Genomic DNA, 61,501 nt, shown 5'->3' on the forward strand with positions numbered 1-61,501 from the left:
AGGGGGTAAAAGCACAGTATTTTGTAGGTATTTAAAATGACGTTATTTTGTATATTTCATGGACTGCAGTTTTTAAAGTAAGATTTCATGTCATTTTTATGAGCTTCAAAACATGTGGCACAAGAGTAGATGCAAGAAGGTACCCTTAGTATACCCTGTACTTAGCTGAAGAGTCCTTTAAACTTTCTATTGGACAATGAGGTTTAGCCTGAAAGTCAGAAAAATCTCAATTATACTACAGAAAGAGAGAAAGAAAAACAAGTGTAAATCAAAGAAAACCAAGCGTAGCACACCAGAGCTGGTTCTGGTTCAACACTTCTGCCCAGTTGGCTATAAGAGAGAATCTGAAAGTAACAATGGAAACAGGTGATGTCTATATTTGGTTATTTTTATTTTCTACTGAATAATCCACCCAAAAACATGTCCCTAAGGAGATTGAGTTATCTGGGGTGGGGTTACAGAACAGGTTCTTCTCTGCATGCTGCTGGCTAGTCTCTTTGGAAGAGTTCTGGGAGGCCAGGTTGATTGTGCTGACTTGCATATGTCCACCCATGGAGATGGTGGCCCAGCAACCCCGGAATTCAGCTGCGTCTACCCACAGTGGCAATGGGCAGGTCAGAACGTAGCACCTCTTAACTGCGGTTTCACCTGCGGCTGTGCAGCAGTGGGAGGTGTGGGCAGAGAACACACTCAGAGACTGTGAAAAGACATGTAAATTGGGAACAGACACAGCTGTATAGGAGGAGAAAAAAAAGAGTTGGGACTAGAGGACCTACAGAGGTCCTTGACAACAGAAATCATTCTGCAGCTCTAAACTGGGCCACATAAGGAGTTTGTAAACATTCACTGTTGCTGTTCATCTATCTAGAGCCAGAAGTGCTGGATGTTGCTTAAAGAGATTTTAAAGCAACAGTCAGAATTTAATAAAGGGCTAAACACTAGAAGTACATTTTAATTTATTTATGGTTTGTAATACCAATGCTGGTGTGTCATAACCATCCAATTTTCCAAGTACTTCTGGTTAGCTGTAAAAGACTTTTTAAGTGGAAGCTATGTGCCGGTAAACATTTGTGTCTGACTTTCTACAAACATAAGAGGAAATGCACAGCTTGCCATGAGTGAAAAATGATGCTTCTCAGCATTTGTCATATAATTACCATTCTCTATTAAAAGGTAAAGACATGTCAGCATTCCCTTTAGCAGATGCTTGGCTCATGCCTCAGATTCTAAGTTTTGGGGATTTTTTTTTTAAACTAAGCAGGAGTATCTTCCTCAACTGCCAAGTTACCTGCGCTTAACAAGTTTCAGGATTTAAAATTACTTATTTTATGTGTATTTCCTTCTTTGAAATAATCCGTTCTAGCCAATAAGCAGTGTAGATTGGAATACTAGCACCATGCTATGGGAATTCCCTTGATGGGAAAAAATAGCTAGAAAGGTCAAAAGCTTCTAGAGATTAATTAATATGACTACAGATTTAGGTCTGGGGGATGGGGAGGAGAAAAAAGAGAAAGTAACAGCCGAGTAACATAGCAAATGAAAAAAGAATGAAGGGGAGATGAAGATCTTGGAAGATCCTTCTCCCTTTTTTTGTTGTATGATTATAATATGGACTTTTAGTTCACAATGAAACCCTTGAAAAGTATTTATGTTCATTATTTAGAAAACAAGCTGCACTGGAATGTGGTATCATTACATGATCTGAATGATACTCAACATACAAAGTACTTTCTTATCTGTTTGATTTATGACTTATCAATTGTACTTTTTTTCCAAACCTTTCCTAAGTAGTTACAAACCAACTATTTTTTACTGGAACATGTTTTGTTTCCTGCCAGAGAGCACTGAAACAAAAGCTGTTGCCTCCAGCCTTTGCCACTGCTAAGCAGTGTAAGGTGAGCACACGCAGCACGGCCAGAGGAATGGCAGAAAGCATACTTTACCTCCATGCCACACTAAATAATACATTGCCAAGGCAAGCACGCAAGAGATTTGGTGTCTTGTAACTACTATCAGACTTATGTCTATCAAGCTTCATGTGCGTTAGTCAAATTAGACCAACGAATTAGAGAATGTTGACATTTCTCTTCCTTTAAACAGGAACACAATGAGTGCAGCGGAGTCACAACTGGAAAACTTGACAGAGAAGAATACAGCGGTAAGATAAGCTCAGTACAAATATGCAATTTAATGCTGGGTTTGCTTTTTTTTTTAAATAGGCAGTATAGTGCAGGGCCTGAAACTGCTCTTGTAATATGAGAATGAGGGGATAAAAGGAAAAAAAAAAAAGCATGTCTTTCCTCAAGTCCAGTGAATATGAATAATACACTTTCGAGTCCTCTCATATTAGATGAGAAAACATGTTGACTTTGCTGGTAAGATATGAGAATTAGTGTTGTAGCGTGATTCACCTCAAAATACTGGAGCCTTGTTACATTTGCTAGAATAAGGGTCTGCCATAACTGAAAGCTGAAATGAGATTTCTTAAAGTTTTATTATTCAGCTATGCATGTTTGTATCAGAATAAAGGTTGGCATGTTAAATGAGAGCCAAAATTAATTTATTTTCTCAAAATATGACTAGGAATTTGGAAGTGATTTACATTTTGTAGCAATCAAGAACTATTTTGGCTCTTTTCATAAACTTGTCTGAGCTGCTTTTGTTAAGAAGTGTCTGAAATGTAAATGAAGAAACGTTACAGATACTTGAGGCTCTGCTTACCTGCAGAAGAAACGGCAAGCTTTTCGGGCTACAGTGTCAGAAGCGTGCACCTAGCTATTGTGCACATTTAAAGAGTCCTTAGGGGAGAAGAGATTATTCAGTAAAGTGGCCAGCAAATATTGCAGTTGGACTAGATGATTCTTGTAGATCCCTTCCAACTGAGCTATTTTATTCTATTATTGACTAGATTTAGAGGAGAACTTAGGCAGCTACTGGTCCCCTCTTTCATCCCCCTACCTCCCTTCCCAGCATTGCCATAAACTAAGGGGTCAGCTGCTTTTCGTTCTGTAGCGTCCTCTGGATCCTGGGGGTTGTTCTTTAATGGTTTGGAAAACGCATTGGGTTGAATGAGAGAGAGTCTTCATTTGCAATGTATTCCCCTTCCCTCATAATTTATCCCAAGATGGTCTATGGATCCTCATGCCAGGAATTCCCGACAGTGCAGATTAACTGGAATCAGATATCCAGGGTAGGATAGAAGAGGAGCTGTCAGAGGCAAGAGCAGGATGAAGTAGTATGGGAGATCATGGAAAGGTCTTCTTAAATCTTGTCCTCAAAAGAATTTTGTTTGGGGATTTTCTGTTGTTGTATTTGGGCTTTGGTTTTTGTTGTTGTTCGTGAGGGTTTGGGGGTGTGGGGGGTGTGGGTGTGGGGGAGGGGGTTCCTTATTGAGAAGGAAATCCAGCTCAATATGCAATGGAAAATGGCAGCTGTTTGACAACAGACTGTTTTCTACTGTGAGGATAGGACTCACCAGTACAATATACATAATTATGCCATCCCATGGGGATACAGCTAAATGAACATAGCAACACTATTCACAAATAGTTCTACAAATATCCCATATCAGTTTACTATTTTTACAAATTCTATTTACTTGTTTGCTAGTGAACAAAGGAAAGAGTTTACATGTAAGAAACATTTAAGATAGCAAGTATATAATGAAAATGCAGGTAGCCATTTTGGCAAAAGAATACAGAGCAGAACCAATACATTTTTTTCTCAACAGCTCTTTTAATTACTTGCATAAATATGTTCACCTACCAATTGAATAAATAGTCTGCGAACAGTAGAAGAGGGCTTATCTCATTTACAGTGCAAGAAGAAAAATAGCATTTCAATGATCCTACTGTGAAGACAGATTTAATCAACAACTTCAGGTTTGAAAAAACCCTGAAATTTACCAGATATCTGCAATTCATGAGACTACAAAATCTACAGGCCTTCTTATAGTTTTTTTTGCTCAGGAAAAAGTACACATTCATCAGATTTGTTATATGCAATGAAGAATTACTGTAGGCCACTCATAAAATCGGTGGGAGAGAGATCCAAAAGACCACAGAGAAAAAACATGAAAAAAGTAAAACCTACAGTCTGATTGCAGCTGTACTATCACTAGCCTCATAAAACAGACACATTCATGCTAAAAGTTTACAGGCAGCATTCTCAAAGATCTTCTTTTGAAGGATATATAGTATTTTTGGTAGTTCCTTCACAAAAATTCCACCATTGAGTTCTGCCAGAATGACTGCTCACAAGCTAAATTAATTTGTTTGGTACCACAATCTTTCTCTCTCCAACACATCACTTTTGGCCTCAGAAGCACACTTGAGTGGCTCCCAAACCAAGGAAAATGAGAAGGCAATGCTCCCTGCAGAGTTTTACCCTGGCTGAACCCTTTATCCTATCACATTGATAATTGTTATTTTAAAGATGTTGTCCATTTTTATGGACTGTTATTTGACTGTTATGAGTAGGGGCTTGGTGCAATGTGACTGAAAACATGAGCATAACAGACTCTGTTCTGCCTTGCCACAAGTCCAAGCATGGGCAGGCAGCTATTCTGCGGGTCTTGGGAGGAGGATAGTCACAAACCCACCAATGTGAATTTGCCTGCAATTTCAGCAAATTGGATAATGTAGTAAGTTTATTGTCACAATGAGAGAATATATCAAGATAAAGTTTGGGAAGGAAATGAACAGGCCAGAGGACAAATACAGCCAGATAGCTGAGAGTTAAAAATAGCAGATACAAAAAAAAAAAAACCACCCCACCACAACACAATCCCCAGCACTTGATAAAAGCAACAATACCTGTTCTCTCCTTTACTTAAATAAGATAATGTTACAGGCAGCCAGTAAAAGCTAAAAACTAGAGCCAGCAGAGCCAGTATTAAGTGATAATTGTGATTTAAGTTAAAGTCCAAATCTGAGCTTTTCTTATTTCCTCTATTTTCTTCCTACATTTTCATAAAGGCTAAGGCTCCTCTACAAAGCTCAAGAAACAATTAAAATAACTGACAATTTTAGAGATGAAGTTTTCATCAAATATTTAAATTGAAATTCCCATTAGTATTCTACAGTGATTTAAACTACCATGAACAGGTAGGGAAGGAAATTAGAAGATACGGGACCAGTTTTGGAGATAGCAGTAACAAAGTTTGAAAGCCTCAAATGATCTCTAAGACACACCAGATCATAGTTTGGATTTTTCTGTGTTTGGTTTCTCCCCAAGTTTCAGAAAGAGACTTTCATTAAAATATATCTTTGGAAAATGGCTTAAAGTCAGGTTTAGACCTACATTCACGTTTACTCCTAACACTAACACAGGTGTTATAATGATACCTCTCTTCCGGGAAGGTGAGCTCCAGGCTATTTTTGAATTACAACATTCCATCTACCCTAAAAAAAACACTGAAACCACCAAAAGAACCCACCAGCAACGAAGCAAAATGTAGGACAATGTGGATATTGCATAATCACACTCACCTGAATAAAGATAAGCCAGCTTCACAGCCTGAAGTCAATCCTTAAATGCAGTGTAAATCAGGAGTATTTCTGACATACAGCTGTGAGTTAGGTTGAACATTCTTGCAACTGGTGAATTTAACAGCTGTTCTTCATTTTGGGTTAAAAGTCAGACTCATTTAGGATCTTTGATGGAACCAGACAACTTAGAACAACAGGCACAAGTAGCAGGGGAAGAAAGGGGAGAGTATAGGAGACAGCTTGCATCAGTCAAGGGGAGCTAGAACGTTAGCTGTAGCCACAACCTAGTACTGCCAAAAAAGCTAAAAGGAGAGACAAGTCTTGGGCCAATTTCTGGTTGGATAGAAGGTGAAAGCTGTAAGCTAAGAAACTCTTCCCTGTTTTGCTCAGGGAAGGTGGGCCTTGAGTTTACTTTTAAAAACATTCTTGAAGTGCATCAAATACTCAGCGCTTCTCCTGTGTTTTTTCCTCCTAAGCAAAATATTACAGACCACAGTAATTCTGGTTTAAAATTGAGTCAAAAAGACCCTCAAGCCCAACTCCCAGCAATGCAGACTTAGACTCATATGTAAGCATGTTAAAGGACATAAACTCAAGAGGGGAGGAGCTAATGAGTTCTAGCTAGTAGTTGGGTCTCAGTTCTTGTTAACATTTCTTTCTCTTTACTGTTTTAAATGCATGTTCTTTCTATTCAAACTGATTTTCAATGAGAGATGAAAACTTACATTTGAGTATTTTCTATAGGGCAGAAAATCTTCAAAAATCAAAGGGTTAGCAGATTTCAGCAGCTGGTGAAAAATGACAGAATGGCAATTTTCCTTCCCAAGTATACTGTAAGAAAGGTGGAATTGGCCCGTGTGAGAACTCAGTTAACTGATCAGAAAGATTTGATATCAACACTTAGTAATTTACCTGCCAGAAGAGTTACAGTGCAATTAGGAGCAATGTACTAGGACGTGTTTCCAGAGTATCCAAGTACTCTCACAGCTAATGCAGAAGCCCTTCTGTCTCCTAGCTGCATTAAAATGCTGTGTCTCAATTCACAATACTGACAGCTGTATCAAAAGAAACCAGCAGTCACCTCTCACAACTCCTTTCAGTGCAGCACACACTGATTACCAGGCACTTATTCATTAGCCTCACTTTGTTTGAAATTCTCCCTGGTTGTGTGCTTGCTGCTTTTCCATTCATGATAGACAGCAATTCTGCTGGCAAGCTTAAGAATAAAGTATCTAAACACCACCCTTAAATCTCTCTTTAATTAACATATAATACAGAACCCTTTCACTGACTCTTACTGGATCTGGTCTTACTGGATCTCACTTTGCATTGGGAAGTGGCTTCTGTCCCAGCTGCCAGCTTGTGCCCTGTCCTGTCCCATCACCCACAAGTCCTCTCAAGCCATCCCATGGTGCCCTCTGCCAGCACAGTGCTGCCTGTCTCTGACCCCGGGTACATGTTGCATTGGCAGGGCACGCTGGAGCTGGCAGACTTTCCCCTGCAGAAAGGCTCTGTGGAGCTCCTCAAGCAGAGATGGGAGTCCATCAATGCTACAAGACCTGGCCTGACACTCCAGTACTCACCAGTCCCACAGTCCCTGGCGCTGGGTAAGATGAGCTGCAGCAGCACCATGGAGAAAGTGCCAGCAGAAAACAGAAGGCCAGATGTGTTCAAGGAGGAGACCCTAGGTGGCCCTCAGCAGATCGAGCCCTCCCCCATCACTGTGGAAGAGCTGCGGAGCCACTTCGAGGCGCTGGGTGGCAAGAAGGTAAGTGCCTGGGCTGCGCGGACACTGGGAGTGAACGGATATGGGCCCCAGGGCTGCAGGGTGGTTTCCCCATCTTCACACCGCTCCTCTCCTCTGCCCCACCAGAGATGGGCAGCACTGGCCACAGCTCCCATGATGTCCTGTGGATAATTTGGATGAGTATGTTAACACTAAGTTATTCTATAGCTTTCTTTATTCCATAAGGTTATTGGTCTGGATAATCCTAATGGTTGCTGACTGGTGCTATCTGCCAACCTGTCAGGTAAGTTAGCGTGCAATTGTGCTTGTGCGGTGCTTTTTAGGGGAGGAGAAAAACAAGGTATTATGGCCTGAGCGAAGAATTCACTAATGAAACTATTTGCAATCACTCTGAAATTTCCCAGAGTGATTATTTATTTGTAGAACAGTACTGACTCCCTTTCAACTGAGAAACCTGCTGTCACTTCACCTACTGGCTTTCAGTGGCATAACATAACAGGAAGAAGCTAAGCTCTTTTGAAGCTTAAAATGCTTTCAAGAAGTACAGGATACTGAAAAGGTTATTAGTAATCTTAATTAGGACAACTTCATTTGTCTTTGTGGCTAAGAAGTCTTTCACCATGCTTTCCTTCTGCATGAGAACTGAAATGTCCCTGCAGGTTTTGGTTGCTGGTGGAATATTTTATACCTTCCACATTGTAATTCATCACTTCTTGTTCAGTTATCATGTTAAAAGAAATACATAAATAAATAAAAAATCCCCTTTGAATAATTTTTACCCTATTTCTCAATCAAAGATATACTAAAACACGATGTCACAACTCTGTGTTCTACCATCTTCTAACTGCTGCAGGATAACCCAGCAAGCCCATGTAGTCAGTCATCCACCCATTTAATTTTAATGCTCAGGGTGTTTGAATCATGGCTTTCTGGTCTAGAAACTAGAGTTCACAATAATGCATGCTGACTGTGATATAATTGATATACAAAATCTTGCTATTAAAAGATATTACAAAGCTTTTTTATGTGAGCAGTAAAATAAAAATTCATGTGATTCATGAAAAATCTTTTCATTGGCTTTAGACACATAACACAAAAAGTAGCAGCTACCAATAAAATAAAGGTTAAAACTTTATGGGATTATTCAGCACTTTAAAGACCATATAAAATAGTCATATACTGCTGCTAAGTGCATACTCAAGTGATTTTAAAGTGGAGACCTTTTTGGTTGCTCTAACAGTCATTTTTTAATAAAGGCAAAATAAACTTTTTTTTTCCTATGAAGCTGTACATTCAGTATTGCCAACATGATCAGTCTTGTAAGAGCAAATTGGTTCTTTTTTAATCACATTTATATGATGAGCTCCTTACTGAGTGAGAAAGAATAATGCTTTGGTCTTAAACAGCATTGTTCTCTTGAGAGGATTGCACACCTCTACTTAAATAATAATTACCAAGAAAGTAAAAGAACTCTTGACTCCCAGTCTCAGAACCGTTACATCAGCTAAGTTGCTTTGCAAAATTTCCTACTGCTCCACCTGCAAATGCTTTGAATTCACATGCATCTTAGAATCTGACTGTTAGTATTATTATTTCACTGATATACTTCATAAAAATTATTTCCAAGTATATCTCTTTTTGCTAGGTGTTCCTCCAAGTGCAAACTTATCTTGGATGCAAAAGGGAAGCAAAGGCTCAGTAAAAAGAATGGAATGTGGGGCAAATAGTCAAGGAATTATTATTTTCCTTTTCCTTATAAATTTTCTGCCAAGGGCACTGCACACAAAATGTATTTGAGTGGAGCTCTACTCAAAATCATTTTTTTCCTCTGACCTGACAAGAGGTGTACTATCTACAGAGCATGTCTTCTTGCTAAATCACTGAAGCTCATTCAGGAATTGCAACTGTTAAGACCATTATCTTTTTGAAAGAACGTTGAAAAGCAGATGGTGCTTATAAAATGGGGAGTGACAAGGGGTGTAGAAGCATGATGAACAGAATTTCTTTTTTCAGAATTCAAGTGGAAAAGCATGAATTCTCTCATGATGTTCAGGTAGATGTCCTAGCAAATAAGATTTACATTGCCTTTGAGGATTTATTTCCCCAACATTGTAAAATATCTTGAAGTTTCCAAGTTACAATCAATATGAAATGCACAAAAATGGAATCTGCATCATAGAAGACTTTCACAATGTAAGCATTACTTCAACATTTTCACTTAAAAAGAAAAATTTGAAGTGAGTATACAAAAAAATGTACGCATTCACACCAAGGGTTTTAGATGCTGAAGAAGTGTGGATACTTAAACTCAGGTCATTCACTCTCAAATCTTGGCAACACAGACCAAAAGCAGGATAGACAGTGTTTCAAAAAAATGTGTGAACTCCATAGGCATAGGACTTCTGTGAAAGGACAGATTAATTCAGTAATGAAAAGTTGGAGCCAAACTGATGCTGGTGCTAACAATGGCATCAACATCTATGTCCAAGATCTAGTGCACAAAAAATATGTAGAAATTACTGATTCCTCCACTTGTAATAGTGAATAAGCATGAAAAAAATAAAACAATGTGAGATAAATATAATCCACAATGATGTCAGGCTTTGCATGTATAAAGCCTGGACTTTGTATCATATTTTAAATGAATATACTGTAGGTATTTAAAGGTGCATATTAAGCCTTTCATGTGTATCTGGTTAATTTATTAGCATTTATTAATAGTGATGCAAAGGCACTTATTAATATTGATGAATGTTAAGTATTTTAGTAGTTAAATATTACACCATGAGATACTTGTCATTAAAAACAATGGCAATTTACTATGCCTTCAGAAGAGAGATTTTGACTATAGTCCTATCATGTAATCAGTGATAAAAGAAAATGCTTCTATCACAATATAACGCAAGGCTATGCAGTTTTAGCAAACTAATTGTTGTTTAAGATTTGATCTTTGTCAGTACATTTCCATGGGCAGGAGGAGTGAAGGATGGGGAATGAGCTGATGCATCTTCCTTGCATTTTTGTAGTGGTTTCAGCCAGAAATGATAGAGGAGGTTAGAACAAAGTTAGAAATGGCTGTATGTAGAACTAAGTGAAGGCCACAGAAATCACAATGAAATTTTTGAAATTTAAACAAAATGTCTTTTAAGGCTCAGCACCAGCTAATTACAATACAGTTACCTTATGCATAAATGAATGCGCTCATTAGTTTTATGCTCAGAAAAAGACTCAGCTGTTGTAATGCTGCTTAAACAGAGCATCTCTTGACTAATCAGACCTTTAAGATTAGGGCCCATCTTATTACATTATTCCACAGGAAAAATGGATTTTATTCTAAGAGGGCAAAATACCACCGATTGAAAATTCTAAAACCTCTCATGCAGGTTGCATTTCCATTGCAGTGCTGTTATTTGTATATTTACAAAATCAATAGAGAAAAATCAGGGCAATTAAATATTGTTAAACCATGAAGTGACTTCTAAACAATTAGACCGATCCTATAAAGAACTCCCTGCTGGTTGAAAAGCAAAAGACATTATTACAGGCAGCTGCAAATGTGTTTAGACTTTTGGCATATTTTTCTTCCTGGGGGCTACATGCTGAACTATGTCCAATCCTAATTACTTAAATGGAATTAACACCTCATATTGCAATAAGAGAATACATAAAAAGAGTAAATAGATTCAGGGACTAAGTTTAATAATTTTGAAGCTAAATGACTTGATGAAGTCAAATTGCTTTTGCCTGAGTTTATCCAAGTAGAACTTGGATGTATTTCCTTCTTAGGAGTATTAATAAGTTAATAATTAAGTCTGTTGCTGGAGCCTTTTAGTGAAAGCCTATAGTATTAGGCCTGTACATATCTTTCCATTATTTAGAAATAAACTAATTTTCCATTCTGGTAAAATGAAAAAGTATTTTCCTTTCTCCTATAAGAAAAATCTGTTTCTTAGGAAGTAATAATATATTAAAACATCAATTTGCTGTACTGATTTATCAGTCCTACGAAACTACTACTTTACTTTATTAGCGCTCAAAGACACTGGAATGTTAAAACAACTAAGGTCTGTGTTTGCTGGAAAGTGATTATGTATGTTTTTCTTAAAATATGTTAAAGCATCCCAAATGAGAAACTTATGTCATGCTTAGTTTTTATAGAAATCTTTTCAAAGAACTCATTAAAACCATTCATTTAAATAATCTGGTATATGTTCATTAAACTGCATGCTTTGCAGAAAACATATGAACTAATGCCAGAAAGTAAATTAAGGGAACAGATGTTTAATGTAAAAGGTTAGACCTTCATTAAAATTGTTTAAACAAGCAGCATCCTTTTTCCCTCAACACTCTCAGAAACATTTATATTAATATAGCAAAGCCAGGAAATTCAGAAAACAATGGAAACCCAAGGACAACTGCAGTCACTTTTGCACACTGTTAGCACTTGCGTCATTTGTATTTTTGTGATGGATGATGAAAGGGAATAGTGAGGAGCGCATGGGATGGCCAAATGACTATCCTTGCTGAAAAGCTTGTTACAGAAAGGAATGCTGTATGGTCAGCCTTCTAGATTTTAGCTTCAACTCTTTCTTAGCCCGTTCTTTTTGTGACACAATGCATTCTTCCCCTTATTTTCTAACAGCAAAAGATTCTACAATAAGGAAAGGTCACATTGTCTATGGGACTTGACTTGTTCTTCATGATCTACAGGTTTTGGTAAAAATCCACTTTTTTTTTTTTTCCCTTAAAGAAAAAAAATCTGTGCTTTGACTTTCTCAGTAAATATATGGCCCTTTTTCAGGCACCTTACAAATCATCTGAAGAAACAATCCTCTTCCCACTTTGGTTATTATTATCTAACCCATCTCTGAAGATGTATTACATTTTTGCCTTTATAGAAACTGGACATTTTGACCAAGTTCTCACTGATCTCTACAATATTTTATGTCAGTGAAAGCAGCTGTTCTGATGGTGGGAATGGAGCTTGGTTCACAAGCAGATTCACAGGGTGGTAGGGGTTGGAAGGGACCTCTAGAGATCATCTGGTCCAACCCCCTGCCTGAGCAGGATCACCTAGAGCAGATCACACAGGAACAAGTCCAGGTGGCTTTGGAAAGTCTCCAGGGAAGGAGAATCCACCACCTCTCTGGGCAGCTCCACTGCTCTGTTCCACAAACAGTTGCAGTTCATTATATACAATGTATATGTGTGTGTATATACACACACATAAATAAATCAAGGAATTGGAAGTGATTCACATTCGATCCCAGTGTATCACCTGCAGCTCTTCAGTCCTTCTGCGCTACTTTCTCTGTGTAAGTTACACCGTAACAGTTGTATACGCCCAGAAGAAACTACTTTCTGCAGAGTGCACCTGCCTTAGGCAAGGTGTTATGCAAAAGCAGATTTGAAATCAGCACAGACGATTCATACTTGTGACAACTCAGCATATCAGACCTTCTTCTCCAGCAGGCCCTTGTTAACTAGTTTCTCTAGTGGCCTGTGCCATTAGTTTGGCGAGTTGCTTAATTATTAAGTAACTATGCTTAGGCAAAATATTGGAAGGCTTTCCAAATAACAAGTTATAGTATTTTTCTTAACAGACCACCAAGAACCGTTTTATTCTTCTGCCCTCAATTCAGCTTTACCATTTTTTGTGCTTTATTTGGAGGTATGTACAGCAGAAGAAACAATCTGTAATAGGATCTCACCTTAAAAGGGCAGAATCTTTCACTTGACAGTGAGAGATGTTGGTGTCTGAGCTACAGCGACGAGGAAGCTTGCTAGAAAAATAGGATACATCAGTTGGAAAATTGAAACTTGTGTGTCACTAGTTCCTTATAAGAAATTAAATTTGGGTTTAATCTCCTTTACACATAAAGTACTGTTCAGCAACCTGCATTTTTATAAGGAACAGGATGGGACGGATTATAGTCATATGCTCCCAACTAAACTTTCCAAAGGAAGTTTCCTTTGTGGTGAGATTTAATAAATATGGGTTTTGCTTTACAATTTTCTTGTTGTTTATTGTTTATTCAGAATCCACTAAGATTCATCATTTATCATGTGCTGTGGATGAGGGTTGCTTATTTTTAGAATCTCTCATCCTCAATAAATTGCAATGGTTTCAGGTGTGGGTCTCGTTTTTGTCTGGCTCTATTCCCTATATTCCTTCTGCCCCACCCATCCCAAAAGACTTCTTCCCTGGTTTTGGTTTGTTTTTTTTTGGCTATGTATTTTTAATTCAAAGAGGCACTTTTCATCTGTTAGGATGAGTTGAGTCTTTTGTGTTAGCTAATAGAAAAAAAAGATTTTGACAGCGCATCAAATGCTACTTCCTGGATTAACTGACTTTCCTAGTAAGGCAGTCTACAAGTCTGACTATACTTTCTGGAAGAGAAGCATTTAAAAAATAAAAAGCATATTTTCTCTAAAAGATTAAGTCCAATTTTTTACTCTGTTGAATGCAATCATTCTTCATAATATGGTAACAGATATCCCTAAAATGTTGTATACATACACAGCAGTTTAACAGGTATTGTAAAAGTCTAGAAAATGAGAAAAGTGAATAGCCAAAAAGACTTTTTAGTAATACAGTCTTTGAGGTATTTTCAGGACTTCTACCTCTATCACTGCAAATATGACATTTTTTTGCCTTTAATTCTTTCAGTAAAGACCAAAGAAATTAAAGAGAAATATTATTTTGTGCTAACTTAAATTTCTACAGCTGAGCCTGTAGTTTGGAAAAACTAAAACCATCAGGTTGGGTTTTTCTTTCAAAGTGCTAATACTGTTATAGTGAACTATTTGTAGCAGTAGAATGGAAGTGTCTAGGTATGTTTCTATATCCAACACTGAAAATGACACCAATAAAAGAACATTAAGGTATATGGTAAGAAATACAACGTTGTCTCATTTTGCTCTCCCGCATTTTCTGGGAGAATTTAGAGGAGTGTGATTTTTAAATATTTCTTTAAGGCCTCATTTAGCAGAAGTCACTTTTTTGTAAATCTGGGATTATAGCAGACTCACTAGCATTTGGCTCAAGTCTCCAGAAGGCAGTGAAAACCAGAGAAGCTCTGCCTTCCATATGCAGATGCTATTTCTAATCTGACTGCGTGCTATAGGGCAAGCATACCAAGAGAATGGAGAAATGAGGAAAATGGCCCTTGGGACTTCTTAGAAAAGGCACACACCAAAAAAAATGTCATGAGAGAGTTCTTGGTTAAAGGTATGATTGCTTAGAAATCACCCAGAAAGTGGGTGTTGTAGAAATAATCTTCAACATTTTAAAACCTGCAGAGATCAATAAAGTTAAAATCTTTTAACTCAGAGAGAAGTTGCATGTGATGTCTATTGAGTTTTGTACAGTTTGATCTTAAGGGTGAAAAAGCATGCTTTCTGGGTCATCAAAAAAAAAAAAAAAAAAAGACCTCTTCTCTCTCCAGACACAAAAGCCAGTAAATACCTCACTTTATCCAAGTCTATTTTTGTTGTATGGTGTCCAACCTATTAGGCAGTGGCATCAGGGCTTGATAACCTCTGTGGGAAACTGACCATAAAGTGCTTGGAAAGGCACGGCTCCTTTCCACAGCCAGTGGCCAGAAAATGACATTTGGAAAAATACATTTAATGGAAAATTTGTAACATGTTCTTTAACTTCATCTCCACACTTAGTTTCATTTTAGTGTGCAATGGTTTGTAGACAATACTTCTTATCCTAAGTAACAACTTCTTAAGTGTTTGTCACTTGTGGCAGAAAGCAACAAATCTTAAAACATTTTCACTGTCATTCTGTATGCTGGTATTTGGAACCATTTACCAGCCTGTAGCATCTTAATCAGTTCTTGAAATATGAAAGTGATGTGGAAAGACGGGAAGTAAATACGTCCATTACTAGCATGTCTTGGCAAACAGCAGTTGGATGGAATCATAACATCTGGGTTAAGATAATTAGGAAGGAAATAAGCTTGTGACAAAGTCTGAGAAATCCACGGGTGGTGGTACGCAGGGGAAAGCAGATCCATAAATTAAACAGGAGTGAAAGACATTATTTACTGTTGCAGAGTACAATATGTAATATGTCAAATGAACAACTTCAAGTTAACAGTCAAATAAGCACCTGCCCCAGAACATACTCACAATTACTGACCGTTTCAATAGGCTATTAAAATGTAAAAGAAAGTCCTCAATAGGTCTATTCCTGTTATCTTTCCTCCAACCTGTATAATGCTTGTAGGAACAAACTGTTAACAATTCTGTTATTCTCTGACGGTACCTAACAGAAAGAGAAATGGTCTCACCATGTTTTCTGAGGTGGTTTTTCTGAGGGTGAAGTAAATGAGTCCAAGATAACCATACTTGGGATTTTCATGCTACTGTTCTTCACAAACACAAAACAATTCCCAGGTTTTCAGAGAGAAGTACAGCATAGAATACTTTCCATCTCCGTATGTCCAAGGCACAGGTAATACCAGTGTATGGATAGATGTCAGTGTGGGCCCTTATAGTACAGAAGGTGCAAATGACCTGCTAAATGCACTTTACTACATCAGCTGGCTTAATCAAAGCTAATAATAGAAGAGATCCTTTAGGGATCCTTTTCACAAACAAGATCTCACACGTGTGCTTCTGTTTGTGAGCCTTTATCTTTGTCTTCTCCCTTTTTCAGCTCTTTTTTGCTCCTTTTCTCTTTCAAAAAAAAAAAAAAAAGATTCTGTAAAGGTGGGATCTGTTTTTAGACGTTAGCTGCCTAGATTTAAAGTAACATGGCATGTTATCTGAAAGCTGAGCAATCTCTAGGCATTTAGCAAATGGGAAAGAACATGAAAAGAAAATACCCTTGCCATATTGTAACCCTGTTTCTGTTTTCCACATTTCTGTGTTGGTATGATGGTATGTTTGTTTCAACTGACTTGAATAATCAAGATTGAAATAGTAGATGTCGCTCAGGATTAGGCAATTCATGACCTTTGTACACCCATGGCTGTTCCAGCTATGCGTTGTCCTTCTCTGAAGCTGTTTATATGAAGTTTGGTCACAGATAATAAACATCGCTGCTGGATTATGGGTATGAAAATGGTCTAGTAACACTAGTTTCAAGAATTTCCCTAGATTCCACTGTCTCAGTCTCCATCATTTACCATAATTTCTGTTTCATTGTGAATTCTCTGTGGCTACATCTCTTACATAATACCCTCTTTATATGCTCATTGTTAACACTTAATTGTAGAATATCTGCTTCATTTTCTCTTATTACTAATTTTCAAACATCAGTCCAGTATATGACCAAAGAAAATGTTATTTCTTAAAAAAATGGAATAATGATAATACATAATTTAACTAGCATTTATAGATAGTAATATTGTGGGGAAAAAAAATAATTAAAAACCACACAAGGAATATTAGACAAAAAAGCCTTTGGTTAAGATAATTAGTCAAGCCCATATAAGCTTTATATTAAAAAAAACCAACAACAAAACACACCAAAAAACCCAAACAAACAAAAAAAAAAAAACCACCAGCAGTGGGACAAATCCTAATATAGTTCACTGAGAAAAGTTTACAAAGAATTTAAAGGTCAGGAGTGCTGTAGCCTTCACCAAAAGTTCCCAGTATATTTCTCTCTGGTGATGTGCAAAGCAAACAACTTAGAAGATTCACATGATGTGTCCTGTATTATTACTGAATAAATGAATAATCCTAGGCATTTGAACACATATTGTTTACTGTAGTTTTGGAAGCAATATCAGAGAGTACACTGTATGTTTAAGTTTTTAAAATAGTATGTTTAATGGAAATAAACACAATTAAGATTTTAAGATGTGTCAACTAGTTGGAGCTCCTGTGAAGGGAGAGATTGTCTTTAGACAAAGCCTGTGCATTTTTCTTTTTGCTCTTGAGAACAAGAGAGGGACTGCCTCAGTTGCTTGAACAACTGAAGAAAAATGCTTCTTTTGTCCTGATTCTAACAGTGGTATCAGTGGACTCTGGGAAGCAGCATGCTCAGTATTACTGGAAAATTATCAAGTCTTGGAAGCCTGGCAATGTTTTGGAAAAAGCGAAGTAGAAGGTTGAGGGAGAAGACCAGTGTATGTGAGAATGTGCAGCTAGAATAGAATGCCCACTAAGAACTAGAAGTATTAGTAATTTTTAAAGTCATTTGCTTCCCCACACTGCTAGTGCTTTTGTTTCTGCTTTGTTATTTTTGTTTTCTGTTTCACACCACAACACACTTCTAATAATTTCCAGCTATTTAAAATAATTACAAAAAAAAAATGAAATAGCAAATGCCTGTGGAAAATGACAACAGACACTGTAAATATCTGCAGCAATACTAGAAACAAAATGATCATGTTAGAAAATATCCCTTTCAAATTCATTGCTTTGTTTTGCTTAAAGGCAGAGACACACACTGAGATATTTTAAGAGGTCTAAACTGATCCACCTATGAATCTAAGTACATTTCACCAAGAGAGTGGAAAGAAAAGCATGTATTGTCACTGAGTTTGGAAGAAACAACCAACCAACTCAAGCCCACACACACGCTCTTGAAATCCCATATAAATAATTTTTTTCCCAGTCCCATACCTGCAATTAACATGAGCCCTGATGAAATAGTGGTTCTTACATTTCCACTGTCAGGGTGAAAACACTGAGACTCGTAAAATTACATTCCTAAATATGCATTGTAAGAGAAAAAAAAGTAATAAAGAACAAAGTATAAACTTAGAGCTGACACAGGAATTTAGTATACAGCAGTGTTCCTTCTACAATTGCAATGCAAAAAAAAGGTGCTAAATTTAATGTGGAAGCTTTAAATAGAACATTATTGTTCTAAACCATAATATTCAGAACAGTGGAGGTTTTTAATATTGTGATAAAATAATTGTTTGCAATTATTTTGGGATTATTATATAAACAGAGAGGTCAAGTTATCATGTTTGATTGAAAAGTTTGGTACATTTATGTAAATCAAAAAGTGAAAAAAGCAAGAGTAGGTAGAAGAGGAAAGCTACTGCATTTATCTTTGCTATGTTTTAAATTTTAATTTGTGCCTCCTATTTGATGAGATAGTATTTTATGCTGCCACAGGTCATGATTTTGGAAAAAGAACTGACATTATTCTTGGTTCCTAATCACACTGGTCTAGAAAACAGTTTTTGTAACTTGAACCAAGCCTGCAAATTGTAGCCTGTTCATGCTGGTTACAGAGCGATGCTGCCTGTATCCTCTCCAGTCTTTTGTCGCTGTTCCTTCTAATATATTATATATTAAACAGATCTGTCTCAGATCTCTGGACTTCTTACTCTGCATGTTTGCTGGTAGTGTATTGCCAGTGATTTATATAGACTTACCAACTTAATACCAACTTACTATAAATTCTGTTTGACTTGTATGTGATTTTATTTCAATTTGTTTTAAAAAGCTGCAGTAAGATTCACTTCTACCACGTTTTTTATTTTGCAATTTTAATACATTTTATCTTGGTTTAGTTTTTTAAAGGTATTGAAGCTGGTCTACTTTAAACAAGGTTACTCAATCACTGTAGTATCACATGCTTGAAAAAAAAGCTCATGTTCAGTCACTGTCAAATTACATAACTCTGGCCCCGGTTTCCTTATGTGCTTCTAAACCACACAACTACTTTGCCTTCCAAAAATGGCAGTAGAGATGGACCATTGCACAGTATTGGTGTAAGAAGGAAAATCTCTGTAGCTACTGTGTGTCCCATAGTTGTCTATTTAAACCATTGGCCAGTTGCTGATTTAGCACAAATGATCATACTGTGAAACCTGCTATAAAGTTTCAAATCTACAGAATACAATGAGCTGTGTATAACTGATATTCCTTCTGTGGAACAGATTTTTAACAGCTCAATAATTTAATCTATGCCAAACACTGTTGACAAAATAATCTCACTGTTTGTCGCAAAGAATTAGGCAATTACTTTTTAAGTAGTAAGACCAGGGACCCTCTACTAATTTTGCTATGGTGATACCTGGCAAATCAGTGGGAGTTTTAGTAATTACGAGTGAAATCTATAGGCATTTCAAGAAGAATTTAGCCTCTCAATGTTTTTTCTTGGTGTAGAGCCCCATTCTGAGACAGCAATTCTGCAGATCTTTTTCCTCGGGTTGACAAAAAGCTCTTTTCAGGGCCTCTGTTCCATGTATACCACAGTTTATTTTATACCCTACCTAAAAATAAAAATAGCCTTATTTTAAAACTGTCTATAACAGCTGAAAAGGATAAGCATCTCTGGAGCTGTTCTGGAGATAAAATGAATGAGCAGGTTCCAGGCAGCCATAGGAGTTTTTTTTAAAACCTCTTGAGAAATTCTGTCTTAGTGAAGTGGTGCATTGCAGAGAATAAACCAAGAATCGTGGCTTTGTCTCAACAGCTTACTTACTGGCTTCATAGAGTTTATACAGCAGGTATTATTAGCACTCCTCTGTAATAGTCACTTCATGGGGTTTGTCATCAATCTTAATAATGCCATCAGCATTCCAGCAGATGGTAGACAGGATTCCATGCACTCCCTGCTTCTCAATTGCACCAGAATAGATTTCCATCATATTTTTAATTACAAATGGGAAATATATCAGACACAGACTTGTCTCATGTTGGCATTTCCAAAGGCTTTTCCCAGTTAGGCCAAGACTATGTTGCTTTATCTTTTTTTTTTTTAATATTTTGTTGAGATTGAGTGATTCACAGGAGATATTATCAGCTCTTTCAGCTCTAGAATTAAACCCAAATAATTCCTGTGTACTCTCCAGAGAAGGAGTCTCTTGTTTTGAACTGGAATCTGAGATGCCAGCTTTTGTAGGCAATGGTAAACATTAGGAACCAGCCCAGAAAAGTGCTTATACTTTAAGTATAACTTGAATTGTTATTGAGAAAAATTATTTTAATAGCAACTCTCAAGTATTTAAAGCTACAATCACAATAAAATGCATTAATGGATCAAGATTTTATGTAACTATTTTTAAAGCAATAGATTTCATTACTAAACACTTAACCTACTGCTTCATTCATTTCCTATTTCATCATCCATTTGTGGATTTATTATTTTACTTTCAACCTATGTTTTCTTTTTGGGCCTAATTCCTTCTACCTCTCATAATTTCTTACACAGGCTTTCTTTTAGTGGAGCCTACAAATAAATTCCTCTTCCAATGCATCGTAGTTCAGTGTATGCAGAAAAGGTAGTAGTAATTTGGTAGTTTTCCTCTACTTAAAACTTTATGTGTTCTGCCTTACTGACTTTTAGATTAGTGCAGGACTGGATAGCTCGTGGAAAATCCACTACCTAAATGAAGCATAATCACTCAGTAGGCCACTGAAATTGGAATCTTTACTGTTGGCATTTCTAAATGTAATGACTGTGTATTCCTTGAAATTTGGCACTCCAGTGCTTTATTCTTTTCATCATGTCTAAATTATGAGATCAGGACATAAAAATACCTTCTTGTGTCATCTTTTTCTGAGAAGCTCATTCAAAAATAGAATATAATATCAGAGCCAGTGCATAAAGCTAAAGTAATCATGATAGAAAGTTACTTAAATATAGACACATTTCAACAAATTATGTGCAACAAAAAATTGAACTAATGCCGTTAAACAGGGCTCTCTGCACAACAGTCTATGTCTCAACTGAATACGTGCTCCCACCGAGAACACACATAACAGTTACAAAAACTTGACATGAGTTGAAACCTGCTTGAATCAGAAAAACTAATTTCTTCTTTTAGTTTTCATTTGGCAACTTTTTCAAAAGTTGCATATATTAGCCTCTAATTAAGGACCTCTTGGCACTACCTCAGTGCTTTATGGATAAGCGGCATTTATGTTAATTCTATCCTTATTAAAAAGATGTCTTTACCATTCACTGTCATTAGGCTATCTGGGTAGATACTCCAATAAAACTGTATGCAAATTAAATTTATGCCGGTTAAAAGGAGTTCATGGTAATGGTAACACCTTTCAATAACGTTTTCATAGTCGGAAATACAGTTCTCTGAGACCAAATCTGAGCTCTAGCACTTCAGCTGGAGCACTAGTGTGAGAAAATCACCCTTGAGAGAGTCCACTGAGACAGGGATGCTGCCTGCAAAACAAGGCTAGGGCATCCAGAGACTGTCATGTGGGGGTTCTGTGACAGTGAAAGGGAGGGACAGTCATGGTCATAAAGTTGTTTGTTTAGAACAAGAAGTTCTGCACAGTGCTTTGCATGCACTACTTCTGCCCCAGACCGTCACCACTGTCTATCAGAACAGCACCATCCTCACAGACACCATTAAATGGACCACTCACCTACACAGGGATTCACCTAATCGAGGATTTAAAGAATATGGAGAAGTGTGCAATTTTGTGGTAAAAGGTAAAGCTAGCTATAAAAATAAAGAGAACTTATTTAGAAACAACTAAAAGAGTATGTATTATAATTACAGATCCACTACAGTGTAAGTATATTTTCTGGACAAAAACATTAGCAGTCCCCCAAAATGTCGGTGTCAGTATAGAATAAATATAATTATTCTTTTTTGGGTATATTATTACAGGCAGCAGTACATAGAAATCAAAAGACAAATTAACAAAGAGATTTGGAACAATAAACACCAGTCTCAAACTACTTAATATGAAACTACAGTAGATTGCATTCAGTCACCTACAACAAAATGCTTCATGGGACTAGGATGAAAAATTAATGTAATGGTATAAAACTGAAAAGAGTATTCCTAGAATTGGTAATTGACACTGTTTACTGAAATCTCAAAACTACAAAAATACCGAATAAAAAACCCAAAGCATTCTTGACAAATGGGAATAATGCTTACTACATGTGGAAAAATCGAACACTAAAGGCAAATGGGAATATTTCATGTCTAAGCAACTTGTAGGTATTATCCCAGATTTCCAATTTTATTTGACACATACGCTTTTTTGAACATGGGAAAATAAACTGAATGAAAATACCTTCTGCCACAGTGGCCAACATCTCAGAAGTCTGGCCATAAAAGAATGTACATGAAAATCTCTTAACTAGGGCCAACATTCCTGTAACTGATATTAAAAAGACTCAGAAATATTTTTTTTTATTTCCTATTAAAATAAATATCCAAAATACTAACTTATATAAATTTTGTAGGTAATGGAATTGCTACTGCAGAGATGAAAATTTGAAAAAACACTATAGAAATATGCTACAAGTTAACAGAATTAATAGTGTTGAGAAAAATGCAAATCAAATTTATATGGTCCCTAGCTTCCAGAAATAAGCATACAAAACAGTAAATTTTGAAGTTTTCTAGCTGTTACTGGTAACTACAGAAAAATGTAGTAGGAATTAAAAAAAAAAAAGGATTATTTTGTTCTCAAAGATGCCAATGGTAGTTGAAAACAGTGTATTTTGAGTTTTCTATGTTTTGCTAATACTGCAGTGGTTATAATATCATTAAAGTGATTCTCAGACGTTGACTACCGAAAGCAGTGGCAATATGATCCTGAGGCTGCTCTCATTTATGCCAGGCACTGGCTGGTTGCAGAACTGGAGAAATAGGAGACAGACATGTTCAGGCTGATCTAACAACATGCACAGCTGCATTTTTTTTACTTCTCCTCTCCCGCCCCCATCCTTCATTTCTCCTCTGCATAGCCATTTCTGCATCACGGACTGTCCGTACCAGATTTCAGACACAATGGTCAGCTCTTCGGCTGTTTTAAACCAAAATATCATAATTAATACTGGGTTGTAATTGTAACTGATAATGAACTCTGGAAAAGGGTACAAAATGAATAGCAGTTTGAAGCTATAGCCCTTCCCACACAAAACACCCTATTCATTTCAGCCACCTGCTGTCTTCTGATACCCTCGGCACATAAGTATCTCATTCCTCTCAGCATACCTGTGTTCTGGCCCAGCTCTCTATCCTACCTGTGCTGCTGTGCTGTCGCCCTGTACTGTAACCCAGCCTAGCCACAGAGCTTATCTTACTGGCACTGTGCCACCGTACCATTTCTGTGTGACATACAACCTGAAAGTGTCCCACAGACTAGTGAAGAAGAGTAGAGGTGTCATGGAGCAGAAAGACAGCTACTTTCTTCATTCCAGAAATCTTTCTCTTGCTATTAGCGCCAAAAATACTTTCCATAATAGCCAAGGAAAATATGCTGCTAACTGTATAAGCAATTAGAGAATAATTAAAATTAACTTTAAGCCAATTATCTTCCATAAACCTGCTAAATAAAAGGCAACAAACCCCACAGTACTGGTTAAGATCCCCTATACCACCTTTAGATCTAGCCACATTGAGGTTTTCCAGAGTGGTGATTGTACCTCCTGGCCTATCTGCTAAAATTATCCACTGTAATCAAGTTTACCTTTCAAGTTCAATTCCATATAAGCAGTAGCAGCAGTGCTCTTCTGGGGGATGGACAAGGGTGGGGAGAGACCGATGCAAAAAGTTAAATGACAATCAGTGATACCATAGCAATTTTTTCTGAAAAAGTGCATTTACAATACTCATGGTAATATATCTTTAGCCTCTATAGTCTACTCAGTCATTTGTTTCAATGCTGACACATCATGCAAAAATCTTTCAGCTAATCTCAAGCAAAAGCTAAAGCATACATTTTGAAAACATACATCATCTGAGCAATTAAGGGCTCTGGCAAATAAGTTCTGTAAAATCTTTCTGGAAAGACTTATGGAGTCACTGGACCAACCACCTACCCACTCTCTCTTTGGGTATCGCCACCGCTTTTACAGGGACAACAGAAGTGGACACGCAGTGAGCCTTTCAAGTTATTCCCTTGCAAAAAGGCATGTTTTTGCTACTACAGCTGCTTCAGTTATTTACTTAATCTAAGAGCTGTAGCTGAGATTTTCCAGCCATTGTGTCCGATCCATACTGCGTAGCATATTGCATTGAAGGACGGAGAAGCACCCCTAAACACCACCTCGGAAACACTGGCTTAGCAATAATTCACTCCTTTTGCCTCACAGGCAAAAAGGGCTGAGGCCACAGTGTGATGATGAGATACTAGTGATACTATGTAAACTATCTGTATGGAACATTGACCCACTATGTGATAAGCTAAATTCAGTTGATAGGTCACAGCAGAATTGAACTCCAAATTTCTGAAATACAAATAACCATGTACACCTGGTTTCCAAGCCATCATTTCTTCATTCTACATATTCATATATACCAGTAAATGAAATCAATAATCCCTCCATCGACTTTTCTACATACAAATGAGGAACTGGTGTCTTTTGTTGTGATCCTTACCACCACCACCATTCTTGCCTTGCGGAAAAAAACACAGGTAAGAAATGGGAAAACTGCCAAGCATCACTGTCTGCTGAAATATAAACTGTGAAGCACACATCTGCAACCTGCAGTGCTACAGAAATTTACCCTATGGCATTCTGGAGAACATCTCCCCCAAAATGGCACCTCCTTCTAATGTGCTGCCTCTTCATACTCTCTCCTTCCCCCAAAACCCACATCTGTTTCCTACCAATAGCTGTTAACATACAACCTCTTGGTATCTTCTAACAGGAAACAGAAAGTGAGAGAAGTTCACTTTTATCAACATTGAAGACCCAGCCTGGGAGCCATTCTGAAACTTCTCTGAAGGGGTCTACTGTGAAAAGAGGGCGAGCAATCTTTGAAAAGATGTCATCAGAAAATGGCCACAGCAACAGCTCAGAAGGTTAGCATTACCGCTTTAATCTGATGTCTCACTTTACTCTAAGGCAGTCGTCTCCAAACCTTTTGATGGTCCACCCCTACTAGTAAAACACTTCTGAGCATGCACTCTCAGTATTTGTATATGTGTTTCTCTTCAAATTGTATACATGTACTACTCTACATTATGTACATTAGACCACATATGCACAAATACAAGTCTGATGAATGAAATAAAAAATATATACATTTTTCTTTAAAAAGGGTTTCTTTACAAAAAAACCATTTTCTTTCTGCACCCCAATGGACTGTCTTGCACAGCCCCAGTGGTGGCACATCCCACTCTGGACACCACTGGTGGTGTATATATCTGTGTATATATCTGTGTTTTGTTTTTTTTTTAACAGAGAAAGAACATGGGCGATGCAATTTTCTGACAGAAATTCACTTATTGAGTTCTGAGTGTCTAGGACTTAATGTAAAACAACAGATTACGCAAATAAATCACATAAAAAGACTTTTCCACTCTGCCAATAAAATTAATAATCCATCTACAGAGTATCAACTAGTTACTGACTCCACTCTTTTTTTGATCAGAAAATGTTTAGCCTGCATGTTTAGCAATTCCAGACTCTAGCAGATCAAGGAGAAAAGGAAAATTCCGTGTGCAAGACTGTTTCTAGCTAATGATGTTGGGTTTGGTTGAACAACGAGCATAATAAATACCTTATCCTTTATCAGTTTAAACTTTCAGCAATTAGCTATCTTTTTTCCTTTTCTTTCCTACCAAATTAAAGATATCTTTAACACCTACTCATTTTTTCTTGGGAGGATGATTACACATTATGATCATATCAGTCCATAACCTTCTCTTCCATCAACAAGATAGACCTGCAGTTCCCCATGTGGGAGTATTTTGTTGTGGATCTTCTCTACATCTCAGGTTTTATAGGTATCTTTTTTCATAATATGGTTCTAAGGGCCACTTTTTTATTCCTTCTCTTTCTAGTCTCTCCTAGTACAAAGTCTTTCCTTCTCCTCTCTAACAAGAGAACAGAATGCATACCTGCTTTGCCTCTGAGTCTAAATTGGGCACAGTATGTTTTAGAAGCATTTTTTGGTCCACCAGGAATAACAAAGAATATGAACTACGTAAAAATGCATAGTCAGCAATTAATGCCTCTAACAAAGGAAGCTTTTTCTAAAAATGTGACAGACCCATAGGGGATAGTGGTTTTCTCTGCTCCTGTGAGAGCCATAATATCCCATTTTGCATTCAGACAGTCTTGTGAGAAGTAAATTCCCTATAGACTCATTTGAGTGTTTGAAAGCACTGGTGAAAACTCTTAAACTTCTAATAGCTGAAGTTAGGCACTGAAATCTGCAACTCTGCACTTGAATAAATATTCAGGTCCTGAAAAATACAAGATAATGCTGATCCATAGATTATTTCTCCTATCACTATGATGTTTGAGTTTTCTATAACCCATGATGATATATATGTCAACTTGCTTCAACTTTTCAGCAACAGCAATACCCTCGAACCACTAAAGAGGTATGGAACTTTTTGCTAGACATTCCAATTAAGGCAAAACCCTATTTTCCTAGAAAAGGTATCGAGCAACATTTACAGCAAGCTCTATGAGTAAGTACCAACAACTTCTATTGTCTCCACTGAAAAACAATAAAGGCAATACTCATACTGCTTTTCATCGTGACAACCTGGAGAAGCCCAAAAGTGGTAGCTAATGTAGTCATACCATTAGAAAAAAAGACAGAAAGCCAGAATTCTCCAGTCCTATTATGCACAGAAGATTTGCCAAGCTCCGTTTACTTTACAGAATTGACGTAACTTATCAGTAATTAAAGAATAAATTCTCTAAAAAAGATGCTATTGTATGAGTCCCATATGACAAAAGCAAAGAGCTTTCTGTTGGCATACCTCACTTTGGTAAATGTAACATGCTTCTTGCAAACTATTTCATCACAAGCCCACCTTTATCCCTGACAGAATCAGAAGATATTACACCTTTAAGTTCTCTTAAGCAAAATGAACAAAATGAATGAGCAAAAGCTGAGATCACATAATCTCTTGCACGACCACGAAGAGTTTCACATCATGTTATAAAAAACCTAGCTTCTAAAGAGAGGGCATTTCCTGTTTTAAAGCTAACAAGAGAATAGTTTCTATTACCTTCACTCCCAGCTGGCTAATCATATGTATCTATTAAAATGTTTTTTAAAACAGTCCATTAAATTAATTGGCCCCAAATCAGCAAGGAATTTAATCACATGTCTAACTTTAAGCTCATGAGTATTCCCAGTGCGCTTAATGAAACTATTCACATGCTTACGATTAGGTAGAATCCAAGAATGCCTTGTTGAATCACAAGATTACCAAGGAAGTTTTTAAACTCCCAAACATTCCTGAAAATTAAAGCAATGCTTCATAAATATCATGCTGGTAGTAGTCTGTTACATAATTCAATCTGTCTTTAAAAATTAACTGACACTGTTTGGCTATAGCAGACTATCCCTCAGGGTTGCCGAACCATACTTTCAACTTTTCCTTTGTTTTGATTATATTTGGGTTAATGTACACACTTCTTACTTTAAGAACAGAAATTTTCTCCCTCTTTTGATTTCTACTTTCTCTGAAAACATTTTTTTTCCTTCCAGCTGTCTTTCACTGGTTCTTACTGCTGCTATTATTCTTTCTCTAAATGTAGCAATTCTTTTGTCTATCATGATTACATGAAATATGCAAGTGTACTGCATGGGATATGCATAATAAAAAAGAAAATTATCCTCATCTAAGTTATGAGTAAGGTCAGGTAAAAATACTAAGAAATCCAGTATGTTTACACTGACACCACTCTTCCCTGCATGTCTGTGTCTACGTCTGATTTTTACTGAAGATTACAGTTGCTTGTTATATTTGCTTGCTATCTCCGGACCTTGTCACTCGTGCCAGCTAAGCTTTTTTACAGTGAAAAGACAGAAAGGCCAGATGTGCCTTAGCATTATTACCCGTTTGGTGGGACATCGCTCCCCTGGCACTCTGTTCTGTATCTGTTCAGGCAGCTTTTTGGAAAGTCTGTCTTGTTGCTGCATTTCATAAGGTTAAAGAGTGGGTACTTCAAAAAGAAAAGGGGAAAATTTTTTCTGCATCTTTTGTGTTCTCAGCCACTGCCTTAGTAAAATGAAACAGTAATCAGAAGTGAACCAATTCAGGTAAGAAGAACTGTGATTGACTGAGCACATGTTTTTGTAATTCATTCATGTATGACCATGTATTACAGTTAGGCTTCCAGAACAATGAGCTGACTGGCAAATGCTATCCAGACCTCAGGCCCCAAGAAGAGTCACCAAATTACATCTTATATAAAAAGGGATAAACCAAAATCACTTCTGTCCCTCTACTTGCTCCAGAAAGGGATTTAGTGGAGCTGGTCTCCACTGGGTGTGTATTTCAGGAGACTGGTTAATTTGTCTTAAAAATTGAAAAAAATAAATGCCTAGGAGAGGATTTTGACAGCTTTTTTCTCTTTCTGAAGAGAAGAATAGTTCTGTAAATGGTGTTGCTTTGCACTGAATGGTAGAAAAGCTAAGTGTACTCCAGTATGCCCTTAGTGTTTTATACACACATTATGAGATAGCCGACACTGTACAAAGAAAACTTTCTCATTTCTAAGAAAAATTATGGCAAATAAGTTGATTTGCTTAATTTAGTAAGCTTGTAAATCATCAGCAAGATGAAAAAAGCATAAATTAATTGTACACAGTAAAAATGTTATTTAAAAAAAAACCAACAGTCCAGTGCTGTGAAGTGACAAAGCACACCCAGAATGCGGAAGACAGGGTGTCAGCAGCCCCAGAATATGTAAGGATACAAAGGAACTCTCAATGGCTAGCAGAAAGCCATTGACATCTGAAGCTTCCTCTTTGACCTTCCTTTCCTGTTTGGAAATAGATTTTAAGGTTTTAGTTTGGATACCTACTGGCTTGAATTACACAGAACAGGAGGACGTATCTACACTGTTTCTTCTTGCCCCCTTCTCTCCTTTGTCTAAGTCAGTAATTTCCACAACTTGAAGAAATTCCAAGATCTATCGTTCTTGGGAGGGTGCTAGGGTGGAGGTTTGAGATAATCAGTTCAGACACAGGTTGTTTCTGTAATTTCAGAAAACACAACTGTTTAAAAAAAAAGCAATGCAGGTTGCAACAAATTCATTCTGTCCTATTATGCAAGGACAAGGAGGAATATAGATGGATTTAGAGAAGATCAGGGTGCTCCGGTATCTGCTGCACAAGCACAGGGATTAAAAAAATTAGATTCTGGTGGCTTTACTAAAAATATATCTTCTTGAATTCTTAAAATTCCCTCCCCTCCCAAAAAGGAAGGGAGTATCCTGGTTACAGAAATCCAGTGTCATTCAACCCAATTGTAGAAAAACCTTGGCAGGTCAAGAGGAACTTCCAGCCTGTAGGATTATATGAATCCTCTTCTGCCTCTGATCAGAGATAGACTCTCACAACATACTTTTCCCCCTTGATTTGAAACAAGAAAGAAAAATATCTTTACACTAAATTTAAGGCACTTTTCTGGATATGTGGAATTCTTCTAATACAGTCATATGAATGTAGAAATCCGCAACAAAAAACATCCTAGTGCTAGTAACTCAGTGCTGCTTATTCAGCTCTACTCTGAACTGTTGCCTCCACATTCACTGTGGTGGAATTGCAGATGTTTATAGATAAGCCTATAACCTTCACACCTTAAAATAAGGTTAAAATGTAGCTAGTAATTTTGATAATTTTTAATGAGGTTTTAGTAGTGCTAAACCAACTAAAACATACTCTAATGCAGTATCAGTAAACACCTGAAATCTACAATCAACTCTGAACAGGCTCTGTAAGCAAATGAATACTGTAATGTATAAAGCTAATTAGAACATATCTAATTATAATTGGTTATTTGTAGTACTTACAATGACTTTTACAGTATAAAATAATGCAAATGTAACAATATCAAGAAAAAATATACTATGATACTATTAAAATTGTATGTTTGGGTTTTTTTAAAAAAAAGTTTTTTGTTATTTCCCCAAGGAATTTCCCCTGGTTTCAAAAACTTAATTGAATTATATTTTTCTGTACTCAATAAGCTGTAAACTGAAAATAAGATACAGCTGCTAAAATGTGGATAATATTGTCCTTTTCTACTGCTTTTCTTTCAAGTTTTGGAAAAAAGGTACCTGTTTCCTTCTTGGAAAATATGACGTCTGTTTTACTTACAGTGGGTTCTCGCAAACCTGTAAGAGGACAACCTAAAGACAGCGCTCCCAGGGCTGATAACACACCGCTGGATTTCCAGGAGACTGTCTCCTTGAAAGAAAGAATGGCTATGTACAAGGCTGCTGTGTCTGAGATAGACAGTAGCAACTCCTTTGCTCATGTAAGATATCAATTGTTCCTTATCTTACTTCTGTGTTTGCTTTGCAAAACATTCTTTATTTATACAAGCTAGCTGTTGGACCACTATGGGGATCAAAATTTGAAAACTAAATTACAAACAGACTTAGCAAACATATTGATGCATCAGTCTCTGCCTCCACTGAATGAGATTTTTCATGCTATATACCTTTGGTCCTTTGGACAATTCCCTTTAATTCATTGGAAGGATTGTTCTTTTTATTCCACTGTTGCATGAACTACACCTATTAGGACCGTAGGCTTGAGACAGATTAGCAACACAGTTACTCTTTCAGCTCATAATGACAAAACCCAGCAGTTTCTACATTACTAAAAATATTGGCAAATAATAAAATCATATTCAAAAACACATTAAGTTTAGACCCCTTGCTGTTCAAAATAAAGAATTTGAAATTGCTGCATTTTAAAATAGCAGCTCAATGAGATCAGGTGTATGAAAAAGTACTGTTTTATAATAAAATTATTTTTAAATGGGCATTATATGAAAAATATTTGAACATGAACTTTTGTTTATTTTACTCATCTCTCTACAGGTCTATCAATAAGGATTAGGTATTTTACAGCAAAGTTTAATATTAATACTAAGTAGCACATAAAGTAGTTGGCAAACAGAGTTTATAACCTGTTAAAATAGAGCAAGACCACTACACCACACATTTAATTATCAGTCAGGAATATCTGAAGATCGGGTCTTTAGATCTCAGCCAGGAAAATCTGATTATGTAGAAATATTAAGGGTTAAGAATTGCATGTTTACTGTATTTTTAAATCCTACCTAGATTTTAGATGTTGTAGCTCAATGCCCTTGTATCAGGAAAAGGAGGCATTATGCTGGCTTGCTACAATGTTAGTAGAATGGTCGTTGTTTACACGAAGCTTTCAGCACATGGGAAGAAAACCTTCTTCCATGGGGGAGTGGGGAGGGAAGTCTATGTTTATGATTTGCTTATTTACTCATCACCTGTAAGCACTGAACCTAAGTTGACTTAGTAACCTTAATTACAAGGCTATTTCTAATTATGATGTTTATTTTGTGCATACTGACTAAGAAGCCCAAATGCAGAAAGTTTTGTTCTAGTACCATCTAAGAGGTAACACACAAGGGACAGACCTAGAACAGGGAGCCTGAGGGTAAGGGCACTCTTGTGAACTTCAGCGCTGTTGTTAGTGAAGAAAGATGATCTAACAAAGGCCTGCTTAAAGCCCTCTGCATGTTTGTCAACAATACCTGTTGAAAAATACAGAGAGGGCAAGGTGGCAACTGAATGCAACAGAACTTGGGACAGACAAGTAGAAGAGGGAAGAGCAGAGAAGGGATGTTTTGGAAAGTGATTACTACTGATAGTGAAGTAGATCAGACGTACTTCTTTTGGTGCTAACAAACATACACACTTTTCAAATATACATTGACCTTTAGTTCTCCAAATCACAATGTAGGGCTCCTCCGCAGTGGTCTATGAGCTTGCTGGAAACAGCATGTATGACTGTCTGAGTTATTCTTGCAAGGACAGAGTAGTACATGGCTGAGAATGCATGGCTGATCCCTAAAACTATAGAGGAAAACACTGAGTCCGTAGTTTAGGCAGAGATGAATATGCAGGTACACCAGCAGGATTTATTTCACATAGCAGCATTTAGCAACTAGTGTTACATAAATTCCAGAATGCAAAATTCCAGAAGAACTGATTTTCAGTTGACAAGTCCTAAAATGGGCCAATGAGATTCAACAGTTAATTTTAACAGTACATACATGTTTTGTATTTTGATGACAACACCTGAAAAATAACTGGCTTATTACTGTATCTACTTGAATGCTAACGTTAATTCACGTGTTTAGTTAAAATAAGTGGGGTTTACAGATTACATCAGTGGAAGTTACCTGTAAGATTCCACAGTCACCACCAGTGGTTCCAACTTTTCCATTTGAAATTTAAAGGTATTCTAGCATACTGTTAAGTAATTTAAAGAAAAATAGCTTGTAGAAGAACATTCTCAGTGCAAATGGAAAAAAATGGCCTTATTTTATCACTCTAGACTTCAGAGAAAACCAAGTTCTGTACTGTGGCTGGTGGCCTGGCAGCAGTAAGGAAACAATTTGAGAAAGTGGCATCTTCACAAAAGAACTTTGCTCAGTACCAGCACAAATCCATACAGGTAACAATATTTTAACACCAACCAATGGGGTATATCCTGCCTGATAGCTTGAAGAAAAAATATGATTGTTTTACTGAAGAGTTTTCATTATGACTAAGAGATTTCGGTAATGTTCATGCTCATAGAATTTTCTCTTTGAGATATATTACAGGAATCATGTATTCTTTTACGTAGACTCAACAAAGGCAGTACTAGGCTTACAGCAAATAGATAAGTAAAGCAGATTACTACCATAGCAGTATTTTATACTGAACATTGTCTATTAGACTGTAATTCATTATCAAGTATTACGGTGATATTTTACATATATTGCACTTGATGTGATGTTAAGCCATTTTCTTTCAAAAGGATTTTCCTGCTTCCATTGAATTAAATCTAATCAACTCCCCTAAACAGATCAGAAATTGCACAGAAGAACCCAGATGCTACATAAAAGTAAAACAAAGCAGCAGCTAAGTGTTATTTTAGATAAAAGATCTTTACATTTCATTACTTCATTAGCATATACCATGATAAATTGTTGGAGATAATGATTTTGGACTATGTGAAATCCCCTATAATAAAACTCACTGCACAATCTGTCCTGTGCGTGCTGAAAAACAGTAATGGCACAGTAAATTGTTTTACCATTCTGCACTTCTTGGACAGATTTCTAAGCAATATTACTCTCCAACTTTGTAGAACAGGACACATCAACATTCTGCTGCCACAGGTTCATTTCCATGTTAAGTAAGTATCATCATATCTACCAGTCATCTCTCATTTCTTACACATTAATACAAATAACAATTTGCACAGACAACAAGCAAAACTCCAGTTTGATTTTCTTTTTATCCCCTATGTACCTATAGAAGCCTTTCTTGTTATCCTTGATGTACCTGGCCATGTTTACTTCTGTCAGGGCTCTAGCTTTCCTAACCTGATCCCTGACTTCTCAGATAACTTCCCTGTAATCCCCCCAGGCTACCTGTCCCTGCTTCCACCCACTGTAGGCTTCTTTTTTGTGCCTCAGTTTGTCCAGGAGCTGCTTGTTCATCCACACAGGCCTCCTGGCGTTTTTACCCGACTTCCTCTTCATTGGGATGCATCACTCCCGAGCTTGGTGGAGAAAATCCTTGAATACTCGCCAGCTTTCTTGGGTTCCTCTTCCCTCCAGGGCTTCATCCCATGGAACTCTGCCAATTACTTCCCTGAAAAGGCCAAAATCTGCTCTCCTGATGTCCAGGGTAGCAAGTCTGCTGCACACTCTCCTCGCCTCCTTAAGGATCTCAAACTTCCCTGGTTGCTGCAGCCAAGGCTGCCACTGAACATCACATACCCCACCAGCCCCTCCCTGTTGGTAAGGTCCTGCATGGCTCCCCTCCTCATCAGATCCTCAATCACCTAGATTATACTGGATTATAATCCTTGGTAATAGGAAGTGTTATGCACATTTTTGATTATGTGGTCCAATCTAGCTGCCATTTATCTGGATGGATGAAGAAATGCAGAACTATGTACAGAAACTATGTGACTTTTTCTCTTACTCAGAACCACATAATTTAATTCCTGTGATGTGAAGATGCATCTTCCATGGCCTAATAGTGACATCTAGTTCTCCACGAAGCCACAGTGATGGTTCCATTTCTTCAACAAACATGTGACTTCTAAGCATACTTATCCATGTATTTGTCCTCTGGCTAGTTGAGGAAGCTCTCTTAAATCATCAGCAGAAATAGTCACATTCACAGGAAATAAAACCACTGAAACTATATGGAACAATCTTTAAATTTAAGTTAAATAAGATTTCTAACATAACTGCATTCTTACGGAAAATGGGATTATATACTTAGATAGTTGAAAGATTATTCAAGGTCATTGAGTCAACCCAGGGGCAAAAAAGAGAAATCATGTAGCTGAAGACAGATCTCCAGATCTGGATAAATTCAAATTATTAATCCAAGCTAAAATAGGAAGTAATTCCTTTTTTAAACAATAATGTAAATAGCTGAACGTTTTACTACATATTTAATTATTGCATAAGGAGTGCATGGACTTTCATTCAAAATACTGACACCAAATATGCAAATAATAACTATTTATCTTTCTGTTTTTCTCAGGCAGAAGCCACCACTCATAGCTCATTTCATTGTAAGGGAGACTGGTTCCTTGAGAAAGGTGCTGTATTACCAGTAAGATGCACTAAACTCTTGTCCAGAATTACGAGCAGCAACAAAAATTGATCACAGATCAATTGTGTGCCATGTGCTCACAAACTCAGCCACAGTTTGTTTAGAGACCTGGTCTTTGATTTGACCACTGGCATCATGAGCACCTTTTATCATCAGCTCCAACAAAGTCTCACTGTACAGTGTCAGACACAAGCCATTTCTGGCAAGTGAGCTGAACCTCAAATATATTGAGTCGAATATATTGAAAGCATCTAATATTCACTCAACCATACAGTATTGTATGTCAGGAATGGCACAGGTATAGCTACACCTCCTTCAATGAGGGTCATCCAGACAAATTTTCTAAGATTGATACTGTAGCAACTGCCAATCTTTGAGTGATTGCAGAGGATAAGATTGAATAACAGGACAGTGTTAGTGAATGCTGAAATCACTACCTTGTAATTAAAATCTTCCATATAGTGGAACACCCTAAGTTTATACATACAACTAAGCAAGGCTGACAAATCATAGAGATGAAGTGCAGATAAGTGAGGTTCTTAGAATATCTGCAAGACTCTCATAGTACTGATAGGCAGATGATACCACAATAAGAACATTAATAGGCAAAAAAGCACAGCTTTGTGCAAAAAATGAAGATCCACAACAAGTAAATCATCACTCAGTCATTCTATTATTACTAATTTTGTAACTGAAACTTTAGGCGCACAATTTACTTACACAGCTGCCGAAAGAGAACTGCAAGTTTGTACATACTGATCATTTAGAACAATAAGCTCTAAATATTCCAGTAGATAAATGATATTATATTATCCAGCTTCCTACAGAGCTTGTATGATGACCATAATGTACAACTAAAAGCAATATGTTTCAAATGTGAACGAGTAAAAGGTTTTCTTACACTTGGACAAGCTTTTGGGCCATTTGATCCCCTTGACCAATACATACCTACATACCTAAAATTGTATACATGTTTTATGTACATATGCATATAGCATAGCATACATATTCTGAGCCTTGAAACAATTTTATTCTTGAAAGGGAAAGTATGTTTTATCTGTTGTCAGAACAGAAGGAAACTGCAAAATGTCAACACAAAAAAGCAAATCTTGGTCTACATACACAGAAGAGTTATTGAAAATTCAGATCTTGGCATGTTTTGCAATAAAGAATTCTATCTAAATTATTGCAGCGCAGAGGCACTAAAATTGATATATGGGACACTAACATATAAAGTGCATGTAGCAATTACAGTTCTTTTAAGTAATAGAAACTGAATGCCAATATAAAAATGCACTCCTCCAGCAGAACTTATACAGACATATTCTCAGATTTACATCTTTATTTTTTAAATAGTACTGGTTTAGGTTAGAATTACTTATTATCCAGGGACACAACAGGACACTACGGCCCGCTGTATTAAGTACCATACAGATACGCATGGGAAAGCCAGGAGCCACCGTAAGGCCTGACATGAAACAAACAGAAGAGAATGGAGAGCAACAAAAATCTGAAATAAAAATAAAAGGACCATAAGAGAACATTTGTGAGCTAGCAGAATGCCAACTACCATCCAGCTGACAGTGTTTTCTGAAGCTCACTCATGATATGGCATAGAATAAACAAAAAGTAATTGAAAGATGATTCTTGGGCCGCAGGAAAGGCAACTGTAACAGTTGACTTTTCACTCCTGCCACCAAAAATGACTGAGTTCTCTGTCTGTCCTCCTCCCATGCACAGCTGGAGGGGAGCTGTTCCCTCCTGACACCATGATGCAGGATCGGGTCGATGAAATAACCTTGCTTGATTTAATAACAGACGGTATGACAGGTATTTTGTATTCCACAGAAACAAAGGGATTGAATTCCCACAAGCATAACTCTTAACTAGTATTAAATCTAGATCATAATCTTCAGCCACAGCCCTGCATTGGAGGCACGACTTACCCTGCCTAATAAGACAGAAGTAATCTTATCCCATGCAAACCATCAAATAATTCTATGGAATATTCTCCAAAATCCATGTGGTCTACAAAACCTACAAACTCTCGTTGGATAGACTAAATTAATCCTACCTACAGGACATCCTATCCTATATTCGACAGCTGGCCATTACAGAGGAGGGACGAAATCACAGGTCTTCCCGCTCTCCAATTCTTTGGAATAATAAACAAGCAGCGTTTTACCCTCTGTCACTGGAATTTTAATTAGCTGTCTTGACAGACACACAAAACACGAGAACCTCCAAGTCCTTCTTCCTCCCTGCATGCCCAGAGCAAGGCCATGTAATTATATTGTCAAACTCTGTCCCATAATGTTTAGGCTGCATTTTAGACAACCATAGCTGTCCCATTAAATGATTATAATGTTTTGCAACATGGCAGCTACTTCATAAGCAATACCAAAGTTACAGCAATAAAGCAGTAGTGACACTGAGATTAGATTTGCTTCCTGACTACATTAAACCTAATTATATTCCTTTGTAATACCCCACATCATTCAAAGGACACATAATGACTATCATGAACATATTTCATGTCTCATGAATGAGCTTTTCCAGTAATGAGAGCTTGACATACATATCTAAAACACGCACATTAGAACAGAAAAAACATATCTTAAATGAAAAAAAAGAAGAATATATATGCATAAATATACTGAAAAGCATATCCATATGGAATGAAAAGGCATGTTACACATACACCTACACATAGTCATCAAGCAGAGAATAGATGGAAAAATTTACATTCCATTTTCTTTGAACTGACTCTTTTCAGCTTAGTAAAGGGTTAGCTTTACGTCTCCTTGTGTTGTGTGGCTCCCTCACAACTGTTACAGATATAGAACTGGCAATTGTAAACCATGCTGTGACTTGTTCTCCTCAAGCCTCACCTCACTTTGACGGTTCAAACTTTGCAGTAGATAGTATTAATTTTGATACTGGTAATGCACTAAAGCATTTATTGGGCCAGTAACCAGAAAATTTATTCTACCTATGCATGTTCATATGATTTTAATTCATCTTCCAGTTGAAACATGTATTTTAGCAACACAGAGGGGGAAGAGAGTTCCTAAAGCCCACAAAAGGGATGCACATTGTTTCTCTGCATAGAACCTATGAGCCCCTGCTGCCTACTGTGTGCCAGAAATTATGGGTCAGGCAGTGGATGCTCCCCTATATTGATTCAGCAGAAATGTTAGTGGAGACACAAGCAGTGTATGCATTCCTTAGTTTGAAGGTGGAATAAATCCCATAAATATATGCTTCGTCATGCGATGACTAAGGGAGAGAGCTAATTTCTTGCCTCACAATTAGCTGGATTTCAAGGAGGTGCCAGGATTTGAGATGTAGGAAGGTTACAGCTCTCTATTGCACTAGATGTACAGCAGCAATCTCAGAAACACAGTGCTGCCTATATTCACATTACACTGAACATTTCAGAAGCTCTTGCTGGAGAAACCAGAAGCTCCTTTCATTTGAAAGCTTATTATCAGTAGAAACTAATAGGCAAGCTCCTTCTCACAAAGGAAGAAGAAAATTTAATTTGACATAAGTGAAATTATTTGTTAGATGTCTTTGTGTGTGTGCTACTGTGCAAGACAGAGGAAGAAAGGTACTGATATCTTAATAATATCAATCCTTGGGATTTATTTCTTCCAATCACTATATCTTGAAGTACTCCACTGACATGTAATGTGACGTAACACAGGTTCTGTGACAGTCTTTAAATAAGAAAATAAATCACTTCCAGAATCTGGAGTTAAACTAAACATAGATAACCTCAGAAATTAGCTTACATGGACATCTTGGACAGTGTTTTAAACTGTCAACAGTATGCCCTGTTTAGTTGTCAGACTTGGAGATACAATGCTAGCCTGTGTACTTCTTAGGATCTTCTGGCTAGCCTATGGGTCATATTTTTTACAACTACAATTCAGCATGATTTTTGCATCAGAAGAGCTGTATAAAACATATGCAGGAAGTCAGCATCTCTTGTACAGGCACATCATGATACTTCCTTTTACAAACTTACAATTGCTTCGCCTGCTGATAGGTAACAAATTGATAGCACAGCACATAAAGCCAGAACCAGTCTTCCAAGTCACCTTCATCCCCTTCCAGTCAAATTAAACATTGTACATATTCATGCAGCTTTCCATATCTGCTGGTCAAAATCTGGCTGCAGTAACAGAAATTACTTGACATCTTCTGTGTTACATAAAAGCCTGTTCCAATTTTTATGACAACAAATATCAATCATAATAACAACGGTACTCTGCTGTAAAATGACTGTTCTAGTTGCACCACTTACATTAGAATGTATTTGTGAAAGCTCTTCACAAAAAAAAAAAAAATAATCCAATTTGCTATTAGCTGTTAATGTGCGATTAGTTTTATTTGCCTTTAGGAAACACCAAGTAGCAGTCAGCACACAGTATCAAGCGGCACCAGGGAAGCTCAGTGCAATGAAACGACCTCCGAAGAAAGTCAAATAGAAGAGGTAACGATATCAATTAATAATTATGTCATTGGACAATTATACTGACATTGATACATATCTGCTCTGCTTCTTCCTCCTCTACCACTCGGTACAGCAAGATCTGAATGTTCCGCTGATAGTCTCCCTCATTAGGCAGCACATAATAGTTTTTTAAGGTGTTTTAGTAAATTTTTTTAATTTATTATTGCTTTAATATGGTAATTAATTAGGTTTCCATTCATATTCTTGTTTGATGTAACATTTTAAATGTAGTTGCAGAAGTATCAGAAATTCTTGCCTATTGCAGTGAATCCTGTAGTAAAGTGAAGGTTTTGTGCACAGGTTTCTTGTCGTGACCAAGTTACTCATGAGATAAAAAAGGCTTCTACATTCATCCAGCACACTGATGAAAGAGGTAAGAAGTGGCATGAAAATAAAGGTTCAGAAATGAGCAATGGCAAATGTCTTTACTCACATAAATGTATCACACTTGGCATGTAAACACGGAAATGTACATTGCTCCGAATTCTCAGCAGAGCACATTCATTGATTTCAACGGGACTTCAAGGAGTTTAGAATTCAGTATGGAGAGATGGCTTTTGCATTTTTGCTTTTTTGGTTTTAATTATGCACTCAGTTCCTTAAAAGAACTGGGGACTTGAAGAACTGTCTGAAAGCACAGGCAAACACAAGCCCATGTACATCCAACATTGTGAATGAGAAAGTTTCAATTTATAGCTGAACGGAATAGCCCTGCAGAATATGACCACAGAGTTAAGACACTGCTGCTGCTGCAGTTTAGTCCTGGTATAAGAATTCACACGTTATATACTCCTACAGACCCCAGTCAACCTTTAGCCTGGCCTCACCCGTCAGGTATGGTAAAGCAGTAGGTGATAACATGTCCCTCAATAAGTATTCTGTCGTTCTCCCTATGGATTTCTGTTCATGACCAAGTGACTCTCTAGACTTCCGCAAGGCTAAGTACAATATCCGTAATGTAATAATCTTTTATGATTCACTGACAAAGTCAATTTCATAAAATGCAGGGTGGAGGAAAACCAAACTTGTTTATTCTTCTTCCCATTGCAGCAATCAATGCAGCTCAGAACGAAGAGCTCCCAAAGACTGTGACAGAGATTTTAAAACAGCAGATTGAAAGGACAATTCAGGAGAAGGCTGTTCACTCTGACAGAGAGACTGCAGGACCTGCAAAAGAAGTAAAGGTCTGTGCTTTTAATAAGAGGGATGTATCTTTATGCAAAATAGAAATAGTGAAGTTAAGACATTGGTCCATCATGCAGTCTGAATTCCTATTTTGAGTAATCATGATTAAAAATTTAACCTATCAAAGTGGTGGGAATATATGAATTTTAGGAATTAACTGCACATAATGTAATATGAAGTATGTTAGAAGGCTCAGTAAGTAGTTCCAGTATGTGACAAACACAACTAAAAGTAGACTTTTAAAAAAAATACTTTGGCACTCCTGTCCTCCTCTGCTGAATTCAGTCTCCTCTTTCCTTGTTTTGAATCTGGAAATATGTATGATTTCTGTCACCACAGATTCTCAGAAGCATAGAAAATATCACTTTCAGTAGAAATTAAAATGAGCATAAGCCACAGCACAACTTTACATTACTATTACAATGCAAAGTCTGTATTTGTTGCAGCAAAAGCTCCAAGACCACTCAATCATCATTTCGCATGAATTCCACATTTCTTTTCACATATATTCTATGGTGCAAATAGCACAGCTCTTAGTTCACAAGATTGGTTTTATGCATTCTGAGCAATAGCTGACGGATTGTGTCTTTCCAGATATTATAATCCTATTGCTTGGATCCTTGCAGAACTAGCTTTAGTGAAGAATAGAAAAATTGCTTTCTGTGTTGCTATAGTTTAAAAAGAAAACCAACCACTTTTGTTCCATAAAGATGGAAAATACATTACAGGAAATTACATTGCCTTCAACAGTTAGTTCATCTTCCACTGCTACTACTTCAGCAAGCAGACTACAGGAAACTCCTACACCAAGGGAAAAACAGGAAGGAACTGCTACTTCTGCAATGATTTGCTCCAGATCCCATGAATATGGAAGCACAGAAAAGTTACAGCCAATTAAGAAAACGCTTGAGAAACTTTACCTGAATGAGACTTCTATCTGGTGAACCTGAAACAGGGAATATGATGTCAGATGTGCAGCAGGCTAGATATGGCTTTGCCTTCATCATTCAGATGTTCACAAGACCAGAAAAACATTGCTTCGAGTGGCATGAAATCCAGAGAGGAGAGGTTCTCTCTGTATATGGGTCTTCGAGAACCAGCCTTTCGTTCCAATTACAAATGAACCTCCAGACCCAGACAAAGCTATTTGCATTGCAGACCAGGAAACCATTGTAGGTGGAAATGCTGAATGCATAGCCTGGATGTTTCAGAATCAGTCTCTTGATGCTCTGTATGCAAATGCTCCGGGCTTTGTAGGAACTTGGACAAGGTTCTTGAGCTAGTTAGGGGAGGAGGTGTTTGCACAGCCACATGGATGTTTGAAAAGAACAAAAACCATGACATTCGCATCTGAGAAGTTTCTAGCAGCGCTGTAATAACTCTAAGGCACAGAACCTGAATAACTTGGTCAGCTCTACCAAGTAGGTGTCATTAACTTGGTGCAGCTCAGGTCTGACTTGAAGGAGATTAAAGGAAATGTGAAGAGAAGCATAAAGCATTTTGAATATCAGGTTTTGTCTGTTACCAGAGACAACTTTGGTCAAAGAATGGAGAATGAAGCTGTCCATAGAGAAGACAGTGAAAAGCGGCATGTCAGAAAGCACACTGGATGTTTGAAACACATCTTTTACCTGTGACCATCAAAGACCTGGTAGAAATTCAAGTCTTATGTGCAACCTCAGTGTAGGAAACATGAACGATGCTGTGCACAAGGCAAAACATTTGAAACAGAGCCTTTGCACACAGAGGATTCAGAGGAATTAAGTCCAGCTGAAACATCACCACCAAACATCAAACAAGCAAGATCAAGGTCCCGCACAAGATGCAGCAGCACCTGTAACACCACAGCAAAGCACACTTTCTGATTCTGAATTTGATGGCAATGATAAGCAAAGTGTACGAAAATACGATATAGGAATTCAAATAGATCGCCATGAAGACCAGGAGGTTGGGAAGCTTAAGACACAGGAACTGCTGTGAAAGCCTCTAGCTATTATCTCTTGCACCATTATGAGGATCAACACTATGACAGCTATCCTGAAGAATTATATAGAGCAAAATAAAAATCGATACTAAAATATATATATACTAAAATTAAAATATAATTACCGTTGTATTTGAGAAATATTAACATGCTAGAAAATGTGTACAGAATGCACTTGACTTCTCACGCTTAAAATTAATGCAGCATCCTCCTAACTGAGGTAAAAATGGCCTGTATAGAATAGCTCTACAGATAAAATAATGGTTATGCTTTGTGCACATCTGGTTTTAGTTTAGTAAAGCACAACATGTGCATTCGGTGGGATGTTTCAGTGGGTTTCCTGTTTGAGTAAAATTACTTAAACTGTTTACAGATTAGCAAGCAATTTTTAAAATTTTTCTGCTATTTCCTGCTGGGCAATTTTACCAGTTGATAACAGCCCTAGACTGCATTAAGGAAGCAAACCCATTTACCTGATGTCGAAGTCCAGGTTTCACATCACTAAGAAGCAGAGCCACTTAGTGCCCCTCAAAAAGCTGAGCCTGTTATTTGTTACATATTGAGGTAAACTTTAAACTCTGAATATATACATTAATATTTATATATGAATATGAAGTAAACATTGAAAATAAAACATGTCTTCTTTCTCAGGGTGCATGTGTTACTTAAAGATTATAGTAAAAGGGTATTTAGGTTGCAAAGTTATGCATTTGAAACTTCAAAAATATTACATCAATGTTCTCTTTTGGGTATCTGTTTTGGGCACTGAATATGGATGAATCCTGTAGGAAAATGAGATGTTACCATAGCTTTAGCCATCTGAAATACATGAATAGAACACTTATGCAGGAACAACAATGAAAACGGCAGAACAAAGCTAAATGCTCCTGTACCTACGTAACTCTTAAACAGAAAGCTCTGCTTCGGGTTTCCCAACTCTGTGCACTGAGAAAGGTGCTACCTCTGTTCATGCTAAGAGCGGAATTAAACACAAATAGCTTGTGATCCTGTAAAATGAGGGACAGTCTGGTGGTCTTCTATCAAAATACTTAATGTGGTGGGTCAGCCCTGGCCAGCAGCTATGTCTACACCCACTCACGTGCTCGCTCACTGCCCCACAGTGGGATGAGAGAAAGAATCAGATGAGCAACAAGGAGGAAAACCTGTGGGAGGAGTTAGAGACAGTTTAATAGATGAAACAAAGCTGGGATATGATCAAAGACAAATAAGGAATTGATTCACTTCTTCTCATCAGCAGACAGATATTTATCCACTTCCTGGAAATCAAGGCCTCGATATGCACAGGTTACTTGGGAAGACAAATGCCATAGCTCTGAATGTTCCCTCTTCCTCCTCCTTTCTCTCAGCTTTTACTGCTGAGCATGATGTCATATGGTATGAAATACCGCTCTGGCCAGTTGGGGTCTCTCAACTTCTTGTGCACCCCCACCCTATTTGCTTGGGGTGGGGACGGGTCGGAGTGGGAGGTAGAAAAGGCCTTGACACTGTGAAAGTACTGTTCAGCAATAGCTAAAACACCACTGTCTTATCAACACTTTAGCCACAAATCCAAAACATAGCACCATATGAGCGGCTATGACAATAATTAACTGCATCCCAGACATGGTACACAAGCATGTTAAGAGTAAAAATACCCAGTACCAGAAGAATACTGAATTCTCCATGTGGTCAAGCCTTTGGGTTTCATTTCACATCTCTTCTACATGGCATATATTCATGATCTCAAAGAGCAGACCAGCCTTTCCGCAACAGATTTTGTAGGACTGTTCACGTGAGGTGGGTTGACCTGACAGACCCTCACACTCCCACGCTTTCATTAGCCCTCTTCAACATGACAGGGAGAGAAAATAGGATTAAAAAGTTCATAGGACAAAATAAGGACAGAGAGATCAAATACCAGTTACTGTTACAGGCAAAAGAGACTTCAACTGGGGAAAAATATTTCATTTCTTGCCAACTAAAATAATTTAGATAATGAGAAACAAAGACTAAAACACCTGCCCTCTTGCCCTCTTTTTCCCAGGTTCAACTTTACTCCTTCAGTCCTGACTCTTCCACCTCCTCCCGCTGCCCCCAGCAGGACAGAGAGGATGGAAAATGGGGGGCTATGGTCTAGTCCATACCAGTTCCTCTCTGCTGCTCCCTCCTCCTCAGACTTTACCCCTGCTTCAGTGTGGGCTCTGCACAGGCCATAGCTCCTTCTGGGAATACCCATCTGCTCCAGTGTAGTGTCCACTACAAGCTGTAGTGTGGTATCTGCTCTGGTGTGGTCCTCTCTGTGGTCTGCAGAGAAATTCCTGCTCACCTGGTCTCCTTGGCAGGCTGCAGGGGAATGTCTGCTACAGTGCCTCCTTCCCCTCCTCCTTCTCTGACCTTGCTGTTTGCAGGGCTGTTTCTCACACTTTTTTCCTCAGTCCTCACAGACATTTGCGGTGTTTTGCCTCCTCAGGAACAGGTTTTCCCCCAGGCACCACCGTCTTGGCTGAGGGGCTCAGCCGTGCCCTGCGCTGGTGCTGGAGCCGTCTGGAAACGGCTGTGTCCAGGCAGGGGGCAGCCCTGGGCTCCCCGCACAGAGGTTGCCCTGCAGACCCCAGGTACCAAAACCTTGCCACTGACACTCAATACATGATTAATTTTCATGAAGATCAATCCTGGCTCCACGAGTCAGTCCTGGAAATTGCTTTGGGATAAGCTTCCCTTAAAGTCTCTCTTTCTCTTAGTTTTGCTCTTCTCTTGACTGCTGCCTTTTGAGGCACAAATCTCACTGTCCCACTAAACGTAGTGCGACCATCAAATGTAATGACCGAGGCAGTTTTCCAGGAGACATGTCACCTTTTATCCCCCCTCTCAGTTACCTTGCCCCTTTCCACATCACAAAGTTTGTGCCTTGCCTTTCCTCTCCTCCCTCTTTACATTCAGAACACCTGCGTACAGCGCCAAGCACAAGCAGCCCCTGCCTAGCGAGGCGGGAGGCATGTCCAGAACGCTGCCCGCCACACCTGCCCGGCCTCTGTCAGCCCGTTTGGAGACTAAGTTGAAGCTACATTTGAGGCTATTTCATAACCAACAATTGGGTTGGGATTTGTTTGGTTTTTTGTTCATTATTAATGGTGGTTAATTCTTGTTTCAAGTTCTACATCATTTTGAAGATACTTAATTTCTCTTTCAGCATTTTTCACAGCTCTCATTATGGGCACTCTAGTTATGCAGCAACTAAAGCCGTAGTTATAAAATCTACATCACTTCTGTCTTGATTTGTGAATTGCTGTAAAATCAATACCAGCAGATAAACAAAAAGCAGATGAAATGCTGAAAGGGGCCAAATTTTCTGCTGATATCAAGGAGCATTACTATTGTCAACTGAGACATATTTATACAAGCAATTAGTTGGTCCACCTTATTTCTTTGCTAGTACATTTTTCATGGCAATTCAGAAATCAAGACAGAAGAGCAACATGCATTTTTCCAAGCCCAGCAGAATGCCCATTATTTCCTTCTGCCCCTTACTGGTATGAAATAAACCTTCTATTCTCTTTACAGAGAACTAGTTTCCTTTATAATTAATTATACTTTGTAGAATAATAAAATTTATATAGTTAGCTAATATAATTGTAGTTAACTCAGTCTTAAAAATTAACTGAAGGAAGTATTGGGTCTAAAAATGAAAATTGTAAAAATAAATGTCTATAGCATAACCAGACTACATGAGTGTAAAATCCACAGGTTACCACAGAAGCAGAACTACTGGATGTGTTTTTGTCATGATTAAGCAAAACTTCCTCAACAGAATCTCAAACATCTGCCCCCTGTTTATTGATCTCTAAATCACATTGTAGAGTCAAACATTATATATACCACTTGGACTAGTAAACTTTTTATCATCCTATCTTATTTCACAAAATAAATAGTTATTATGAATAAATGGAAATATTGTACCTGGTGTAGTGAAAGGCATTTCAAATGCATGGATTTCTGAAAAAGGAAAGGTGAGTAGTTTTTCGTTTGTGAAGTATCACTGTTAGTTGAATAAAACTGAAGCCCTAAAATTGACAGCTGAGATACCAGTTAATGGATAAAAACCTACAGTTTTAACAAGACATATGGACTGATACAGTTAAAAATAAATCATAACATGTGGCTTAAACTAATAACTTTTAATATGTGTTTCTAGAAACTGCAGATTCAGGGAAACGAAACGTGCAGACTCTGTCAACAGAGAGTTTATGCAATGGAATGCCTAGTTGCTGACAAGAAGAATTTTCATAAATCGTGCTTCCGATGTCACCACTGTGGCAGTCAATTAAGGTAAGAAGTAACTGCATGTTCACACATTGAACTCTGCATTCAAATATAAATACAGACAGTGAAATTATTTTCAGCTAGGCTATTCAGCCTATGGGAAGCTGGGTTGACAGGAAAGGAACCTGGGTCCCCCGGCTCTGCTACTGACATCTGCACTGTGATGTAGAAAAAGTCCTTTAAGCTCTCTAAAGAACAGCTTCATCCCAGTACCTTCCAAGTTTTTCTGCATATCACTTCCTACTGGCTATCCCAGACCTTATAAACAGGAAGCGGTAAACACAGACCAAATTTTCTCTCACTTTTCCTCATCCATAAAATAAATGATGATGGTTCTCTGCATTACTCTTTTAAACTTTATCTATAATGCAGTATTCATTGCTCTATCAGACTGCAAAGGCTAACAGTTCTGATTTTAACATCTTTGAGGCTAGTTACATTTCCTTTACTTCATTTAGGAGCAGAATTCAAATATAATTAAACACTAATTTCTATAATTCACACAAAGGCTAGAGAATATTGGCACCGTATTTTCTCCACATATTTTGTAGAAAAATAGGGGCTTCAGTCTTGATTATGATGAGGAAAATGGTACCAAAAACCCTGAAGTGCTGTGGAACATTCCTATTTGAAGATTATGCAGTGCAACAACTGAAAAAGTTTATGTTCTTTCTTAAATGCCCAAGCATGACTCTTCTCCTTCATTTGAAATCGTATGGGAAATTGAAATTAAAGGTTTTTGATACGTGTGTATGTGTGTGTGTGCGCACAGTTAGAATTGGCCAATAGATTGAGTTTGCTTTCTTTTTGCTCTTTCTTTCTTTATATATACAGTCATGTAGGGTTACTTGAAATACCAAGTAAAGTGCAAAATTCACAATAGATTTATGATACGTAGAAGTATAAAACAAATTTTCTTCTATTTGGCAGATTGGGAAATTATGCATCTCTCCATGGAAAAATATACTGTAAACCCCATTTTAAGCAACTTTTCAAATCAAAAGGAAATTATGATGAAGGTTTTGGACACAAGCAGCATAAAGATTTATGGAATTCTAAAGATCAATGTAGCTCAGTTGGCAATATTCATACTGAAGAAACAATCCCCATTAATAGTACACCTGTTGATCCTAAACCAGTTACAGAAATTGATCAAGACTTGCACTCTGATACTGACGGTACTCATCCCGGTATTTTGGATAATAATTTGAAAAAATGCACAGAAAGAGGTAAATTAAAGATGACATGGCCGCCTTCAACAGATGATGCAACACCTAAGAAAACATTTTCTATTGAAGAAGTGGCTAAAGTAGATAAGCCAAAGTGGCCCCCAGAAAGTTTTGCTCAAGAAGGTTCTAGTTTACATACAAATAAACCCCTGTGTAGTGAAAAGGATCCTCAGAGAAAAAATGCTATGAGAGAGCATAATAAAAACGACACTGCAAATGAACAGCAAAATCAACACTCCGCCTTTAGCTGTGAGTATGAAAAAGAAGCTAAAAATATCTGTAAATCAAATAAAAATGACGCAGGCAATAAGGGAAAAGATGAGGAATCTGGGAACATGCAAAATATACTGAATAAAACAGAAGGATCACAGAACAGGGAGGAAAGCAGAAAGGATATTAATGAAGGTGATAATGTGATTGTGCATAGTGCTGGGAAGGAGCGAGAGCAAAAAATTAATGCAAGTGATGATTCAGAAGTTGTACAGGTCACTAACATTGATGATGTAACAGCACAAAGGAATAACAAAGAATTCAGCTTTAATAGCAATAACAATAACAATTATGCCACTTTTTCACATCTAGACATTTGTAGGCAGGAAACAACTCTCTCAGCTACGTCTAAGCCAATGACAGCATTAAGCCAAGCCCTGCAATTTGCCCTGTGTCGCAGCATGCCTTTGCAAAGCTGGAAAATCGGTCTGGAAATGAAGAAATATTTGAGATGTATGAATCTCAAGAGAGCTATTCTAGCGCTACTGTAACTGTTTCATGAGAAGAACAGAGCTCAGAATATGAAGATGCTGTTACCTCTAACAGTCTTGCTCAATTGATAAAGATGCCACTTGTCAGAAGTCCTGTACTCATAGAACATTAGTTTTAAAGGAGGCAACTAATGCAACATTCCCTGTTGATACTGAGTTGGCATGCATCAGAAAAGAATCAGAATATGGCAAAAAATTAAATACTATTTTATCTGACACTCTGAAAGCATCTTTTCTTAAAAAAGACAACCTGGTTTTAGACTGTGGTCTAGTAGACTCTGTAGACATAACTAAAAAGTCCCGCAGCCCCTATTCAAAAGAACATAGGAATTATGATACAGAAATGAATGGTATTAATGCCTGTCAAGAAAGTGAAATAATCAAAGTGTCAAAGAATGACATAAACACAAGCTTAGATTTACTGAGCTCAAGACATACAGCTGTTTCATCATTCCAAGGTGACAAAGTGAAGCTCAAACAGCTCACTGTAGAACAAATTAAAAGAAACAGATTCTATGAAGAAAATGAATAATACAGCTAAGTGATCAGCTATGAGCTCTGTCTCTCACTCATTATAAAGCATGTTGTAAATAGATATTTCTTCAGTCCAGTTATTTTATATTCCTTGAAGAATTTAATATCCAGAGATTACATATGAAAGGTTGTGTTATATACTGTCAATTACTCAGACTTTATTTACTTAGTCTATGTTTAAGGCAATGAAGATGCATAAAATAGGTTATTTTCAGTCTGTAATTAAAACAACTTGGCTATGTTCTCGAACATTGCAAGAAATATTTTACTACATCACTGTCCTGCAGAAACAGAATAATTCCATTTTGCAGTTTATCATTTGTAACAAATTAAGATGTGAAGCACCCGGTGTGCATAAAACAAGAAAAAGTATTACTATAGCTTTTTTCTAATGTATTGTTATTACTGTAACTGAGCTGTTGCTACATGACATATCATGTACATTTGTTGTATTAGCTCATACTAGAAGATGTAGGGTATGGTTGGGTTTTTTTGTTGGCGTTTGGTTTTTTTTTTTAATATCATGCAGTATTTAGTTTGAAACGGATTCATTACTGAATAGTGACCACAACTAGTTGATAAATAGTACCATTGTACTATATTCCTAGAGCTGCTACTATGGCATTATATTGCATGACAGAAAAAAAAAAAAAAAAAGTGTGTAAATGTTAACACAGGGTAAAAAAAAAACCATCTTGGGCAGAACTGGAAAAAGGCTTGGGCACAACTAGACTAGTGGTTCTTTCAGTAACTAGTTTACAGTCCTCTTAACTGAAGCAGCTCTCCAGTTTCGTATCTAAACCTGTACAGACTTACGCAGATTTAGTACTTTTTTCCTTAACATGTTTATGGATTAACAATTACTCTCTTAAGACTATTCCAGCTTGCATGAAACAGCAACATATCATTTAATTGTTGACAATGTATAATAAAAAATAACTTTACAAAAAAGTATTTTGATACCTTTTTTAGTATGAATTTATAGATATAATCTTCCATAGAGTTTGTGAAATTCTTCATGTGATAATTCAAACTAAACTGTTTGTCAGTGAAAGTGAAGAACATTAGAAATACAATCTTCAGAACAATTTCTGAAGTATCTGACAGAGACAGGTGTTTGGAATAATTTACAGAAAAGATAGGTTGATGTTAAAACATTTAAGAAATTATTGTGCACAGTTCTAGAAGAAAATATCTGCTACACTACAACTCATTGCCCAAAGGAATGGGATTGTGGGTAAGTGGGATATCCACATCTAACTCTTCTATACCTACACAAAAACAACTATGAAGTATACACATGAGAGAAGCTATGTATAGTATTCCTTTCACAAGAATGTTTCAAGAGAGTGAAGCCTCCTCTTTGCGCATCATGCTTTACTCCTCCAAAGTATTCTCGTGAAATGCAGAAATATAGAAAAGACCGCTTAAAAAGAGTGTTCCCAGAAGAATAATCAGCCTTCATGCAAGGCACTCAGATAACACTGTTTTTGATAACTTTGTTTAAAAGCATTAGCCTGCAGGCTGTTATGAACACTTAAAAATTATTTTGGCAAGATCTCTCTCTTATTCCTTCCCCTCCCACATGTGGTTGTAACCAAGATAAATTATTTTTAAAACCCCAAGAGATTACTAAACAGATCTAAATAACTTTCTTTGCTTTTTTGAATAGATAACACAACTAAAAATAACATCAACAGAATTCCTGGTAAGACAACAAAAAAATAATCTCCGAAAATGCAAGCCTGAAGAAAAGCAATGGAATTTCCCTAAAATATTTAGAGTTCTACATGGCCTAAACTTTCAAAGGTCCCTCATTCCCCAAAATTACTTATTATGTATAAGATCAGTTTTGACTGTATTAGTTAGGAATGAGGAATGATCTTAAGGGTGGAAAGGTGGGTGTTTGTTTATGCACACACATAGGTGTGATCATATGCAGGTCAATAATTCAAGTGAAAAGCTAATACAATTGCAATATTTGCCCTTGAAGTAAAGTCCTGTGCGGATCGTCATCCTCCTGCATATTCTTATGACTTTAAACTTGTAAATTCCAATTTAGAGGAGTGACCGATATCAATTATGATAATAAAAACTCATTTACACCAAGAAATTAATGCATCTGGAAATATCCTTACAAAATACAGACCTTTTTGCTCTCCGTAAACAAAACAAAAAACACCACCAAAAATGAGTCACAGGAAAAAAAGAAGTGTTCCCTTTGGCCAGCTAGAGATGACTGAAATACAGGATGCGACGAAACAGTAGAAAAAGGCAGTATTATGGGGAAAATTGTATTCCCAGAGGAAATTATATGTAAAGTGAAGATGCCAAATGACATACCGTCCGGGGAAAATCTCCTTGGATATTCCATGATCGGGATTGTGCTTTGCATGGGACACACACAGAAGTGCAGAGCCTTCCTCTAGTGGATTCACTAGCTTTGCACTTTCCTCCCTCAGTGGGTGGCTTTTTTTCTTCTTCCAGTAGTGAGGATGAATGTTAAGGATTAAATTATACTGCATAATTATTTCTCCGAAACACAAGCCAGGTGTCCAACCAGACCATCTTGGAGTTCTTACACAAATCATAAAAATGACACCTGTAAACCTGTTCTAGAAAACTAATTGCCATGTGTAATAAATAAAATTGCAAAAGAATGTAATCTATCTGAAAAAAATGTGAAGTAGAAGTGTTCTTCAAAACTTCAGCCAGAAGCTTAGAGCAGGAGAAATCAGAAACAAGATAAGGCTGGAACTCACTGAGGTATGGGATTGTCTTACTCCCTTTTCCATAGAAGGCAAAAGAGATGGGAGATGGTGTGTGCCTGAGTCACCCTAACGCATACATACATTACCACTACCAAAGTCATACTCTGGAGAGAGTGCATGTAGCAGCTGAAAGTGAGATTGGGTTTAAAGCTGTAGCTAGAAAGTATCAACCTTACAGATTTTCTCTAAGTGAAATGCTGAATGAATAGTAACTCCTTAACTTCCAAAAAGCCTCACGCATTTTGGCGAAACCATACAGATTTACTGCAGCCGAGGAGCTGATCTTCATAATTTTAAAAGAACTAGCAGCCATGACAGAGGAAGTTGGTGGTTTAAGTTTAAATATCTTTAAGTTAACTCCAGGCTTACTAAGTTTTAGTACCTGAGTTTAAATAACCAGTCATCAGTTTGTAAAAGCCCTATGCTGTGAGGAGAGGCTTGATGGCTCCTGAGAGGAATCATGGTACCAAACCCCCCACTATCTCAGGTGGATAGCTTCCTCTGGCTAGTCCTAGGTTACACTCCTTAGCTCCCGGACAGGGTATTTAGCAATGCCTAGGAATGGGACCTTACAGTCGTGAGGGGCAGACCTGATCCATTTGCAGCACAGCTGCAGCCAAGGACTGTTCAACAGCAGAACCGCACTGGCAAGGAGCGCTGAAATGAAACCTCTCCACACCATTATTTATTGCGGGACGCTTGCAGTCTGAGAAGTCTGTTTTCACCAGGTATTATTAGCTAGTGAAGAAGTTCTACTGCTTTTAGAACACAGCAGGATTTATGTATTCTTCTATACTCAAAAGCACCAATTAACGAGATTAAAGAGCCAGATTTAATGTCTTGTTAAGGAGCTTCTGAATTGCTGGGCCAGCACTGGACTTTAGAGGACTTGTAAATTTGCAGTCCCTTTGCAGCTTCATTAATATAATTGACACGAAGACGTACTTGGAGCTACTTAAATTGTTTTTATAGATGCAGCATATCAACTGATCCCTTTGGAGTATTTTGTGGAGTCATGGACATCCTCAAAACTATAGAGGGACCTAAACAACACTTTTACTATACTGCTGAAGTGGACTCCTAGGCAAAGGACTTGCTGAAAGCAAATGCTTGATTACTGCAAAAAGTGTACTTACCTTGCCCGTCTTCCGTTACGCATTTATCTCCTTCATACATCTTAATAGGCATAGCTACATTAGTATCTCAAAAGACGTAGTGCTCAGCATGGACATTAAAACCATGCTAAGAAACCATCTTATTCTAACACAGGACAGGTCTTGCAATATCCCTCCCATAACTGTAGTTCAGGCCTTATTTTCAAAGTGCAGGATAATTATCAGAATTACATAAGATTTGGGTTACTTCAGTCAAGTACACCTCCAACTGTTAGGTATAATTGCAAAAACATTAGCTACCCTGGGTACACTCACAAAAACAAGAAAACATGAAGTCAAAAGAGACAGATTAAAACCTTTGTTTCTTTTCATGCTTTTGTCCATTAAGAGACACCTAGTGAAATCATTTGGGTGAACTTTACTGACTTTCACAAGCAGCATTTCACCTTGTATGTGGGTTACATTTGATGATTTTAACATGAGAAGTGTTTTTAAATGTTTTAAAGAGAGGAGCGGTGTTAAAATGGGCTTAGGAACACAATCAGACTGACCTTACTTTGGGGCTTTCTAAAACATTAAATGTCAGTTTAACCATGAAAGATCTGAATTTTCGATATAGTCTTCAAACAGAATATATGGTGGCAGGAAAAGAAGTGAAAAATTCAAAGTCTTACCTCTCCATGGACCTATTTCCTATACCTTCCTCACCTTCCCTTTCTTTGGGTAGCGTGTGGGAGAATAAGAGAGAATAAAGTCTTCACACACATTATGAATGTGTTTTTCATTAACTGAGTACCTTACAATTTTATTAAAAAGAGACATGAAAAATCTACTACACATTTGCAGCAAGCCTTGATTTTCAGTACCTCATAATCTGTTTCAATTAAAAAAACCCAAAAAACTCCTAGAAAAACCTCGAAGGGACATCTATGCGACGACACCTAATTTCAAACCCACTTTACATTTTAGCTCTTAACACTGTGACCATCACTATCAGTATCCATTTAACTTTTAGACTGATGTAATGACACGCATGACAGATGCTGAGAAGGAATAATGTGCTGTCACAACAGGTACCTATGAAAGAGCCATTCCTTTCCCAAAGAAACTGCATATTCCAAACTGAAAAGAATGCTGTTTTTCCTATCACTCTTGTTGTAGAACAAAATTGACTGAATACTTCATTTCATGATAAAGAAATTCACCTCTCAACTAAAAACAAAGATGACTTTTTAAAAGGTGAAATACTTAAAAACGTAGAGGTGAATAGAAGTATAGCTGTACCATGAGGGGATGGAACGGTAAAAAAAGTACTTCAGTATACTGTTTGGTAAATTAGATGATGTCATCTTAACTGTAATACTGATGTACATATTATAACAAAAAGAATAAATAATCTGTAAGAAATAGTCTTTTACCACTTAGAATATGCTTCCAGTTTCAACCTGTGATCACAGTTTAGAGCTCTACAGGATATTACATAAAGAGGAAGAAATAGAAAGCTACGGATTTGGCACGTACAGCTGGACAGAAAAAGTAATTTTGCAGTTCCAGTCTTAAGAGGTTTTGTGCACCTTTCCATTAAGCAATATTAGAGTGTAAATATCATGTGCACAGTGACATATACAGTTTAGAAGCTCTTTCCCGTTACTGTCTCCTATAAGCTGCTGTTCTAATCTGTTGGGACTGTACAGCTGTATGGAGTCCTGGTGGCTCTGACTGATGAAACTGTTTTGCCAAAACGGGCAGTGGTTTTCATGTGCCTGGAGAGAAGGTAATAAAGAGTAGCTTTAATAGGATCTGGCAGCTATCCATGCCAACAGCATGTCATATAACAGAAACAGCATGGACTCCATTTCCTGGGCCAGGATGTGTAGCCTAAATAATTTTCTTCAAAACAAAGTATTACGAAAACAACAAAGAATACCTTTATATGTTCCTGGAAGCAGCTTGATATGAACATTTGGCTAATAATATAAAGCAAATCTTATTTTAAAATACTAATATTATAGACTAATGTACTGCAGAGTGCTCTAGCACCTTTTTTTTTTTTTTTTCGATTAAAGAAAGTATATGTGCACTATAGACAGCAAGACAAGAAAATGAGGAAAAAAATATTAGGGATAATTTACCTTATTTTTGAAAGCCTGTGTAAGAAAACTCAGCTTTATAAAATTCTTCAGAATAGCTCCCAACAGATTTGGCGAGGCTGGAATTAGGTCTCAACATTTATATTCTGTGATGACATTTCAACACTACTTCAGCACTCCAGAAAACGAACCATTTTCTTTCACCAGCTACAAATTTCATCATCACTTCCAGGAGACAGAGATGACATAGCAACAGAGAGTATTATGTTTCTGTGCTCTGGTTATTTCTATTTATACAGTAGATTATTATGGTCAAATTACATAGGCGATTGTAATCAATAAGGCCTGAGGTTGTATTTTTAATAATTCAATACATCAAAATATTAAATAATTGTGCAAGTAGCAGGATTCATCCCTTCTATCCGCTGAATAAGGTAAGAGTCCTAAGAAAAACACAATGCAATCACAAAATAAAAGTCTATATCAGAAAGCTTTTGAGTTGAGGCATTCTCACTTTCAAACTTAATGTTCTTTTAATGTAATATATGAATATCATATGTCTCTGTGTATAAATAGATACTCATGTATACATAAGTAGAACCACAAGTAATCAGCAAATTACTGTTAACACCAGCTGTGTATATATAGAACTAGAAAGATCAGCACCATTAAATTGCTTCATAATGCTTCATAAATGTCTTCACTTTCCCCCTCTCATTCTTTCCATCCATAGACTTCATTTTTTCTTCTATCGTTCTTCTATTTGCATCTACCCTTTGGGGCTGAGACTATGGGCGTTTTCTTCCAGATGATAAGCAAAAGCACACAGCCAAATACTGCTAATGTAGTTCTTGTATCGTTACTTTGAATAAATGCTGGCGGCAAAGTCCTCCGCCCCTTCCCAGGCAGACATCTTTATCTACATGGATGCCACTACAGAAACAGAAACGTGTGAGTAAATTTCCTTAAGATGCCCTTCAATGAAAATAAGGGTGACAGAACCAGGCCGGCATGTCAATCATAAAACAGTACCAGTGATGACAATTCCAACCTTTGCTGGGCTAGTACCAGGGGACATGAAACCTGAATTCTGATAGATGTGTCCTTTGAGAAAACGGAATTTAATGTCAAGTCACATCCCTCTACTGGTCACATCTCCTTGCTGGTAAGCAATCAGATGACATCTTTATCAGATGACATGGAATCAAGCTCTCTGATTTATGAATAGCAATTGCCAAATCATCCTCCAAGAGCCTTAAAAAGAAAATTTCATGCAAAATTATAAAATAAGTGGAAACAAATCATGATTAAACAGAACCACGTTGATATTTGCCAGCTGGATTCAGCCACTGACTGTGATGTGAAGGCTCTTCTCTCTTGGTTAACCCAGTTGAGAGCTGGAATAATTTTTTTATAATTAATTTCTTAGGCAATTGTGCAATTTTTTTTCAAAACAGATGATTCACCACAAAATTAAACATGGGGTGGGGGACAACAAAATCTCTAATAATTTTTTAAAAAGACAAAAATACCTAAATTGACTGGAACAATAAAGGGAAAAAACCCACAACAAACAAACAAACAAAAAAAACCGTTCTATGTCGTGGTCAGTCATGCAAAGCAGAATTGCTTGGATCTGAAAAAATGCTCCACCACCCATCCCTTCCTCAACACAAAAGGCCTATCTTACATCACTGTTCAAGGAAGTTGCAAAGAATTATATATTTATGGAGTCTTAAAATACTTCTAAGTATATTCATTATGTTCATAGTGACATTGCTGTGAAGGACAATATATAAATGGAAGCAGTGCTTGCAACTGATCACTTCAGATAAACAAACATCTTGAAGGACTCACACAGCACACAAAGGAAGTTGCCTTGCTTTGCTTATGGGGAGATAGCTCTCTCCAGCTGACATGATACATGGTAGATAAAATAATGAAAGAAAATACATCTTAATGCAGTGTGAAATCAGATCACAATGCACTTCCAGAAGAGATCCTGCGAGCAAACTCTTTGGGGCAAGAACCGTGTTTCCTTACTTGCCCATATAGCACCTATTGCAATTTGCATCTCACAACATATATCTACATAATATTAACAAATTGGTTACCAAATGAGGCTGAATAACACTGGCAAATCGTAATGCATTTTAAAATAAATAATCAAACATTCCTCCCACAGATCTGTAAAGGCAGTGCTGCATCTCTGCCTCAGTTAAATATTCAAACCCTACCAAAAGGGAGGAGTGAAATGGAGTTTCTCTCTAATAGGTTATTTTACAGTTTGATGTAAAAGATAGATACACAGTGCCTCACAGAAGGGCTCAAGTAACACACTGTTTGCCTTCTAACACCAACAGCCAATACACAGATGGGAGAGCTGACCCCAAATGACCGAAGACATATTCCATGCCCTGACGTAGTGCTCAGCAGTTAAGAGCTGAGGAAAAGGAATGGCAGGGGGACGTGAATGTTACAAAGTTTATGTTACATAGTTCATGTTACAAAGTTTACGGCCTGTTGGGCATCGCCTGCTGACGGGAAGTAGCACATCAATTCCCTCTTTTACTTTGCTTACATGCATGGGCTTTGCTTTTCTTATTAAATTGCCTTTATCTCAACTCTCAAGCTTGTCCACCTTATTTTCTCCCGCTGTCCTGTTGAGGACGGAGGGAGATGGCAACTGGGTGGGCATCTGGCAGCTGGCCAAGGTCAACACACCGCAGCAGGGAATATCCACAGTATTGTAAATCCAGAGGTTTTGCCAGCCTATCACCATCGTGGGAATGTTTTTGTGTTTTCTGGTGCTCCTCGTGGACATCAAACCCCTACTGCACTTATTCCTCTTTGAAAGGTGGTCTGGAATAGACTCACATATTTAGTGCTCCTACAGTTATTTCCTACTAATCAAAAATATGACTCACATCAGAAAACAGTAGCAGGTAATGATGCAATTTATGTATGTCTATAGGTAGAGCTTTCATCTGAAAAAAAGTGGGACAGGGCATTAAGAGACAAAGACGACAGATGAATCAGCAGCGAAAAGGCTGGATGAAGCATGGAAAATCTGAAAATTTGATGTTTAGTATAATCAGTCTCCAGCTGGCTGCACAGTTAAAACATAATACTACAACTCCACTTACTGCTACCTACATTAGCAAAATATCAACTCCTTGTTGAGGTGACTCTCTCCAAACCCAATAAATTTCTTATGTATAAAAAGATAGCAGAGAAAAGTAAAAGTAAAATGCCTGCATGAAGTCATGAACAGAACAGGTGGAAACATCTTGTAACTGCGATCCCAAAACACTTTCATCAGTTGAGGAGCCACCTGGGGCCACAGTCTTTCTGGATGGAGACAGAGTAATACTTCGAAGAATACACATTCTTAGTAAAAAGCAGAACCTCTCCTAAAACTTGAGGTTAAAGACCAATAATACACAGCAACTGTGTTTCTCTTTTTTTGGAGCTGAATTTCAGCACAGTTCCTGCTGTCTTCCCAGCAACCCTACACCAGCGCTTAGACCACAGTCCGAACCTTGCTGACAGTCTTAACAGCTAAAACAGTGATTTAATAGCTGTGTTTCCCGACTTCTTCTGTCACCCCTAGAAGCTTGTTGATCCAGGGCAGAATGGACTGCTGCTGACAGAGCTGTATGGGGATCATATTTCTTACACTGTTTCTGCTGTGAACAGGAGCAGTTCAGCTCCTGGACATCCTGTTAGTACTTTTCAAGAGTACTATATTGTGTTTCAGAAAGAACTGTCAAACTCTTCTGTCTTATGGGACTGACGACTGAATTACAGTTTTGTCAGCTAAACCAACTTGTGCAATTTTACTGGGATACAAAAAGAAACATCTTACCAAGGTATTAAAAGCTCTTCTAAATTTTAGAAAACACTAATGCATACCGTAAAGCACTTTAATGAGCAGGCCCATATTTCAGGTGTGCTGCTTTCTCTTTCTCATGTGTCTTCCACTATTAATTATTTGGTGCTTCTATGCCTGTAACAAGAAGTGTCCCTCTGAGAAGTTTTATCTCATAAACAGGATATTTAGCTGTTATGTGGCATATTGTCTTCCTATCTGGAACAAATTCTGTTTAGAGATCTTCATCACTTTTGAACAATTGTGCTAAGATATATTACTTTTTTTTTTTTTTTTTGAGCTAAACTGCAGTCTTATCCTGGCAAGTAATGATTTAGTTACCTTACACACCGAGATGTGGATGTGCTTGTGAAAAGCAGCTGTTGAGCCTTAATGGCTACTCTTTTAACAGGAAAATACCATTCAGATAGGATATCTGAATTTCTGTTTACACTTTCAGATAAAATTTAAAATATTAAAAATGAAATTTATGTTCTAGTTACTGTGAAAGAGCTTTACTTATAAGTACTATTTTTCATATTTCCTCCTTCTTAGTGGGAGTTGTAAGTGTGCAGTGATTTAGCTAGTTCTGAAACATTTGTAAAACTGTCAGCAGTAAATAAAGTATGTTTGTTGGGTATTTTTTTTTCCCCAAGATAAAGATAGCTGACATCAAATGTTAAAAGAACATCTCCTGCTTTAACAAAGCGTCAAAATCTCATGCTTTTTTTATAAGATACTGTTATTAAGACTGTACTTTCTCAAGGCTTGAGGTGGCTCCTGAACTAATAAAACCTATTTGCTAAAAGACAAACACCTGTGACTGAGCTATTGCACTCTGTCTAAACCCATAGGCATTTAAAACATTCATTGTTCTTTCCTTCCAAACAAGGGTGGGTGTATTCAGTGTTCACACAGGACACAGTAAACTAAAATGTATCATTGTCACCAAAAAACCCCAAAAAGGTAAACAGTTGAAGAGTGGGAGGAAAAAAAATCTACTACTGTCGCAGATTGGTCTCACCAGAATAATTTGCACTAAAAGACTGCTACGAAAAGAAATGGCATGACTTTCAGGTTGTTTAACAATAGCGGCAGTGCTGGACTCTGCACAGATGAGGGTGCCCGCATCTGGTACAACTAAAAAAAGAGTTCTGCCCATAAATAGTATCTAATATTACTATTACAAAATATTCCTTCATTAAGACCTAACAAACATTTGTTTATGACCAGATTAACTCAAGAGGTTATTTCACATTAGAAACATTCTAAAAAAAGCCATGAAATATGATGGTAAGCCATTGGGAATTAATAAACCTCCACGTGCTTTTGAATCAGCGGATAAAGCAAAACTGAGTAAGGGGCTTTTCTTGACAGGCAAATGCCAAAACAGCAGATAAAGACAAACAACACTGAAAAGAACACAACAGCGAAACATTTCTGAAATATTTTGAAGTAATAGTCACCTGGCTTTTTAGAGGGAGACTGGAAAAGAGGGAAGAGACACTCAGAGTAAATGCAATCTTAATAATCTAATAATTATTAGTTACAGAAAAAGAGCAGTAGTAATGCAGTTAGGGTTATCATACCCCTTTCTTGCTGTTACATCCACCCATTCACTGCTCCTCTGGATCCCCCAATTAATTTAATTCCAGGTTAGGAGTGTGAGGGGGTGGCAACAGTGACTTCTGAGCATTTGGAGTCCTTGGTAAGGAGAAAGAAGCATGATGTTTATGATTTCTTCGTCTTCTTCCCCTAGGATCCACTTGAGGTCATTTTTATCTTTGCTAACATGCTTTTCTATCTTTGTCTTCACTGGTCTACAGCTCCAATTCTACACCTGAAGTTACTACACGTTACCTTTTAGATATGTTAGATACTACTTTGTTAACCCCCAAGCCTGGTTTTTGCTAGCTCCTGGCCTGAATTCCTTTAACTGACCATGGGTAAGCTGTTTATAGCCATACGGTGTCCAGTACCGTGCCAGTGCCCTTTCCCTCATCATTCTGCCAATCCTCGTCTATGGTCTTCACTTCTCCAGGGCCTCTATTACCCTGCCAGCCCCATATACCTCTACACTGCATCTCCACTGGGCAGGTGCGAAAGACTTCGTTCTACATGGAGTAACAGTGGTGTGAACCTGCGGTTGGACCACGTAAACGAAAGCTAGCCAAAGACACCTGGTCCACCCACTAAATAGCTGCTACAGCTGACCCAAGTAAAACGCAGGTGCGGGCAGGTCAGGCACGGCCAGTGTGGCAGGCTGTTCCGAGGCCTCGCAGAGCCGGTACAAACTCCGCAGCGCACGGCCGGCCGCGGCGGCAGAGGGGGCAGGGTGTCGGGTCCCCTGGGGGCGGGCAGCA

At 37.6% G+C, this 61,501-nt stretch overlaps 1 protein-coding gene across 1 annotated transcript; it reads left to right on the top strand.

Annotated features, from left to right (window-relative positions):
* The first annotated feature begins 6,945 nt into the window (after positions 1 to 6,945).
* Positions 6,946 to 49,289, top strand: XIRP2 (xin actin-binding repeat containing 2). The gene is made up of 12 exons (XM_010148055.1): positions 6,946 to 7,257; positions 24,807 to 24,960; positions 30,236 to 30,393; positions 32,466 to 32,585; positions 34,685 to 34,756; positions 39,165 to 39,257; positions 39,579 to 39,651; positions 39,975 to 40,112; positions 40,329 to 40,462; positions 46,640 to 46,773; positions 47,698 to 48,719; positions 48,832 to 49,289. Exons 1-12 carry the CDS (start codon positions 6,946 to 6,948, stop codon positions 49,287 to 49,289), a joined length of 2,868 nt encoding a protein of 955 aa, XP_010146357.1.
* Positions 49,290 to 61,501: the final 12,212 nt, after the last annotated feature.

This window comes from Eurypyga helias, unplaced genomic scaffold (genome assembly GCF_000690775.1).
Source record: "Eurypyga helias isolate BGI_N326 unplaced genomic scaffold, ASM69077v1 scaffold9193, whole genome shotgun sequence".
NCBI classification, from domain to species: domain Eukaryota; kingdom Metazoa; phylum Chordata; class Aves; order Eurypygiformes; family Eurypygidae; genus Eurypyga; species Eurypyga helias.

Bases quoted from the DNA above. Each gene is read 5' to 3' on its own strand.
- XIRP2 (XM_010148055.1), top strand. From the start codon at position 6,946: ATGTTGCATTGGCAGGGCACGCTGGAGCTGGCAGACTTTCCCCTGCAG. The intron at 24,961-30,235 runs GTTAGCATTACC...TTTTACTTACAG, and splicing joins CCACAGCAACAGCTCAGAAG to TGGGTTCTCGCAAACCTGTA. The intron at 40,113-40,328 runs GTATGGTAAAGC...TTCCCATTGCAG, and splicing joins AGCCTGGCCTCACCCGTCAG to CAATCAATGCAGCTCAGAAC.